General features: G+C 37.5%; 2 protein-coding genes across 2 annotated transcripts; both read left to right on the top strand.

The window, feature by feature from the left end:
• Positions 1 to 11451: 11451 nt before the first annotated feature.
• Positions 11452 to 34271, top strand: trpa1b (transient receptor potential cation channel, subfamily A, member 1b). Its single transcript, XM_028004511.1, has 29 exons — positions 11452 to 11559; positions 13911 to 14038; positions 14310 to 14407; positions 16038 to 16200; positions 16404 to 16579; positions 17523 to 17630; positions 17751 to 17859; positions 18311 to 18456; positions 19105 to 19241; positions 20094 to 20142; positions 21426 to 21525; positions 21623 to 21723; positions 22284 to 22459; positions 23877 to 24041; positions 24199 to 24313; positions 24483 to 24649; positions 24765 to 24855; positions 25032 to 25091; positions 25180 to 25269; positions 25982 to 26052; positions 26173 to 26329; positions 26415 to 26504; positions 26705 to 26874; positions 26964 to 27093; positions 27200 to 27382; positions 32042 to 32110; positions 32502 to 32603; positions 32681 to 32799; positions 33471 to 34271. The coding sequence occupies exons 3-29, from the start codon at positions 14312 to 14314 to the stop codon at positions 33682 to 33684; spliced, it is 3354 nt and encodes a 1117-aa protein (XP_027860312.1). The 5' UTR covers positions 11452 to 11559; positions 13911 to 14038; positions 14310 to 14311; the 3' UTR covers positions 33685 to 34271.
• Positions 34272 to 36664: 2393 nt separating this feature from the next.
• On the top strand, positions 36665 to 37726 carry msc (musculin (activated B-cell factor-1)). Its single transcript, XM_028005856.1, has 2 exons — positions 36665 to 37165; positions 37352 to 37726. Exons 1-2 carry the CDS (start codon positions 36752 to 36754, stop codon positions 37427 to 37429), a joined length of 492 nt encoding a protein of 163 aa, XP_027861657.1. The 5' UTR covers positions 36665 to 36751; the 3' UTR covers positions 37430 to 37726.
• Positions 37727 to 56643: the final 18917 nt, after the last annotated feature.

Raw genomic sequence — 56643 nt, 5'->3', positions numbered from 1 at the left:
AAACTGGCTGGCTCAAACAGAGAATTGTTTCCACCTGCATGTCTCACTCACAGCTGACAGTTGGCAGAGAGAATTATTTACCATAGCAACGGAACTCAGGAGGCTATTGGCTGCTGGTTAGGACTACAAATACGCATCACTGTAGTTCTAACTATAGTGGAAGACCAGGAGGACTGAACTGGCCTTTACAACTACTTGCTGCTATGGGCTGTATTTAACTGATTTAACTCAGTCACCGTTACACATGGGATTAGTTTGGAACATTAAAATGAAGCATACTGAAAATTTCAAAATAAAAGCCTTGAATATTTTTACATCATGTTATTGCTCTTTTTGGCTTTATGTGACTTTTTTATCCAAAGCACTGATACACATGGGATTAGTTTGGCCTTTTGAAATGAAGCATAAAGAAAATTTCAAAATAAAAGCCTTGAATATTTTTACATCAACTACTTGTGTTTTGAGCATTATATAACTGATTTAACCCAATGACTATTACACATGGGATTAGTGTGGACCTTTGAAATTAAGCTTAACAAAAATTTCAAAATAAAAGCCTCAACATGCCCCTGAGGTTAGTGCACCGCCGCAGGCGGTGCAATAATATTATTCTGCATTATCTGTTTCTCTGAGGTTAGGGAACTGCCTTGCGCAGCAAGGCAGTTCATTAGCATTAGCATTTTAGCTTTAATAAGCTATTAGCTATTTATTTTACTTTTTAGCCATGTTTAGTATACTGAATGGAGTAAGTCCATTATAGAAAACATCCTAGTGATGTCCCATATGCTAGTGACAGCAATGATGCTAACATTAGCATTTTTGCTAATTTTAGCTGATACACTTACTTTATCATACTGAACGGTGCAAGTACATGTTAGTCAACATTCTTGTCATTGTCCTCATATGATTGCAGCTTTCTTTAGCATTGATGCTAATTTCTAGCATCATAACGCTGGGTCCAAACCGACGGGCACACTTTGGCAGGCCCCGGTTAAATTTCTTCAGGAATTTTCTAGTTGACTTATGTCATTCACTCCTCGACGACGAGCAAGTAGCAATAGCTTGCGTTGTGTCTAAAGAGGTGCATTGGTGCTGAAATGCAACTAGGGATTTTTTTTTCTGAGATTTGTACAGGTGACATTATAATTGTTATGAAAATTGCTATTGGAGAAGAGCAAATAGTCTTCTCTATGATCTTTATTTCGTGTTAACATTAGTGGAAATAACATGACTGGTAATGTTCACCGACATTTGTTCATGTTATTCTAGCTTCATAATGATGACCCATGATGATCAGAAGGTTATATTCACTTATCATCGGCGAAAATGTCATAGTAATTTGAAGCTTTTAATGATGGCTTTTCATGTCACCTGAAGGACAGATGGTCAAATATTGGAGTATGTATAAATGCTAGCCTGAATGTTTATTTGAGTTGAATATTTTATTATCAGTAAAATGTAAAAGAAAAAAAATATGGTTCAAGTTAGGAGTGTAACAATAAATTGTCTGAGATTTCCTTAATTTGGGATGATAGGTGATCGGCTGATACTTGCGCTTCGATCTTATTCATCAATCTTATCTACCTCAAGAAAGGTCTTAATACCAGCCTCTGTTCCCTTTCGCTTTGTCATGAGAGAGGGCTGACTGACAGAGCCGCTGCTGGTCACATCATGGTTGACAGTAGTCACAACAATGTTGCCAACTTAACGACTTTGTTGCTACATTTAGTCCCTTTCCAGAAGACAAAATCAGCATTTTCAAAATCGGAATCAGCAGGTCAGGATTTCTAAAGATCGGCGATCAGTCAGATAACTGACCAATCAGTGCACTCCTAGTTCAAATGCATAATTGACAACTCCAAACTAATTATGCCATTCTTGCAGACGATAACTGAATGTACTGTACATTTCTGACACTGGGAAGGAAGCGGAAGAAAATTTCACATTCTGTCTCTTAAAGCTTCTCACTATGCTGAAAGCTCAACATTTGCACTTCACACCGATTTGAAGGTGCCATGTTAGCTATATATGAGCCGACATGTACACTATATATGAGCTCATATAAATATCTCCAAAATGAATGTGACGCATGGAAACTAATTAAGTTTTTTTAGGATTATTTATTGTCCGCTGAGCCGACAAGTTGGGAGTAATTTATTTCCTCCCTGTCAAAAACATTTATGAGTCTGTTTCAGCAGTATGCTCTAAACCAGAAATCATAAATCCGCCACTGTATCCTTGTTTCTCTCCTTCTCTCTTCACCTCTTCCTCTTCCCTGCCTTTTTCCCCCCAGTGTAACCCCACATCAGCTGACTAAGTGCCCTGCATGGATTGAAAATTTGCCATCAGATCAGAATTCATCACTTGTGACTGGAGCATGACGGGGCGAGAAAGAGGGAGGTTAATGATGTGTAACTCTTTAAAGAGCGATGCAGAATACATATAAAAAAGCTAATGTCCTTGATTTTGTGTTCTGGGGGAAAACGTGGATTAATGATGTCCCCAAGGTTGGAAGAAAAAATTAAGATTAGTAAGGGTTGCAACAGTTTTCAGGACACTGCGCTCCAAAGGCATATTAGGGCATTTTTCTTATGAACAACTTCCCCTCTAATTAAAAATGCTATCAGCTTGCTGGCTTAAGCCAAACACAGTGTTGGTGAACACAAAAGTCAGCTTTCACAGCTTGCCTCCAAGTCAGAAATCTGTTTTGTCTCCACAAGGTGGTGTCATTTTCATTAGCTGAATGTTGCAGCTCATTTTGACAGCTGATCTGACTGCAGTGACACGCGTTATCTAGTTTTAGGATCTAATTCTACATCAAAAACTGAAAAGCACTTGTCATAGTTTTCTTAAAAGGGCTCCAAGAGCCTGCAAGTACTTTTTAATGTTTAGGATGACCAGTTAAAACTGTCAGGGGACCTTTATAACCCAGCAGGGTGAAACCCCAAGCCTGTCTCATTTCCTTGCAGAGAGCACTTCAGTGAAGAATGACAGCAAAGCCATTATCTCAATTTGAAGAGTAGCTGTCTTGACCCATCCACTGACCTTTAAAGCCACAGTTGCTGTGGTGTAGAGTGAGTTCATTATCCACAATTGCTGTCAGTCCACGAGCTTTAGTATCATCAATCATAAAATAAGAGAGAGTAAATAGAGCGTCCTGGAGTGGTGAGCGGACTCTCATCTCTATCTCCTGGCTGCCTCCGTTTTGTTTTGTTTTTTCTCCCTGCGCTTCAAACTTAATAATCTCTTCCTCTTTGTCTTGTTACTCATTATTCTCAAACATTACCATCAGCTGAACTTGCATGCACAAACTTGCAATGCAATTCAGGCTTGTCTAGTTTGTTAATATTGTTAATCTTCAAAAGTCCTTTGCTGCGTGCAAAGGTCAATGATGAGTGACTTCACATTTCAGTCACCGTTAACCGCTTTCATGTCTGGGGACATGCTGCGGAGATGGTCAGCTCTTCTTGTGACTGAGTGTACAGTACGAGTCAGTCAGAGTTAACAAGCTTTGTCCAGGTCAAACAAGTGGAACTAACCCTGACTCATGATCGGCTTACAAATGCACACCCTGTACTTGAAATGTCCAAGTAAAGTCGGAGAGTTGAACAATTTTCGGCCTGGAGGAGAAGCCATGTAAAGTTTTGGAGAACTTTAAAGGCCAGCAGTTTACAAATGCTAACTTTTACTTGGACTAGTCAACGTTAAGTGTTTGACCTTTTCCTGGCTAAATGCCTCTGTTACATGCAATTAATCCAGAGAAATACTAACCCTCTCAACCATACTTTTTTCATAGGTTTTTATTTGATATACTTAGTAGTGCCAAATTGTGGCCTAGAAAGTCGATTAGATTTACTGGGATGAGCGATTATAGGACGACTTAAATTAAGCTTTTCTTTCCAGAAGAAACTGAATATGCAGTATATCAAAAATAATACAGATTTGGGGTTTTTACTACTAAAGATCAGAAGCTATATAAATGACATGTCAATAACAAAAATTATTGATGCATTTCAGTGTGAAGAATAGCATTTGAGATAAATGTACTTTCTTAATGCCGGTGGTTTTCTGACTTCAAGCCAAAGTTATTTGTTTTGGGTCTCTGATATTGTGTGACTAAACAGAGGATGACCCTTCAGGTCACTCCCTGAAGTGTAAATGCGATGTTAACCATCTGCACAAGGCACAGCGCTGACAGATGGATGAATACTGTTAATGCGGATTATAAACCGACTTGGGAGAAAGTGGTCCTTCAGGTGCATCAAAGGATGTGCTGGAAAAGCAGCTGCAAGGCACATTGTTCTCTTCATCAGTCCTGACCCAGTATTTCTGTAAAGACAGATAAAGCAGCAATACGAATCGAATGAAATGAATGAATTACGAATGAAACCTGCCTCAATAAACCTTCTAGAACTGAATAATTATGAAAAGAAAAAAAACATATAAATTCAATTAGAAAACTTAAGAAAATGTATTCTAAGAATAAATAAAGATATTTGCAAAACTGCAGAGCACAAAGTGCTCCCAAGTGGGTGAGGGCACGGCCTTACAAACTGAACAGATGGCCTAGCTAGGATGGAATAAAAATGATACCGTCTCTGACAAGCAGTACAGTGGTGAGAGTGTGTGTGGTTTATGATTGTTTAATTTTTTTTCTTTTCTTTTTTTTTCAATTTCAGCTGTTCGAATCCACACAGATCATCACAGGGTCCAGAATGAAGGATTTAGGCCCCCTGGGGGTTCCAGCGGTTTTAATGCCCACAATAGTCTCCAGATAATGCAGTTGAGCCGGCCTCAGCTTTACTCAGAGCAGCCCAACAAATAGAAAACAAAGAAAAGGGAAGAAAAAAATGATCAAATAATAATCCCTAACACTTGAAAACTTTGTGTTTGTAGTTTTGATCACTCAAAGATTTTTTTTTTAAAGTTCATGATTTTCGTTATCAATTTTCAATCTTGCAGTAAGTTAGTTATCTGTTTAGTAAAGCTCACCTTATGTTCTTATTTTTTGTTCCATTCCTCGATTTGTTACCTGCTTTGTGCATTTTTTCTTTTCAGAACCTCTGAGGAAATATCCTTGTGTTGGGAATTACATCTGAGAGTCCTTTTCTGCACCTCCAGAAATGGAAATGTTTGCCAAATCTTCTTCACAATGTAAGTCAAGCTAATTCGGATTGGATGTAGAGTATCTGCAATCATACATTTTTTAAATCCTGACTAAGATTCTTTGATGGATTTTGGTCTGAGAAACCATAGCAACAAACAACATACATGCATACATAACAAAAACATCATTTAAAAGCACATTGTACTGAAAACCCTTTAGGCTCTGACTGAGTTTTCAGGATCTTCGTCCTGACGATGAAAAGTGGTGCATAAATTCAGTGTGTTGACATTTTACTTTCTTCTCCATTTATTGCTTTTCTTGCCCAGCCTGTTAGTTTACAAGGATGACCATATGTTGGTAGTTTGGAGTTGCACCATACACTTTCCAGTTTCAGATGATGGAATGAACAGTTTTGTAGGAGATGTTCAAAGCTTGCGGTCTTGCTTATAAACCTAATGTTGATTGAAACTTTTCCACAACTTTATCCTTAATCTGTCTGCACTGTTTCTTGGTCTTTATCTTCTTGGTCTTTCTTGGTATGCTTGGTCTTTATGATGTTGTTTGTTCACAAATGTTCTCTAACAAACTTCTGCAGATCCCACACACACTGGACACAAGCTGTTTAAACTCTTACTTTCAGTTCAGAGGGAATTCTACACAATGAGTACCTACACCCTGAGTAGTCAGCCACTCTGCTGCAAAACAAATTACAGTAAGCATTTTTGGACATCCACAGCCTGCCTTTTTTTCTGTTCTGTTGTTAAAAAAATGGTTGTTCATTTATAAATATGCACTGAGTGCCTGAAACTGAAGTAAAATTTCTTGTTTGTGCTCACAACCTTGGCCAATGAACATAATTCTGAGTGTGTTAGTATTCTACATTTGTTCCCTGTAAATCTATATGAAAATGTCTGCAATGCCATTCATTCAATAACTGAGAAATGCCTGAAAAGCTTGCTTTGAGCTCTTAATTATGTGCTTAGAAGAAACCTAATCCCCAGTATGACTAAAGAGATTCCCTGTGCAAACACATTTATATTCCAATTTGCATCCCCGTTTGAGAACTATTTGCATTGTCTGTCGAGCTCATCGCTGCCAAGCATGAAAATCTCTACAAGACAGAGACAGTAAGTGTTACACAAGGTTCGATTTGAAAGACAATTTTGTGTTTTTATTGGAATTCAGTGATGAATCAAATAAAAATACAACCTGCTGAGAGGCTTTCCAAAAGGGAATAGAGAGTCTGAAAGTGGAATCTGGCAATAGGCCTCCTGCTCTCTCCCCTCTAGAAGAAACTTTTAAAATAAATGATGGAATACCTATGCAGTGGCACACGTTACTGGGACTTCACACCTCCACACACACGCCCGCACACACAACGTATGCATTTAGTCTGCTGTGAACTTCTGACCGGCAGGTCTGAATTAATGCACTCTGAATATTGCTGTTCTCAGCCACTTTTATGTCCCACTTTTTACTTCTTTTTTTTTTTATTAAATAAATGAGTAACAGGGTTTTTTTTCTGCAAGCAAGACACATAATATAACATATTTCTTCTCTAAAATTCATGTACTGAAATCTCACTGCCTAAGAACTGCAGACTTGGACACCAAGCAGTTTGTAAAACGGGGCAAAAGTTTAAAGCTGGAAATGAATGAATGAACAAATAAATAATTGAATGAATGAATAATTTAATAATGCAGTACCTTCTGTCACAAAGCATAAAATATCTTCAGTCACTTTATGTTATTATTGTTAACAGACACAGCTGATGGACAGCTTGTAATAATTTTTGTGGACTGAGAACTCCACTCTGTTTCCTACAAAGAAATCTTCAGAGTTTATTTCCTTTATGTAAAAATAAACAATATGATGCATATTGCTAATTTTGAAACATTCCCCTATTTAACAAGTGGTACATTGATAAATCTACACAGTGTACTAAAATGGATATAAATTATTAATGATTTTTATTCAGTTTTTTGTTGCTGCATAAAAGTAGGTCCTCTGCATAGGGCACTACTGTAGTCCCGTAAGAGCTTTTCTAGTAGTTAAACTGATTTATTACCAAAGAAATTGTTCAGCAGGATCTGGACATCTCATCTGAATAGATAAGTGCACATACCCCCTTTCTGAATGACATGAAATTCAAAATAAATTATCATTAGATAGTCATTAGACAAATGGGCACATTAGTAAAGTCAACCCCTGAATCTAATTAAGTCACAACACTCGTTTTCTCATCACCCGTCTTTCCTCATCTCCCCTTCATCTCCTTTATGCCGTAATTTACCATCCAGTGCAAATTTACAGGACAAACACAATCGTATTGTTCTGGCAAATGTTTGTTTAACAAATGCAACCTGGCACTGGCAGCAATTCATGCGTCCCATGAAGCTTGGCAAAAAAAAATAATACTTAAAATGCTCCGTCATTCTGAATTAACACACGCGGCTGTACCACACATAACACTTGGAGAACTTCTCTGATGCCCTGAAAGAACAATAACTGAGCAAATATTAGCTTTGTGTCATAAATCGCTTGATAGGGCACCATGTCTGAATTATATCTATATATGTTCATTATGTTGGCTTGGTCATTGTTATCTTCCAGTAGAATAAATCTACCTAGATCTCTAATAAAAAAAAATAAAATAAAATAAATACTGTCTTATTTTCATTTCATAATTTGCCTGCTAGAAATCAGACTCCAGTGGGGAGAAGGTTATATTTGTTGCAATTTTATTTGTTGCAAAATAAATATAAAAAGTAGGTTTTTCTTAAGTTTGCAAGGCTTGTATGCCAAGGGTTTTATGGTAATCTTCAGTGTTTTGGGAAACTGATAGTCTTCATGTATCATAGTTCAATTATAGGAGGAGCTTTGTCCTACTGTTGTGGGAGAAATATATTTGTAATATATCAGCAATACTTAACTCTCCATTTGTCCATAGTCACTTTTGTATTCTGCATTTGATGCAACTTGTTTAAGGTTAACTAGAAAGCCAACTATGAATATATTATTGAATTAAATTATGATTTTGTTACCACAATTTCAAACTCAGCTAAACTTCAATAAATTTAGGCCACAGTTCATTTTTATCACAGCCCAGATATGGACCAAATATCTTGTTTACTTTTCAGCCCGCGTTTGAAACAACTGCATTTTGCTCTTCCCCTCTGTTTGGACAAATCTGGGCCAAAGCAAATCCCAACACAGAAAGCAACTGAAACTGTAAAAAGCAGAATCGCCCCAAGTCTTCTGGCTAGAGTAAACCTTATTTGACCGACATGTTGTTGTTTTCCAGTCCAAATACTGAATGAGATGTTTGTGCCAATTAGAGCTTTCTCTTTCCTGCATTAATAATAACAACCTCTCTCAGGATTTGTTTTCATTCATTTTCAGGAGGTGAACAAGATTAAATTAAAGCTTGAAATATGTGTGACAAACAAAATGATTGTTCTATACATATCAAATGAGGAGTATAATAAAAAAGCAAAACATGTTTACATATTTTACACATTTCTAAAGTTGTTTAAAGTACAGAAAATATTAACACTTTCTCTCATTTCTCAGCCAGATTTTTTTTCACATGCTTGTGTCCTATTCATCATTTCTTAAGCACTTTTCTCCTGATTCTTTTGAATCTCTTTAACGATTTAAAAAAGGAACATTTAAATCAATACTACACATCAATAAATAAAAAGAAAATTAGGGTGATCAGCAAACTCAATGATTACCCTAATCATTATTATTAGTATTATTTTATTTTTTTGTGTAATCACAGGAGGCTCAACTTGTGGCTCCATTGGTTTGTGCTGTACCCTGACTGAATGGGATGTATCCAGCAGTCAGTGTATTATTTTCATCTTTTACCAAACAATGAAGAATAAAGGTGAATGTGAAATCTGTCTAGCTTAAGGACGCTCTTGACAACCCAGTTTCCCTGGCCCAGCACTTAGACCGTACCTCCCTAAACCCTACTGCACTATCTCATTGCACATTTCCCTCTATGTATTCTACACTGTCACCTCTGACAGAGTAAAAATACATTGTCTAAATATACCACCATACCTGGGGTATTCTTTCTAAGTAGCTTATTGTAGCTTGAATATTAACTTCATAGGTATATCCTCATTTGGAAGTCGCATTAGATAAAAGAGTGGGCCAAATGCAGAAGTATAAACATTACTTCACACACACACCATCAGTTTATCAGTTTTGAACCAAAATGTTAATGGAAGCTAGAACAAGCAAGCATTGCCATTTTTTTAAATCCTAATTAAGGGATAAGGTTCAGCTTTTTTACTTTGTACAGTGGGTCTCCTACCAGCTACCTTCCTTCGTACTTGATGATTTTTATAAAATCTAGTACTAGCTGCAAGGCAGCTCTTACACACAATTTGTACAGTCTGAGACAGAACTACTATCAGATACTTATTCTCATGGCAGAAATGCTTGTATAATCCTTAGTTAATGATATACCTTATCTGATAATCCTGTCTGATAAAGATTCCCTGAGCAATATTCCCTAATCCTCCACATCAACAAGGAGGACTTAGAGCTTGACTTTATTGTGTCATGTCAGGAGAAAAAAACAGCATCAGAACAGGCCTGAGCACAAACGTCCTGAAGAAAGAAAGAAATGCAAAAGGATATTGTAAGTCAAATAAACCAGCTCACATCCCTATTTAAAATGGTAGTTTTTTCTGGCGTGAAAATATAAAAATTTATTTTTTTTAAAATGTTCCCACATATACAAATGTTGTGAAATGTAATCTGCACAATTTAAGTAAAAAAGCAACAAAATGATGTGGGTAGGTGCTAATATATTAAAGCATTCGCTCTTCTTTAGTTCACAAATGACATCAATAATATTAAATCTGACTTGACTGAAAGTTCAGCTGTTCCTCTTGGATTTTCCTCTACATTTATATCGCTTAGCTAAAGCCATTGTTTACTGAAAGGTTTTATTGGATCACAAAAATTTCACTGTGGGAAATGTATGAAAAATACCATGCAGATATACCATGAGATAAAAACTATGAAAAGCAGTAACACCGCATAAACATGTTCCTCAGAAATGAGTGAAAAGACAAGATACAAACTGATCAGGAAAGCTGACAAGAAGCAGAGAGCAACACTACAGGACCTGGAGAAGTTTCTAACAAGGACTGGTTGCAACAATCTCTCTGTTTTCTCCATATATCAGAATTAAAGGCAATGGAAGCTAGGTAGAAATCTTTTCTTCAAACGAGACATCAAGGTGTGGCTAAATTAACCCAAAACCTTGTAGAAGTGTTGTGGTGTGATGAAACTACACTTAAAATTTGTGGTCACAATTTCCAAATCTTTGGTTGATACAAAAAACGCCATTCCTGAAAGAACATCTTGCTCACAGGGAAATATGGTGGCAACATCATGATCTTGGCATGATCATGATGTGGAACTGAACGTGGATAAATATATTTTAATGCAGCACAATCATTATAATTTCTGTCCATCTTAAACCATGTAATACTGACTCAATGAGAGGAAAATTAAAGTGGGCTGATCAGAGTCCATAACTGAATCTGACAGTATGTCTGCAGTGTCACCTGAAGAGGGCAGCAGACTAGAGACGCCATCTTCTGCAAGGCAAAATAGACATTAAAACGAGACAAGCAGTTACTAATGAAAAACGAATGCTGAACTTAAATCAAATGGTGCTTCAACAAAGTCTGAGTTTAACAGAGGGAACACTTACACTTTCTTCCCTTGCTATAAATCTATTGGTGTCTTAGTTGTTTCTTCTTCTCTCTTTTTTAACCATAAGTGACATATTATTTATAGCAAATCTAATTTATAAGAGCTAAGACGTCTCTCTTGTCTAATCAGATCTCTCTTGTAAATGAGATCTTGGATCTTAATCAGAAAACCTGTGTTAATAAATAAATAAAAAAGAATATGACGTTTGTTTAATTTTCTGGATCACAATAATATGGCGTTTAGGTGTGTGCCACAAATATACAAGAAAAAAAAGAGCTTTCTCTTTAATTTATTAAAAATGTTAATACAGTCGTTGAAATTTGAATCATAGTGAAATTTGTCTTTTACTTAATAGATTCTATCCAGTTTACACGAAACTTCTTGAAGTCATTTAGTTAAATACTGGAAACTCGTGATTAAGCCAGTATCCAGTTTTCAGGAAGCTTCAGTAAAAGAAATGACAAAAACATAAAATGTATCACATTTAGTGTCTTACAGCATTGCTGCCAGTCAACTGCCCTATCAGGTTACCTCTCCACAGATATAAGAACGTCATGTGAGTGATTTGGTCACACGGGGGCAGAATATTGCCTGCATTAGTCGAGACACATGGAAATGGTTTGCTTCCCACAGTATTTAAAGCCTTTTTGTGGTGGTGAAGAGAGCATCCAGATTGACAAGACCAGCAGCAGCATCTCACATGTGCAGTAAGTGCCTCCTGTCTCAATGGATATCTTTCATTTTGTACTGAATGTATTTGATTAGAATGTAGTTCTACTGATATTTAAGATATTTTGCTTTTATTTAGAAAAAAATAGATTATACGGGCGTCATCTATATTTTCTTAGCAATTTGATTAATAATGTGCTATAGTTATAAATTATGTCTAACAAGTGTGGAATCTGAGTACAGAAAAGTTTCTCTCATTTCTTTATTAAGGATTATAATATTTTTTTTATTCCTTTATGGCTGATATTTTTAAATCATTTAGATAATTTGGACTGAGATGATTAGATGTTATGATTGTCTGATAACATATCTATTCTTTTATGCCTTGTAATGTCATTCTACATTTGACACTCTACTATTGGTCAGTTATTAATCTATTTAATACTCCTAGTTGTTGCTTTAGAGTAGCAAATGTATTATTATTTATATTTCATTTGTAATTAATTCTTACATATTTATTAAAATAAAAAAGGTCTAAATAGAAAATGGCAAATGAATATGTAAAGAAAAGAAGGAAGAAAAAAAACTGAAAATAATAATAAATTGTTTAAGGAAATCTTAAAAGTAGTTTTATCCCAATGCATATGGATCAGCAAACTTATCTTTGTAAGTCTATTAGATCCTAATGACATAAAATGAGACTTTACAGGGAAATCTTTGTTTTAGTGAAGCAGCCACATCCCCAATTTGTTTTCTTGTTTTGCTTTAGAAATTGCTGTGGAATAAAATAATTATTCACAGTGTGTTTACTTTGTCAAATAGTTTATTAAACCATTTACAGGATTATTATTACTTATAGGTGTTTGTTTTCTGCTAAGGCTGTCTTCATCACTTGCAGACAGAAACTGCAGCTCTTTACAGGAAACTGTTGAAACAGGAAAAAGGCCAAACCGCAGGCATTATTGCTCATTTTTAAGGTCTTCAAAGATTCTTGCTGCCTGATAACAGACAAGAATAAATAATTATCACACTTTCACAGGAAAACGGCCCCCATCTTTCCTGTACTTGTTGCTAGAACATCATGAGCAGGCAAACAGGAAAGAGGTTGTAGCTGTTCTTAATTATAGATCCACCTTGTGAGCTGTCTGAGTTTATTCCATTATATCTTTGTGTTAATTTGTGTTAGTTACATGTGTTAATTTTGTAAACCTCCTTGGGTATGTGTTAACACCCTCTGATATGTTCCTTTGATTTCTGAGGGGTGTATATGGATCAGGAATCACGATGTCTAGTTCGGAGTTTGTATGACAGTTTAACTGAATGCAATCTCTCCGCCTCAGCTAAGGTGTTTTATGTTTCAATAAAAAACTGTGTTTGTTCTTTCATTTGTATCCTTGTCTCACAGTTTTTCCCACTTATCATTGCTCAACCAGTACCCATTAGTGCACTTCCTGGACGCTTGGCTCCTTCAAGCAAATGTGTGACCGGATCAGTTGCCTGAACCCAATGACACACATTTACCACAGCTGCTGGGAAATGATGGGCATGATCACATTTTCTGGTCTCTTTATCAAATTAACAATATTAGAGAAAATCCCATTGCACAGACGGTTTTGGTGATTATTATAGAGTTGCCTGTGCTGCAGAGGATGTGCTAGAAAACATAGTTTGATCGGAGAATCAGGTAGAGTTGTTGTAATGCTTAAGTACAATGTTAAACCACATATAGTACAATGCTAAAATAGTTCTAAAATCACTGTTTAGGATGTTCTGACAATAAATAAGCAAATAGGTTACATCTACAAGGTGAAAATAACAAAGGAAACCATTTTAATAGACATTATCATTTCTGTTAATGCATAAACAGCACTTTTACTTTGAGTGTTTCTCATCGTTGGACCAGAACAACATTTTATTAGAATGCAGAGACTCCCAAAGAGAAGTGATTAAAACTGATGGCTTTGGTGACCACAGCTCGCTGAGCCTATAGTTAACCATCAAACTTTAATCAAAACTGACTCATTCTGTCAACCTTAATAGAAAAGTCCTTGTTAGAGTCAATGTTCAGGCCCATTGGTCCATGTTAGATTGCCTAAATGTTTGCTGTGAACTGTCACTGACTGTGCAGAAATGTGGTTTTAAATCAGCTGGGCAGCAGAAACAAAACATTTACACAATCTAACTTTTCAGCCAGACGAAGAAGAAACTCTAGCAGCCATGTTATCACATGAAACAGCAGCAGTTTCTGAAAACAAAGCTTCTGCAATATCTTAAGAGGATTCTTGCGAAATTTTACATAGTGAAAAGTAATTTATGATTTGACCTTTGGATGTGACTGATGGACTTTATGAAACACATTATAAGGTTTCTTTCAATCTTGCTCACCCAGGATCACCCTGTAGGCCACCTGGGACGGATCCAAACACACTACAAACAAGCTGTGAAGGACATTGTTGTTTTCTACAACTGAAAGGCTTCAGCCTCCAAAATACTCAGTGGATCTGAATGCCTTTCTAGGTAAAGACAAAGTCATATGCTTTCCCCTTTTGGCAACATAAGTGGTTGGCTAAATACAGGCTCTGAATGCCCCGTCAAAGACAAAATCTTTGTTCGTAGCCATGTTTAGCAAGGTTTTTGCATTTGGTCATAATACTTCACCGAGAGACTATATTGACTTGGTTTTCTGTTTCATGCATTCTCGATGTTTGACTGTTATAAATATGCAAATGTTGTAAGTATAAAGATGTCATTGCTCTCTCCATTGACAATACACGTGTCCTCCACTAAGTGATGAACTTCAGCAGAGATGTGGCACGCCAGACCAGTTGTTATACGTATGTCATAGAGGATGAAGATTCAGCCCTGGCAAGTCTAAATGCAGTTGAGGTGAGGATCGTTTTTTTCGAAAAACTCTAAACTCCTGTATTCTACATTGAAACATGAGTCGCAATAAAGGCATCAGACTTTACTTACATTTTTGCTACACAGACTCAAGACTAGACTCACACTAAAGGTCTAAGACTCTATTCTGATGCTCATAATTACTGACAAAGTAGATGTTTCTCAAACCTACATTGTGATTTACTTGATAAACATAAAAATGATGGTAAACATCTTTATACATAAATCTATCAACAATGTAATGAATGTCAATGCTTGGTTACAAGACTTAAAGAGATATAAAGCCTTCTCTCTTCTCATTCATCACATTTTTTTGTTATTACATGTATCCACAATTGTTACATCTTAGCATATCATTCATCTTCATTTATTAATTCAAAAATATAAGCTAATCATATTTTATGATTTATTTACTACAAAAATAAGTTGTTAAAATAAAGCCTTGTCCTTTTGCTATTCCCTAACACTTATTTCTCTTTATTTTCCCTCAGTGCACAGATTATAAATCTGTCATGTTTTTTTTCCAATTGGCAACAATCTTCTCTAACACAGAGAACTGAGCAAACAAATGGTTTGATGTCTCTGCCGTAAAAAGCCCTAGTTGCGTGCCTCGTCCTGTTGATTCTCGGTTTTTATTTAGATTGCTGTGATTATTAAATGTGGACTTAAATAATTAATTAGTTAGTTAATTATTTTTTTTCAGCTTGGGCAAAAAGTTATTTCTTATTTGTGGTGTTTTTGATGTATTTTGTGAGTGTTTCACTTCTTAAATCCATTAAAGCACAAAATTGTGGGTCTTCATGAAAGCTCTCATTTGTGCAATTAGAACCGACTGAAAATACTGGAAATGAGAACTGCAAACCAGTATTGCCATTTCTTGAAACGCTAATACTTTGGTTGCAGATGATGCCCAATTAATATTTTTTGTCCTTTTAATTATTTATTTGAAGCATTGTTTTGCAAAAGTAGATTCATAGTTTATCAATCGACAACTATGCAGGATTTCTTTCTATTCCATGCAGGGCCACAAATATGCATGCTGGCTCAAGTAAAAGTTGTGCAGACTTTTTTACAGTCATCACCAAGCTTGTGACTAGCTTACTCATTATGCTCATTATGCTTGCCTCATAATGACAACAGAAATATCAAAAGTCCATACACTGTGCAAAACCATGATGAGTTTAAAATACTTCCATCCATAACTATAATACTGGCATAACACACCACAGGTACTTCCATTTTTTTCTGTTTAAATTACAAAGAAACCTTGAGGTTTTTGTTGAAGACACTAGCCATTTTCTCTTGTTGGATCAAGCAATCAATTTCAACTAATTTATTGCTTTGTTTACATTGCAAACCCTAAGGGAGCAAAGCATTGAAGTTGCTAAATTTCCCAAGAAAACAAGCAATGAATGGGAGAGAATGTTTTCAAAGACAAAGCTTCTTTTCTCTATCAATACCTACGTATTTAGCTCAGATTGCACCAAAAAGCCAGCTTTTAGAGATCAAAGCCTATGGCTAATCATGAAAAAAGCACTCGATACACAAACTACGTGCCCCAGTGTGGATCAGTGTCATGATCATGCTATATATTGCAATCAATATTTCTGTGCAGTTGGCAGAGAAGGGGGACCTGACTCTTCTGGAGAACCTGGTGAGGAAGAGCCCAGAGGTCCTCAGTGAGAAAGATGAATGTGGAGCTAGTCCCCTCCATCATGCTGCTGCAGGGGGCCACGTCTCCCTCATTCAATTTATTACCTCTGTCATAGATCCACAAGGTAAGCATGATTCAGTTGTATAGTGCGCTGCTGCCTGCTCAATAGGAATTATCATAATCCTGTCTTTGGGTGCTTTAAGTAAATGGGTTTTTTGGGGGGGGGGTTTCTACTGTTGGTAATATGGGGCATAATAAAGAGATCAGGATTTATAAACATTTGCATGAATGTTTGTGTTTTCACTTGTGTTTGCGTGTCATGCACAGAACTGAACAGCTGTGATGACCAGGGCAATGTCCCTCTGCACTGGGCCGTGGAGAGGAACAAAGCAGAGAGCTGCAGGGCCCTTATGGACCTGGGAGCCAACCCCAACATCCTCAACAATGCTCTCCTGTCCCCCCTGCACCTGGCGGTCAGCCTCGGACACAACAGCCTGCTGGGGGTGAGAAGGCTGAGAGTGCACAGTTAATGTTACCGTTTAATTTTTTGTTGTTTTACATTCTTGACATTTCTTACTTTACAGCTCACACATATTTTATTTTTAGTGATTGTGAAATCAAAACCCCTGTTTTTAACTTTATTTCAATTTTATTTCAATTTATACATCATTATTTTAATTCATATGTCACCCTTCAGCTATTCAACAAGTGTTAGAATCTTTTTTTTTTTTACAACCAAATTGCATACACCATTGCAATGAGGGGTATAGTGGTAGAATAAGGGCTTTAAATTGTAAACAAGTGATCTCACTTACTGATTAGTAGAGCCTAGAAAACTGCTGGTTTTACACTTTAGAATTTTATTTAGGTGCTATTTGAGTAGTAGATGCTCTAAAATAAACGTGAGCCATATTTTTAAGATTTTTATTTCAATTTTTTTTTATTATAAAAAATAAGTTTTGTACTTTCTACTTACTGTCTAATTACGCATAAGTATTTTCTACATATACATTGCTTTGTGTTGGTCTACCACATAATATCGCAGTAAAACTAATCAAGGTCTATGGTTAAAATGTGATGGACTGTGAAGAAATTTAAGAAGTATGAGTACTTGCATGATGCATCATATCACCAAATTGCAATCAACTTTCTTGGGTCCTAAACGTAGCAATGTAACATTTGACTGATTTTAAGTCAAAATAAAAGAGTACATTTATTAACATATATCACATTTTCTCATACATTTTAAAAAGACTAGCTACGTTTTTCTATCTATATATTCCAATAAGAAATATGCAGGTGTTGGTCAATGCAGTCTTTGGCTCTTCTCCATAACCTGACACAGCATAGTGCAGAATGAAGGACGTAGGTATTAGTGGTAGGACACAAAATAATATCAAAGATTGCATGACGCTCTGTTTTTTTTTTAAATCCCTGCTCTTTTAGGTGCTTTTGTCCTACAGTGTGACAGACTGCAACCTACAAGGAGACCTTGATAACACCCCACTAATACTGGCCTGCTCTCTCAACAACTGTGAAGCTTTGAGCATACTGGTATGTTCCGTTTTCCATTAACCACCAGTATAGCATGTCAACAGAACTGTGCCTTACTGGAACACCAGGACAGATTTGTCTCCAACAAAACATGGTCTTTTTTTGTCCTTCTTTATAAAGCTAAAGCACGGGGCCATGCTCTGCACCCAGAACAAGCTAGGCCATTTTGCCATGCATGCTGCTGCCTTCGCGGGAGCAAAGAAAGCCATGGAAGTCATTCTGAAGGCTGGTACGAGAATTAAATAACATATGTCGACAAAATCCAGAAGTGCTGACAGTAATGAATGTTTCTTGCAAGGCCAAATGGCAAATTAGGTTGATAGATAACAAGAGTTCACCTTGCCACAAGAGCCTCCAGAGACATTTTCAGGAAAAATGCTTTGTATATTCAGTCCCTCAGTGACTCAGAGAGATTGTTTACCAAATGTGAGTTTGTTGGAGGAAGCTTACTTCCAGTACAAAATATTTATGAGCTTTCCAATAGTTTTTGTATTACAGTTTTGGATGGTTTGGATTATAACAGACAATTCATTTGGATGAACAAAATTACTCACATAAAAACAAAACATAAAAACAAAACAAAGTCAAAAAACAGACAAGCTGAATGGGAATTGCCAGTATGTTTGCAGTATACCCTCAACACTCAGTACAAAGCAACTCTTGATTTAATTCGTTGACAGGAGAAGAGCATGGCCACAATGCAGTGTCCCACATCAACTACCTAGACAAGTCCAGGAGCAGCCCTCTCCATCTGGCTGTGCGTGGAGGGAATTTCGATGCCATCCGTCTCTGCATTGCCACTGGGGCCAAAATAGACCAGCAACAGGTATGTGACCAACAGATAGTTTTGAAATGTCAAGAATGGTCTGCATAAAGTTAGACTTTCCATAAGTGTGTAAACCATCAATCAAAACACAGATGTTCATTTGCTTGTCACCACAGTTTTTCATATATTCAAGGATGATATTTTCATAAACACATCACAAATGGTCCAATTCGTCTTCCGTCTGTCAATTGCATGCTTTGTTAGATTTGCATTTGTTTTGCTTAGTTTTTTAATCTACAGCCAATTTGCCTACACCTGTACATTATTTTACTGGCAATTATGCTAGGACAAGTCAGTCTCATCCCTCTCATCCGGGAGTGCTTGTTATGTCTAGTTCAGGTTTAGTGCCCAGAGCCATGGCAGGGATAGAGGGTATAGTAATAGCTTCAGTTGGCTAAATTGATACAAATTACCTCCACTTACACTATGGAGCTGAGTTGGGCAATCACCAACCCCTCTTCTGTCAGTCCTCGTTATCTCATGAAAGGCTTGCACTAATGTCAGCCAGTATGTATAGGCCATACATTAGGGAGGTATAAAGTATGTGCAGGAAATGTTTATTTGACTTCTTATTCCTGCAGATACGTGTTACATTAAAGCATTGTTCATTCCTAATTCTGTGTTCAGTAATGCAGTGATATTTTTTAGAATGATCGCTGCACGCCTCTTCATTTGGCCTGCACTCAGGGTGCTATAGAGGTAGTGAAACTGATGCTGTCCACTGTGGACCAAGTGGAAGATGTTATCAACCTGACTGATGGGGCTTGCCAGACCCCTCTGCATAGGTGGGTGTTCTCCTGTCATCCCAGCCAGAATTAATGTCAACAGTTCGCCTTCACTGTGCTCTCTTCAGATGCTTGATCTATTTCACCAGAGTGTTATTTGTTAATTAGACTTGAGGAAAAAGTCAATGACATTGAACACGTGGGCTGCTTACAGTAGTGGAAAATAGATCATAAACCACCTTTAAGTTTGTTATTATTTGTGTTGCAATGTATTCAGTTTTTATTTTTTTTAAATAACATTTGGCTTCATCTCTGTTGAATAAGATCTATTACAACCTGATGAAGACCAGGTCCTTTAGATTTTAAAACTAAGAATGTAATTATATTCAACCATATTATCTATCTATCTATCTATCTATCTATCTATCTATCTATCTATCTATCTATCTATCTATCTATCTATCTATCTATCTATCTATCTATCTATCTATCTATTGTATGTATGTCAAAGGTCTTCATTGTAGGTTTGATGTCTAATCTGCAAACCTACTGCAACAGCTATGTTCCCTGCTGTCCTCAGATTCAGGGTTTATAGAAATGGGGATTAACAAGTATTTTTCCATCAGTCACACAGTTGTTAAAGAAAAATAAAGAATCATCTACTTTAGCCACTGCACATGCAGAATCCAACCAAACTGCAAGGAATTTGTGATTGATGTGCATCAACTGAGAGAACAACTGCAATCCAAGAGATAAAAGGCGAAATGACAAAGGAAAATCTAGTTATGTCACACTCTGACGAAACACAATTAGAGTTAGATCAGTCTTATTCAACACTTGACACCATGACTAAGGTTGCCAGCTCTTGCAGCTGTGTTTGTTGGTTTACAGCAACTGTGTTTGCTTTTCCAGGGCTACAATATTTGACCATGCGGAGCTGGCGGAGCACCTAATTTCTTTGGTAAATAAAGCACTACACAACAGTTATGAACACATTTAGCCTCAGATGAGAAATCATGTGATTAACCTATCTTCTCTTTGCAAGCTGTTGCTGCACTTTGACTTTTAATTTGGTGTCACTGCTCAGAACAGTCCAGCCAAATTACAAATGAATTTTTTAATCAATTTAATCATTTACTTTGTGTGCTTCCCCATGTTTGTTATTGAGCAATTAGGTTCACTCTACAGGGCTGAGTTCAAGGCGCTGCTGAGCAATACTTGTCCACCATCTGTTGCACATATACACTCTTTTATTAGAAGTTAATTGCTAGGAGAGAGGAAACACCTGAGTTTATTAATGTAAGCTCATTTTGTCGTAAAACAAAGGGACAGGATATCAACCTGAGCTCATTTAGGTCTAAAAATATACATTTCTGAGATGTAGCCAATATGAGGCAAGGTCAATCTCTCCTTGGTAGCTCAGATTTTGTACTTTAAGAAGTGCAAAATCATTGGATAAAATTGACACCCATAATAGTGAAGTGATTGTTTACCATATTTTAAAACTAACATCACACTGAATACACCATTTCCCCTATGAAACACAACGGTGGCAGCATCGTCCAAGGTGCACTGCCTCCTAATGTGTGTGTGACTTGAAATACCTTATTCTCTTGCAAATTTTTATGATTTATTGTTATTTGTGCAATATCAGCTTTTCTGTTCTATTTTTTTGAACAATATGTTTAAGGTAGTCTGGAAGCAAGAGTAATCCAGCAGTTTTTGAACTACAACTCCATTTATATCTTTAAGCCAAACCTCTTTTATGTGATCAGCTGACCTCTCCACACTGTGTCTAAATATGCTGTTGATGTCCCTTCACACTACAGCAACGGGAAGGATTCCAGCAAATAAAGCTGCATGTTTTAGGAAAAATGCAAGCCTGCCTCGAGATATAGAGAAAACATTGCACTGTAGGAGTTAATTTGTTTGTAATCTAATCCTTCCCCTTGTGTTACTATGAAGCAAAAGATTTTTGGAAAGAGAGGGCCTGCGAAATGCAACTTTACCCTTGTGCATATGGGGCAGAGTAAACATTTCTAGAACTCATTCAAGTGAGCTCTAGAAATGGATACAGTTACAAATGATTCATCTTTAAAAGGCAGAAGAGTTATAACTATAACGTTGTTTGATTTTATACATACTGTATTCATTCATATCCATGTTTCTTTTGGAAGGTCTTCAAAATTAATTGCAGTGAAAATGAGTTAGAAATGTTAATTCTTTTGTGTTCTCACTTCCTAGGGTTCTGACCTGAACAACACTGACTGTAAAGGAAACACTCCTTTGTTGTTGGCAACCAGCTGTGGAGCATGGAAAACTGTAGCTCTGCTGCTGTCCAAAGGTGAAATAAAATGCTGCTCACATCTACCAGAAGCACTTAAGATTTCCAACAATGTTGACTTGGAATAGGTTTTAAGTTTATGCTCATATCCTTTAAGGGGCCAATGTGAACTTGAAAGACAAACGTGGCTGTAACTTTCTTCACCTGGCCATCCTGCAGCCTAAGGGTCTGAAAAACCTCCCAGAAGAAGTGCTACAGGTATGCAAAAAAAAAAAAATCACAGTGTAGGAAGACATCAACATATTGGAATGTAATTATGGCACTGTCTTTAATCAATTTGTTTTGAGAGCTAAAGAAAAAGAGTATTTCTAATGTAAATTTCATTGAATGAACAATATCTTTACAGATTTCACAATGAACATTTATTACAATATGAAAGTGGAATTGATAATAATGGAAGAGGTTAAATGCATCTGATCTCAAACAAATGTACTCACAAATGATAATATCTCTCAGCCTTCCTTGAAAAGCTTACTCTGAATTTCAAGAAAGGATGGATGGATGTTTACTGTGTTTACCTTTTAGAATTTCAGTAGGTATTGTGGCAAAATTTGTAAAAAAGAAAATGCCCCAAATCATGGAAAAGCTGAAAATTCAAATTCAGTAAATAGTCTGAAATGTTATTTCAGCATTTCAGACTATGCTGAAATAACATTTCAGGGTTGTGGAGAGGTAGTCTCATTACCATTACCAACATACTTTTTGAATAGGACTTGAGTGTTATTAGTCCAACATGTCTATAATGTCTCTCACTTTAGCATAACAGCGTGAAAGCTTTGTTGAACTGCGAAGATAACGAGGGCTGCACGCCACTGCACTATGCCTGCAGACTGGGCATCCATGACTCAGTGAAGAACATGCTGGGCCTCTCAGGGCAAGTTGGCCTTGCATGCAAGTCCAAAGACAAGAAGTCTGCCCTTCACTTTGCTGCACAGTAAGAAAAACACTGACTTAACTGGAGCTTCATTCAAAATTGGTTAGTTTTTTGAAAAAAAAAAAAAAAAAAAACTAACCCACTTTGGTTAGGCAACAGGAAACTCCTGTTCCCTTGAGTTTCTAGAGAAGTCAATAGTGGCTCAGACCTTTACAATTGTGAATCCAATCCATCATATATTATGAGAGTGATTGTGTTATTCCTTTAATTTAGAAAAAACAGGTGTGAAAAGTTATCTGCTATTTGTTCTTTGAATATTGAAGATCCATCTAACTATGACTTTAAGTGATAAATGGTGGAACAAAGAAAACTGTACTTATAGTGATAAAACAGAGATTTTTACTAGGGCTCTACAATTAAACAAAAGGTAGACAGGTAATAAATTAATGTTTCAAGTTTCAACTCAACTAAAAATGTCACCAGATGTTTTAATCCAGTGAGTTGTTTTTTTTTAAATCATAACCTTTTTGTAAAGATTAATTGCAGCAACACACGATGATTCTTCACGAAGCTGAAGGTGCTGTCACAAGAACAGAATTCAATTACCTAGAAATGCGAATAAATGCAATAAATGTTGTGAATGAATGAACATGAGGCATTTATTCGCATTGATTTTTCAATCACTCACACCTACTTAATTAGAACTCAGGCAAAAGAAAACGACGTTATGATGTCATCCTATAAATCTTTGTGAAATCCCATTTTTAAACCCTGCTCAATTTATTGTGCTGATGCAAAGTCCTGCTCACCTTCTTAAAAATTTCAGAAGCAAAGAAGAATATTTATTAACAACACAGTAGCGCAATTTTCAGAGCTTTAAGGATGGTTGGCTCCAACTTTCACTGTAGGATTTTCACTATTGGTTGAAGTCTTGTTTGAAAAATGTCAGGGTGCTTTGGGGGATAATTAAAATCATATCCATATGATCGTGTTAGGTACACCATGTTTAAACTTTTTTTTTACTTGACACCAATGCTACACCAATGGATAGAAATTGGGTGCAGTTTTAGTCAGCTTAAATCATTCAACTTCCTTTTTTTGCATTTTTATTAAGAGTGTGTGGCACTTTGATACCTTCTGTCTAAGATGTAAAACGTATAGATGGGACATTCAGTTAGGGCTATTTTGGTTTTAAAAGGTGTATGTACTCAACTGTGAAGGTAGTTACATAGTGAAGTTTGAAAACAAAAATGCTGATTTTTGGAACACATTCCTTAAGCAAATAATTCTTTGTAAATTTTAATCCAAGCTAAAATATTTTGATGATGTTCCTAAATCAGCATGAGCTTTGTTCAAATCAGATGTTTTACTCTCCATTGTGCTTTACGTCATAATGTCAGACAGTCACTATACATGTTACAGCATATTAGTGTTTCTGCAGCACAATGCCTCTCTTCCTTCTCCTCATTTCTTTAAGATATGGGCGCATCAACACCTGCCACAGGTTGCTGGAGTCCATCACAGACTCTCGTCTGCTAAACGAAGGTGATGAGCGAGGCCTGACTCCGCTCCACTTGGCTTCGAAGGCTGGGCACACCAAGGTGGTTCAGTTGTTGCTGCGCAAAGGAGCTCTCTTTCACAGGTAGACCCAAATGCTGGATCGTGGCATTTACAGACAGCATGCATAGCATTTGCAAAACTAAAAACATGCGATGTTATTGATCTTGATATTTTAAGCCAAGACAATATGTTAGCAAGTAAATTTATGGCACACAAACCTGTGAACATTTGTTTCTCAGTGATTACAAAGGCTGGAGTTGTCTACACCATGCTGCCTCTGAAGGATACACACAAACTATGGATATACTGCTCTCTGCAAATCCCAAGTTATTGGATAAAACTGATGAGGATGGGGTATAAATTATGATTTCTGTGTAGAATGAACTTAAATTTTTACATAAACGAGTGTTTTGTTTTATTTTTAGAAAGAAATCTGCCTTTTCTTTGATAACAATTTTACCAGGCTGTACAGTCAGCTCTGTTATCAAGCATGTAATTGTTTGTTGTCACATTGACATGCCAGAACACTGCACTCCATATCGCTGCGAGATCTGGACATGTGGCTGCAGTCAGAATGATGCTGGTCAGAGGGGCTGAGATTGTTTTGAACAAGAATGACACTTCCTTTCTTCACGAAGCGCTGCAGAACGGGAGAAAAGAAGTGGCCAATGCTGTAATTGACAGTGAAAGGCAAGTTATCAAAAATTTTAAAAAAGGCTTGATCTTAAAGAAATAGGTAGTGTTGTTCAAATTCTTGATCTTATGTTCTAAATATAGAAACTCAACTAAGCTTTTACTCTTGCAGGATTGAGGAGGCTTTGCCACTGTTTGCTCCCGGTTCCACCCAACGATGCCCCATTCTTGACATGATTGAATTTCTGCCAGAGTGCTACAAGGTTTTGAAAAAAAAAAAAAAAAAAAACTTTTATCATGAATCTTTGTACCCATTCATCATACATAATTTCTGATTCATCATACATAATTTCTGTATACCATTTTCTGTTACGTAACTTGTTGTGACTAAGATTGGAGATCAGATTTAAAGTTCTCTCACTGTGACTCATTCCTACAGCATCTGCTTGACCGCTGCATGAGGGAGTCTGATGATGATCACAACAGCCCTGAATACCATGTAATTTATCTGCAACGTGCACTATGAATACATCAGCCAGAACATCATTATTGAAAAAGTTTAAAAAAGTTTTCTGTATGTGGTGTAGATTGAATATGATTTCAGATGGCTGCAGGCTCCCATTTCACAGACGTTGAGTGAGCAGGGCTATGCTCCTAAGCCACTAGCCGCAGTCAATGTAAGTTTCCTCATCTCAAGTCTAACTTTGATGTGGTCAAACGCAGGTGCTTCACATGTTTACCCACTCACTCCTCAAAGCACACCTGATCACGATTTCTGATTCTCTATCTTAGTAGATTTGCTGTGGGCTTTTGAGGCCACTCAAAGATTACAGAAAAAGCTTGGGCATGAATTTTATATTAATTTGGGGGGTCTTAGTGATCTATTTGAAATCATTACTTATGCAGTTAAAATTATGATACAATTTTAAACTCCAAACAGTTTTAAAACCAATAATTGCGTTTGAATGTGTTTTGGATTTAGCAGATAGTCAATACCAAAAAGTTGAGTCTAACCTTTTCATTTTTTTGAGTATTGGTCATTCTGTTGAGTGCTGTCAAATATTTTCTGGCAAACGGAAACTATTTCAATCATGATCACTGAAAAGATGTTATTTAGCTACATTTGTGTCAAGTTGTCCTCAAGAAACATTAGCAACCGTTCATAAGCAATTTGGCTAAATATGTGTGGACTGCTAAATATCTAGACTATTGTAAAACTTCCGGACCTGGTTCTTGGTCTTAAAAATCTTTTATATCGCATGTTATATCATCATTTTGCTGCTGAAGAAGAATGGTTAAATAAATGTAACCTGACCACAGATGTACTTACTGAGAATAGCAATTTACATCTTTTCTATGTTAAAAACCTTTTATTCACAATTTCTGCAGGCAATGGTGCAATATAACCGCATTGAGCTCCTCAACCACCCAGTCTGCAAAAAGTATCTGGGAATGAAATGGTGTGTATCAACAGTTTTACTCCCATAGGAGACTGAACTTTATTTCATTTCTCAAAATGTAAGTAGTGTTTTTGTCATATTTAATTTCAAAATGCTTTTTGTTTATTTTCCTCTCCACAGGGTTGCCTATGGGAGCAAAGCTCATGTGCTCAACATGTTTCTGTACCTGTTAGGGCTACTGCCCTTAACAAACCTAATAGTGACCCTTCGACCCTCTGTAAACACCACCGAGACAGGCGAACTCGACATCATCATGGTTCCCACTTCATTCACAGAGGTGGAATGCAGCATAAGCTAAGATATTCAAATAATAAATGTGTAATGACCTAACTCCACTTGTTTCAATCTTTTTTTTTTCCTAGCAAAGTATGTTCTTGTCATTCTGCATGGTGATGGTCTTGATCGCTAACATCTATTCTATTGGAAAAGAAGTGGTACAAATAACACAGCAGGTTGGAGTTACACTGTTATTCATATATCATTAAACTATTAAAGAAAATTATTCCATACATATATTTCTCTACTAACCCTAGCTAGTTTTGAGAGATGAATGTGAACTAAAATAGCAAAAATATCACCTTTACTGTTTGTTTTGCATGTTTCTAACACAAAAAAACTACTTTATTTGTCATAATCCATTGCTACCCCAAAGCGCTGGAGTTACTTCAAGGACGGTTCGAACCAGATTGACTGGATGTCGGCCATCTGCTCTCTTTTGTTCGTCATTCCCCTCATGGTCAACGCAGAAGGTTCTTGGCACTGGCAAGCAGGCGCAATAGCAGTTTTAAACTCCTGGATTGGGTTTCTCCTTTATCTCCAGAGGCATGTTGACTCCAACTGTTACATTGCATTTATTTTACCATCATGTCTTTCTAGCGTTGTTGAAGTTGTACAATTTTCCCACATTTTAGGTTTGAGGGTGTTGGCATTTATGTTGTGATGTTTGGGGAGATCATGAGGACATTGCTCCGTATTGTGATGCTGTTTGTGTATCTAATGTTGGCGTTCAGTTTGGCGTTCCACGCTCTGATGCTCAACCAGGTAAGTGAGAACACAAACACAAACTTAGCAAGTATATAGTATGTGACATGATTTTTTGGTTTGTTATGATCTACATATACACATTGTCACTTTGCTTTGTCAACAGAAAGAGTTTAACAGTGTGCCACTCTCTGTGATTCAAACCTTTGTGATGATGGTCGGAGAGTTGAACTACCAGAACAACTTCCTGGATGCTTATTTGAACAATGAGCTTCCATTTGGTTTCTTGACATATGCCATTTTCGTAAACTTTGTTCTGCTCATGCCAATCCTCTTGGTGAACCTGATGGTAAGCGTACTAGCATTTTTTATTATTTTTTTTTTATTATTGCAGTTGGGAAATGTTGGTTATTTCATATGCCCAAAATGTGCTTCAAAACATTAGTTATCAAACTGTTAGGATTTAAGATATAAAAATAGTGAATACAATTTGAATACATTCTAGATGATTTGCATTTTATTCTATATTTATTGGGGGGAATTTTATAGGTTTAACAGCTTTGAGACAACTAAATACATTGGTTAAATTGTAAACAGTTTTTAGTATGTGCATACTTAACTAAGCTAACTGGATCCCAACTTGTTATTACTAAATATTTATTTGAAGTAGCATAAAATATTATTGAAGTAATCAATCAATCAATCAATCAAATTTTATTTGTATAGCACATTTCAGCAGCAAGGCATTTCAAAGTGCTTTACATCATTACAAACACAGAATCACAATGCAATATAGAATCAATCATTAAGTCAAGTTACATCAATAAATTTGTAATTGATTACATTTCAAATACAATTCTAAACAAGTGGGTTTTTAGTTGAGATTTAAAAGAAGTCAATGTTTCAGCTGTTTTACAGTTTTCTGGAAGTTTGTTCCAAATTTGTGGTGCATAGATGCTGAAAGCTGCTTCTCCTCATTTGGTTCTGGTTCTGGGGATGCAGAGCAGACCAGAACCGGAAGACCTGAGAGGTCTGGAAGGTTGATACAATAAAAGCAGATCTTTAATGTATTGTGGTGCTAATCCGTTCAGTGATTTATAAACTAACAACAGTATTTTAAAGTCTATTCTTTGAGCTACAGAGAGCCAGTGGAGGGACTTTAAAACTGGTGTTATGTGCTCTATCTTCCTGGTTTTAGTGAGAACGCGAGCAGCAGCATTCTGGATCAGCTGCAGCTGTTTGATTTGTTGGACAGACCTGTGAAGACGCTATTGCAATAATCAATACGACTGAAGATGAATGCATGGATGAGTTTCTCTAGATCTGGCTGGGACATTAGTCCTTTAATCCTGGAAATGTTCTTCAGGTGATAGAAGGCCGACTTTGTAACTGTCTTTATGTGGCTCTGGAGGTTCAGGTCAGAGTCCATCACTACTCCCAGGTTTCGGGCCTGATCGCTGGTTTTCAGTTGTAATAACTGAAGCTGTGCATTGACTCTAGATCGTTCCTCTTTAGGTCCAAAAATAATAACTTCAGTTTTGTTTCTGTTCAGCTGGAGAAGGTTTTGGCACATCCACACATTTATCTGTTCTACGCATCTGTTCAGTGATTGGATGGGTTCTGAGTCACCTGGTGACATCGTAATGTAGAGCTGTGTGTCATCTGCATAGTTATGGTAGCTAATATTATTTCCTGTTATAACCTGAGCTAGTGGGAGCATATAAATATTGAATAAAAGGGGCCCTAGGATTGAACCTTGGGGTACCCCACATGTGACCTTTGACCTCTTTGATGAAAAGTTTTCAATTGAAACAAAGAAATCCCTGTTCTTTATGTAGGATTCAAACCAGTTAAGCACTGGACCGGAGAGTCCGACCCAACTCTCCAGTCGATTCAGTAATATGTCATGGTCAACAGTGTCAAAAGCTGCACTGAGGTCCAACAGAACCAGCACTGTGGTTCTGCCACAGTCCGTATTTATATGGATGTCATTGAACACTTTTACGAGGGCGGTCTCTGTGCTGTGGTGAGCACGAAAACCAGACTGGAAGGAGTCAAAGAGGTTGGTTATAGTTAGGAAGCTAGTTAATTGTTTACACACAGCTTTTTCAATAACTTTGCTGATGAATGGGAGGTTGGAGATCGGCCTGTAATTCTGCATTAGTGATTTGTCCAGATTGTTCTTTTTTATAAGTGGTTTGATTACTGCTGTTTTCAGAGCCTGGGGGAAAACGCCTGACGAGAGCAATGAGTTTACTATTTGGATCAGATCATTAACAATAACAGGCAGGACTTTCTTAAAGAAATGTGTGGGTAAAACATCCAGACAGCAGGAACTGGAGCTTAGTTGACCTGTAGGGTTTTATAATTAAGTAGTTGAAATTGGGTCATTTTTCCTGTATTTGTTTTGTTTGGACACAGCATTGGTACTGACTTTATAGTGGATGTACAGATTAATGCTCTGATTTTTTGAATTTTCTCTGAAAAGAAGCTGGAAAACTGGTTGCAGGCAGCAATACATTGGAATTCAGGCGGTAACGTCAGGAGGGTTTGTGATTCTGTCAACTGTTGCAAATAAAGCTCGAGCATTGTTAATGTTTTTGTTTATGACATCTGCAAAGAAAGCCTCTCTTGCATGTTTTAGCGTTAAATGATAGTTACGTAGTCTTTCTTTATATATGTCACAATGAACGTGGAGTTGAGTGTTACGCCATTTTCGTTCTGCCCTACGGCAGAGTTGTCTTGCAGATCTAACTGTTTGTGTATTTCTCCATGGAGATTTCTTTTTACCAGACACAACTTTCATTTTAATTGAGGCAATGGAATCAATGATATCTGAGACTTTAGACTGAAAATCATTTACCAACTTATCTACATCATTACAGCTTAAGGGTGAGGAAGAAGAGTAGATTTGATTAAAACTTTCTGCTGTGTTTTCTGTGAGAGAACGTTTTGTGATGGTTGCTGTTTGTCCAAGTGGGTTAAAAGATAAAGAACTTTTAAAGATAACAGCGAAGTGATCCGACAGGGTGACATCAGTTACAGAGACATTGGAAATATTCACACCCTTACTGATAACCAGGTCCAGTGTGTGTCCTTTAGTGTGTGTTGCTTGTTTGACATGTTGTGTTAGACCAAAAGTCTCTAAAATATTAGCAAGCTTTTTTGCCCCTCTGTCTTGGGGGTTGTCAACATAAATGTTGAAATCACCAACAATTATTAAACAATCATAATCAATACATATGAGAGATAGAAGTTCATTCAAGTCAGTAAAGAAATTTTCCACAAAAGTTGGAGTTTTGTATAGAGTTACAGTCAAAGTTCGTTTGCGGCCTTTAACCTCAATTCCAAGATACTCAAAAGAGGTGAAGTGACCCAAAGAGATTTTACTACAATTTATGGTATTCTTAAATATTGAAGCCACGCCTCCTCCTTTTTTGTGTTTTCTATTCTCACTGAAGAAATTGTAGTTAGGAGATGCAGATTCAATTAGTACGATCGATTCATTATTATCATTCAACCATGTTTCTGTCAGAAACATAACATCGATATTATGCTCAGTGATGAAATCATTAATTAATAGAGCTTTAGCACAGAGAGATCTTGTATTTAAAAGAGCTAGTTTAAGTGACTTGGAGGCCAAGAAATCTTCAGTCTGAGGTTTCAGAATGTTTTGAGGCTCGGGCTGGTCGCTCTGTCCTTGGGAGCGGGGTCGGTGGAACCGTTTTGGTTGCAGCTGCTTGTTTGTTTTTCTTTGGTGGAGCAGGTGTTGAGGTTGAAGGTGGGTTTCGGCTCAGAGCCGGCCACGCTGATTCGTCAAGGTGAGGGGTTCTCCCTGTCAGTCGCCTCATCGGATCTGCGGTGTGAGACTTTTGCTTCGGCTTGGCACCCAGAGCGTTCCAGGGTGAGCTGCTTGATGCGAGGCGTACAACCTCTCCATTGATTTGAGGAAGAGTTGTCTGATTTCCACAGTTAGCGTTGATTTCAAAGTTCACTTCCAGCTGTTTGATCTTCATTTCTATAGACTGAAGTCGTTGTATAATACTGCTAATGTCCTTGGGGTCGGCTGGAGGCATTTTGTCCTGGTTCAACTTGGAGATGAAGAAAAGTAAGGTAAAAATAAAAGTAAGAAAATCCCCCAGTCCTTAGGTTTGTAGTAATCCAGTTATGATGTTGAAAATGTGAATATTACTATAAAAACTGTCACTTTAAAAGTAGCTCAGGCAAAGTTATCAGTAAAGACGGGAGAGAGCAGGACAAGCTGTTCCTCCTTCAGCTGCCAGCTCTAAAATCTTACTATGTAAGAATAACATGTTTAAATTTAACTAGAATGGATATACATTTTTTTAGAAGTATAGCCTGGTAGCAAGTTTGACTTGTAGTGCTTCAGAAGCTGGTTAAAGCAAGGTAGAAAGCGTGAAAAATAAATTTTAACAAGGAGTATGGTGATTAAAATTTTCCTGATAATCATAGCTGAGGGACTGGTGGTTAAGAAGCTCAGTTTTCCTTCAGTATTTGCACGTACACTTAGACTTTTGTTCCAACACATGGACATTATGAAACACAATTCTTATGAGTTTCTAGCTTTAACTAAGTTGATATATTCATTCATATGGTAACCAATATACAGACATCAGCCATACTGATTTCTGCTACTCTAACAGACTTCTGACTTTAACAATAGTTAATGGTTTTAGAATTTAACCATAGCTGAAAATCTCTTGGGAAGTGAATATAGTTTATTGAAATTGCAATCATTTCATCATCTAACATTTGATGCCTTCCAAAAAAAATAAATAAAAATCTTGGTTTCTTGCATTAAGAGTAACATGAGCAGCTAAAAAGTTATCTGTTCAATATCAGTCTTTAGATTTTCTATTTAAGATGGATGGATGGATGGATGGATATTTTTTTCACACAAATAAGCAACAAAATAATTTGACATTGTTTACAATACATTATACATTTATACACTGTTTGATGATCCATTGATGACTCTGCCTTGCAGATTGGTTTAGCAGTCGGAGACATTGCTGAAGTTCAGAGAAATGCTTCCCTGAAACGAATAGCGATGCAGGTAAGTTTGGAGATGGTCTTCCTGACAATGTTTTATGTGCTGCAGCTTTTCCAACTTACTCTGATTTTGGACTGTCATGACAGTGCATTAAAGCCACCAGAATTGTAAATCAAGTGCACAGTTGATGTAACAACGTATTGTTATTGAGGCCTTTTTTAATAAGTTTGGGATCAAGTCCAAGTAACACTATAAGAAGCGGGAGATGATGAATTGTATGCTATCAATGCAAACTACAAAGTAAACTATTAATATCCTGCTCTAGCATGCCCAAAACAAACTCAGCAATGAGGCAATGCTATAAAACAATCAGTGTGGCAGATGTGTCTCAGAATGATTAACTACGTTTGTTTAGTTTTCTAATGTAGAGTTTATGTTTCCCCTCTGATCTAAGATTGATCTCCACACATCCCTCGAAGACAAGCTCCCTTACTGGTTTATGAAGCGAGTGGACAAACCCTCAGTCACTATCTACCCCAATCGCAAATGCTCCAAGGTATGTAGGCTCCATGCCTACATTTGTAATAAATCATGTAAGTTTCCCCTTTTGTAAATCTTCACTCTTTCTCACAGCACTTCCTAAAACAAATGATTTCTGGTGAGGACGAAAGAAGTGAAGTCTGGACTCGTCTGCAGTCCAAATCACAGAGCTGCACATTTGTAGAGAATGAGCTCAAAAGGCAGAAGACCAGGTAAGACACCTACAAGTAGCTGATCACAAGTAATCAATTTCTTTAATTGCCTAAAAGCTTAAAAGGATTACCTCGACTTGGGGATGTCAAAGAAAGCTTGAAATAATCATCATAAATACAGGACACAGTAATTCATTCCAACATACAGTATAGTACTGAAAGGTGGTAATTCTATGAGGCACAACAAACTTAATTTTTTATGTCTGAGCGTCCCCTAGTGGTGAATAATTGTAGCATTTGTTGTAAAAACGAACTCACAGTGCCTTGTGAAAGTATTCATATCCTTTGAGGTTTTCCACATTTTTCCTAATCTTTATTGTATTTTCATGGGGTTTTTTGTTTTTACAAAATCCCAAAGTAATGCATAGTTTTGGAGTTCAGGGAAAAATATGTCTGTGTTTTATTCTTTTATTCTGAAATGTATTGCATATATGCATGATCATTCTTTATATATCCTCCTTTCGCCACACCTACAAGTCTTTTTAGTTATGTCTACAAATCTTGCACTACTCAATACTGAAATTTTGCGACATTCTTATTCTCAAAATCAATCGATCTCAGTCAGATGGGATGGAGATATACATTTTTAAGCCTTGCCACACAGATCCTCACCCGGACAGTTGTTGCCATTGACAATTCTTTATTTTCATTTGCTTCGTTATTTTTGGCAGGATGAAAGAAATGTCAGGCATGTTGGAGAAGCAGCACTGCCTCCTAAAGCTCATCATCCAGAAGATGGAAATCTCCTCTGAGGCCGAGGAGTCCGATGGCCCTGTGACAGCCAAAGGCAGCATGTGGCCCAGCTTGGCTCATGGCAAAGCAAGAGGCCGCAGCACGTCACGCTGGGTGCCGCTGATTAAGGCCATCGAGGCCAAACACAAATAGGAGAGACCTACACAGCATGAACTTTTCTGATTTGCACAGTGAATTTCCACTAATACATGGGTGTAGTTGACATTTTAACATGTAAAACAATGTGTGTGGCTGTAATTGCTCATATCAAGATCAAATCCTAAATTACAATATTTGCTTTCTGAAAGATGGAAGGAAAGGAGGAAGGAAATATTGGATAAGTCAGGATGGAAATGAATGTAATCTTGTGTTGTTTATTGTTGCTTGTTTTTTTTTTTTTTGCAGTCGCTGTCTATGTAATGCTTTAATGCAGTGGTTCCCAAATCCGGTTCTCAAGCATCCCTGCCCTGCATGTTTAAGATGTTTCTCTGTTCTAGCACACCTGATTCAAATGACTGCATGACCTCTTGGCTGCCACTAATTGTTGCAGAAGTCTGTTAAATCAGCCACTGATTTAAGTCAGGTGTTCGGAAGTACGATTACACTTAAAACATGCAAGGCAGGGGTACTTGAGGAGCAGGTTTGGAAACCATTGCTTTATATGCCTTATCTACTCTCATAAAATATATTTCTTAATGTCTCTCACACTCCCTAATAAAGCATAACATTACCCTGTATAACATGACTGCAAGTTATTCTAAAAGTTTTCATCTAGCACATACGACACTGCATAAACAGTGAGAGGAATGAATAAATCAGACATCTGACTTTTGTTTTTTTGCCTTGAGTTCAGTGCTGCAAACTGCTTTGGTGAAGATCATGGGAATCACAAGACTCAAACAGAGTTCAGGCTCTGACATCATGAGCCCGCACCTGTCCCTCTGCTTCTTGAAGCAGACCTCTGGTGGAGGTCAAGCCCCCGTCAAAGTCTCTGCTGATGGAAAAATACATAGTCCGCCTTTAGATCCACTTTAAAGTGTTATTTATTACCACTGGCCTTGAATTTAATTATCCCCAGAGCAAGTAGAGCAACCATAAAGCCATCAATTACATAAAAGTTTGGGGCAATATTTTTTCTGTTTTACTCTAGGAAGTGTGTGCATAGAATGACCAATGAGCGCAGTGTTTCATCTCCGCCTGTTCTCCTTCCGACAGTGGATGAAGCACCAGGATGAATTATGTCATATGTCATACAGCTGATGCCTTTTTTGTGTCCGTCACAAAGAAAAAAAAAAGAAGATGACAGCTCATCAGATGATCGGTAAATCCGACAGCAGAATCCCTTAGCTTGCACCTTCATAGGTGTCAGTCAGGCCGTCCGCCTGCCTGACGGATGCGGTGACAGAGGATGGGGTTGGCAGACTGCCCGCACCTCTCGCTATGTTTCCGGCATAACTCAATATCTCAACGTCATGACTCACCCAAAAAAGCTGCATGGAAAAGCATCGGTGCAGGAATGAGTCCCTGCTTCAGGGAACATTGTTAGACTTAGAAAAGAAGGAAGACTGAGTCACAAACTCTCAATTATTTTAAAATGACTGACTTGCTTCATAAGACTAAACATTTAAGTTGATGAAAAACTAAGTCCAACTTGAAAACTATCTCCAGTTCTGTCAGGTTAAATGAAGAGTGCCTGCAAATGTCGTTTTTTAAAGTTTTGCCAAAGATTCATTTGACATCAATACACTTTAATCAAATCTGTTCCATTGCAGCTCCATTGTGATCAAAGTCTCAGTGGAATTTTTGTCCTATAGTCTCAAGTTTTTTGGAACCTCTAAAAATTTTCCTTGCTGTCTTTCTCTCTACTTAACTCCATCCATCTTTTCTTCACCTCTGCTCCTTTGTCCTTGCTGAATAAAACATTAATTATCAACACATTTCTGCATCTGTGCCACCAGCAATTTTCACTGTGGGAGGGGGGATGTGTTGAAGATTATTTGGATTTTTAGATTCCTGCCACATATTGGGATTACAGAGCAGCTCTGAAATATCATCCCGTCTAAGGGAGCACCTTCTTTTCTTGTAATCTGTACCAATTGCATCTGGCGTCTCATAGAACTGCCTTTTGACAAGGGATTTCTTCTTGCTACTCTTTAAGTATGATATATATGGAGGTACTGTGACAAATATGAAGGCAAGGTGCCATACCATTCTGCAAAGAACTGGAGTAGAGTACAGTTCAGATCCCAGTGTAGAAGAAAATATCATTATCTCTGTGATGTGTATAAACATTCAGTTTGTCACCTTTTCCTGTTCAGTTCATTGCTTCAGTAGAAAGGTCTCTAACGGTGCCTCTCCGCTTTCCCAACAGGTGTTACTCTTTTCTCTCCACACCAAATCTTTAAGCTGATTGTGACATGAGATCCTTTTGAGGACGCAAAACAAACACATTATCACCGCACGTTAAGCAGTAAAAAAAGAAACGCTGCTACATGTGAAAGAAGATGGGGCCTCTTTGCATCTGCCACACCCTTGTCATGCCAGCACTCCAGATGTCATGGGAACCTCTAACAGCTGGGGCTGGTGCACAAGGGCTGCGTGTGAAAGGCTGCTCCATCTGCAGAAACCCAATCCCTCTGTGAAACCAGCAAAGGATTAGGTGCTTTTGATAAGCTCCCTAAGACATTTCTATTAAAGCACATCTGTAGGAGCAACAAACTGCAAGGACATTTACTATATGTGTGCAGCAGCCACGTTTATAGTGGGAAGGTTGCAACCTCCTGTACAATACACCGGGGATCCTATGTTGCTTTTTTAACATCAATCCCCAGACAGTGACTAAGGATTAGCAAAAAGCAGCCATTAATTCATAGTGCTTAACCGAATTATTCGGCTGGAGATGTGCAAGTCGACTATTTAACAGTTTCCACAAAGAGACAGAGTTGCAATCTCACTGGGGTCATGAACGTTTGGAGAAAAGGGGAGGAGAAATGCAAAGAGGCCAAGTGCACGACACTTAAATTTGAGGGGTCCACATTCAGTTTTTGAAATGTAACTCATTACTTTGTAAGTCCATTGAATGCTGGCCTTCTGGCCCCCCCCCCAGCTACGTCATTAACACATGGATTTTTAAACTTATAAGGATCCAATCAGACTTTTTTTTTTTCATCTTTAAGAAAAAGAAACTCTGCTGCACTTTTAAAGCCAAAACGGAAAAGCCATGTCAACAGGCTCAACTCCAAGTGATCCTGAGGACGACGAGATATTCCACGGAAGTGTCTCTGCAAACATGAGGAACATTACTTACCTCAGTACCAGGCGGTATTTGGACAAAGATCTGGAAGATGAGGGTGTGGAGAGGAGGATCCAGCAGGACCACAGCAGGCTCTCCAAGGCACACCAGAAGGAGTCGAGGCAGTCTCAGAGGAATGCTGCCAACGCTAGGGAGAGGGCGAGGATGAGAGTGCTGAGCAAAGCTTTCTCCAGACTGAAAACAAGCCTACCCTGGGTTCCCGCAGACACCAAATTGTCAAAACTGGACACTCTGCGTCTCGCATCCAGCTACATCTGTCACCTCAGACAGATCCTGCAGGAGGACCGGCTGGAGGACAGCTTTGCACATCCAGTCAGTCTGGTACGAAACTTCTCCAACAGCCATTATTGGTAAAAAAAAAAAATACTTTAATGGGAAATAAAGTTCCATTTACTAAATAAACATGACCACATCTGTCTCATGTTAAAGCTTTCTTGATAATTTTAACACTTTGAGAGTAAGATTTGATCTAATTTCTTCTGTTATTGTTATGTATGAATTTTTCAGACATGGCCCTTTATGTCGACAGGAAGATCAGAGGAGGACATCTCATCTGCTGTAAGACTTTGTGGCGCTACGGCTTAGTCCGTCTCTTTTCAGTAAGCAGCTCACCTAAAAAGCACCTCCAGAACTGACTTTGAGATTTGCTTTCATGTTCAACTGTCTGCATATTATGGTTTTGTAGTTAAACAACTCTTGACTAGGAACTGCAATGTTTTATTGTGTACATGTGTTGTGTTTCGTTTATTAGCCTTTAGGTGTTTTTGAATTATATTTGAATTGGAGTTTTTTTGCAATGATATTGATCTGTTTGCTGAATCAGATTATCATTAAATAGCATGGGTTTGATTTAACATCAGTAACCAAACTGGTTTATGGCAAATACACGAAGCTTGCATAGTGCTATTCAAATCATATTGACAACATTTTAGCAATAACCTATGGTACACAATTTTTCCTATTTTCACAAATATATTAAAATTTAAGCCTATTTTGCTACTTTGGATTTACATTGGTATAATAATAAATACAGCAAAAAAACAACAAAAAAACAAGGGATTTCATTATTTCTTTGTTTGCTTCATAAAAGACAGATTTTGTATTTTATGTGCTAAAGCATTTTTATTTCAGTAATTCATTATGAGCTGATTGTGCAAATTGATAAAGCTCTTAGCCTCAGCTAACATAATTTTGCACAATAAGTAACGTAACAGCAGCCTGTTGTGAAAGTGTAGATGTTTGGTTTGAATCATTTTCTTTATTATTACGTGTTTCTACTTCACATCATAAGTCACTGAAAATGCCTTCTTTGAATTGCATTTCACAAAAACTTGGAGCTATCCCTTTAAGACAATAAAACATTATTGTGCATTTGGGCTTCACAATAGATTTTTATGGTTTTAAAAACAATCTGAAAACAAAAAAAGGCCTCTATTAGTCTTTGCATAATGAGTTGTATTTATAGTGACCTGCAATATTTACAGTCACCCCAGCTTAACTTTCTCAAATGCAAGGGAAGTGCAGCCTTCTTTCAGCCAGCTCATCTGCAGTGCAAAGCAACTTTTGAGGACGGCTCAGAGCTCCACTGCCCAATGCTTCAAACAGCTGGGAAAAAAAACTCTTTCTCTGGGAGTCACCTGATTGGTGACTGTGTTCAAAGTTGTCCCCTGTGGGACTTTGTGTTGGTGCTCTGATGGACTGATGATTTGTCCATCAGAGTTTACAGCCATTGCCTGTAAACTGTGTGGTTACAAACTGATGGATTGATATCATACACTGATCTTCTGCTGTTATTGTTTTGGTCCTGTTTTTCACTGTTTTATTTTTTCTGTCTGTTTTAGCCTTTTTAGAGCTGAAAAGATGTCTGCACCTGTCCCAAGGCCCTTAAAGACTTAGAAACAATTCTGATCCCCATGCTCAGCAATGACTTTGTTGGGATTGTTTTTGGAAGAAGGTCCGTCTGTGTGTAGAAATACTTTCAGCTGTTTTTGTTAACGTGTTTTCTTTGGCATATTTCTGTACTTCTTCTTTTTTTTTGCAGATATGGTTCATTCATGGATATTATAACCATTTTTAAAAATCTGTTGAAGCTTATGAATTAATCTTTAACTCATAGATTTCTGCGGTAAATGACAATAAACACAGACAAAGCTTACAATAAAATGAGAAGGACAAATGTGTCTGCCACTGCTGATGTTCTTTATATTCTGTAATATGTCAAATCAGGTGCAAACGTTCTTTTATTTCTTAGATAACTTCTAGAAAATGTTTAAAATAGTGACTGCTCATTAAGTATCAGGAAATACATCTTTAGCTATCTTGAGGAGCACATGCAGTATTTTCTCATTTGTTCGTTTTCAAAATCTGTCTGGAACTCACATCTGCCCGCAGGGGTCTTGAGAACTTGGACCACGTCTGTAAGATTGTAGGCTTTCAAATTTCAGTCAAAATAAAGCTAAAGGAGAAAAGCATCCTGTAGGTTTGATTTGGAAGTTCAGGAAGAAGGTGAAGGTCAATAGCAGAGCATCCAGTTCAGTCAGCCAAACTTGCAATTCCCAAATGTGCAAGCTTGCACTCAACAGCCTCCACTCTTAGTAGACAGAATGGATAATAGGGATCTCTTGATGCTGCAGCTCTTTCATCCAGTTAAACCCCACAATGATGGGAGCACAGATGGATTGAGATCTTTTCTGAGGCGGTCTACTGGGATGCCTGGACAAAACTGTTTAAACACAGAAAGAAACAGGGAGAAGAGAGGATGAGTTTTCATCAGGTTACTGCAGAGCTGCAGCTGTTGCCATCTTGGTGAGTTTCCCAGATCCTTAAACCGTTCTCCTGGGACATACCGGTCACTGCTGGACCTAAGCAGCTAATGAGCTGCCTTCTCACAGTCGGCCTTCCTCTGTTCTTGGACCGTTCCCTGCAGTTGGGGCTGAAAAAGTAAAAGTGACTTCTAAATGCCCGATGTGCAACTTGACTGCACTGAAAATGGGCTCCCATTAATCAAATCTGGCAAGACGTCAACAGAACTTGGAGTATAGCAGAGTTAGCATTTCTGTCACATGATCTGCATTTTCAAAGGATAAAGTATTTGTTTTTACAAATGATTTTCTAAAAATAATTTTTCATGACAAGGAAGATGCATGGTGAAGGACACTAAAACAAAGCTGCATTCTATGTACATTATATTGAAAGGGGCATTGAGGTTCATGTCTTTGACGCTACAAGTCTGCCACCTAGTGGTGACAAACAATGTCAAAATACATAATATGGTAATTTGGAAAGCTTTTAAGATGTAAATGTAATTTGCAAACATTAATTTGATGATTTGATGTAATATCTCCTCCTCATGTTGTCTTTGGGTTTATGCAACACTGATGGTCTCTTGCACCCAACAACGATTCCTCCACACACCAGAAAAAACAAATATTTACATTTATGCAGGTAGATCATAGTCAGATTGTTCAAAATGCACAAAGAAGAAACAGGAGCAAAGGACAGAAATCAAAATTAGCAAATTATTGCTCAAAAGAATAGTTTGTCAGGTAATAAATATATATATATTCAACAAACTTGAAGACACGTACAGTTTTCAAACAGAAATTAAGGTCTTTAATAATGCTGGCTATAGTCTAATAACCATAAGATGACATCAGCTAGAAAAGTACTTTAAGAATAAAAATGCCTCCTTGAAAATATTCATTTTGTCCATCTGGACTTTGCAAGAGAACAGCAGACATCTAGCACTGAAAGGTGGGAGAAGCTTTAATTGTGTAGCCACAGTAGCTATAAATTCACCAGGATGGATTCCCATCAAGCATGCCATCTCTTTCAAAATATTATTTTTCAGAAAAGTTTGGTCTACTCACAAAAGAGAATCCTTTTCAAAAGCATTTTTCTTATTTTGGGGTCATGGCTGGAGTTTGGTTATAAACGTCTTCTGGACTTATGCACAGCCTGTTCAAATTAAAATGTCCTCTAAGTTCATAACCTTCTATAATTTTTGGTCTCACACAACCTCATTGTGATACAACACAGTGAAATGTAGATACTTGTCATTTTATGCCAATTTTACCATTTTATTAGGGGAGGATGATCAGAAAAATGGGAACCAGTGTGACTATTATGAAACATGTGGGAGAAAGAGTATTCCACTGAAAAAAGTGCAGATTGTGTTCGATGAAACTGAGTTCTTCTGTTGCGTTTCAGTTTTCAAGAAGATTAATATCCTAAAGCAAGAAAGGCTGCAATGCATTTTTGGCAAAGTGTCAATTCTGATCCCTAACATTTGAGCAAAAGACACATCGACAATTAATCAAAACTGTTCAAACATTAAAACACATTTTTAGTGGAAAAATAATTGAACAGGAAGCTTTTCTCTTACTTATTGGTACTCTTAAGATCCAATTGCATGAAGACCGCATGTGACAGAATTAAATAACTATAACTTCATTATTACCTTAAAAAAAACTATAAACACTTGCAGTAACATAAACCGCTGAGAACACAAAGGAACAAAATCAGGAGAGAAGTGATGAGCAACAACTAGAGGACAAAGTAACAATAAAGAAGAAATGCATAAACTAAACAGGACAATTTGTCTAAACTAGGAGGCATTTATACTAGAGGAGGTTATTACATGATGGGGAAAAAAGGTGATTGATTACTGATGAGTAGCAGTCATGATGGAGGAGCAGGCTGGAGGCATCTGAGGACAACTAATGAAAGAAAACGACTAAATACAGGGACAGTTACAGAATACAGCAAGAAGACACAGGGGACACTCAGAAACTGATGAAACAGAGTACAACCAACACAAGACGGACTCAAAATGTAAACACTTGGATACAACAATAATTGATAGAAACGAACAAAAACAACCCCACTCCCTTCTACTCCCCCCTTCCAAAGACTTTGATATCACAAAGACAGACAGAACAGTTAATAAAATGTTTTAATTCATTTTCTTTCTTTTTTAGGTTTAGGTTTATTTTACTGCAGTGTCATTCAGATAGTTGAACACTGCAGCTGCCATATTTATTGGAACACCTGGTATAAATGTGTGTCATCTTGTCTTTGTAATTTTTAGAAGTAATTAATAGACATGGGCATCTGTACGTCATATGAATATTGTATTTCTTGCAAACATTCATGCATCCTAAATCTATACCTGCTACCGACTTTTTTCATATTGGTTCTAGGAAAACATTCAGTACCTTTATCACAGACAGCTACAAATTTCAAATGATATTGAGGAGAAATGGAGAAACACAAATGATCTCCTAATTTAGTTGCATTGTATTTATCAACATTTAAGAAAAACACCTATAAACAAATATTTCACAATGATGGTTCATGCAGTATTTTTTTTTTTTTTACCAAAGAACATTGAGTTATGTTATTGATACAATATCAGACTTCAGAGAACTGTAATTTTCTTGTCCAGCAGAGGTCAGTCTTTATTCACGTTTATCAACGTGATAGCGGCGTGCTATTTGCTCGGAATTAGGAAGCATCATACGAAGTTACGCTTTCCACAAAATTTTCAGAGCCAATCCAAAACATTTATATATTTTTTAACAACAAAGTAATTCCGAGCAAATGCATTTCTAAGTAATCGGTTTGAAAGATTTGGCACAGCTCCACTGTTTTCATACATCAAAAACATTTTTCATTTGGAAGATAATTTCCATGAACAGGAAGGTACTTTGTGTCCAAAGTCAACACGAGAAGTTCAGCGAGGCTACCTTTGTAGCTACACCCAAAAAAAACCCACTGAGTTTGCTCCCTAAAACTTGCAGGAATCAACCCCAAGTGCTCTGACTTGTCCTAGTCCGCTTTGTTACTTCATATCAACTCTAACTTGAACAGAATGATTTCAATTTCATACGTTTCAGTCATATTTGTTTGACGGACACATTGCTTTTTTGGAATATATATTACTTTTTCAGATAGTAACATTTTAACCTCTAATCTCTCATCTCACAAAACTTATATTAAAAAAGTTCTTTTTTTCATGCAACGTTTTTTTTTTGGATTTATTTGTAAAGTTTGCAAGCACTAAAGTTTAACAGTAATGTCCTATGAAATCAGGATCCAGAGCAACAAAGAAAGTTGCAGTCGAACCTGATACAAAAAAAAAAAAAGAACTTTTGTAATAATTTTGGAGCATTATGCATAGACCTAAGAATGACATATTTGTAATCACTGGGCCTTTGCCAATGCAACACAAGGTTTTACTGTTTGGATTTGTTCGGTCAGATATTGTCCACTGTATTTGCAGATTGACAAAAATGTAAACAACGCTCCAAGATAATTCATCTCAATGGAATAAGTGGAACAGTTGCTATGAGACATTGGTTGTAATCCTTTTAAATTATTATTGTATATCTTACGTTTTCTTTTTAGCTGAAGACAAAATGATCTCCAACATTTCCTTTCCAAGATGTTCTTTGCTGAAGTGTAAACACAATAAACTGTTGAGAATTAAACTGAATATCTGTGTACAATATTTGTGTAAAAAGGGAAGGTATTGTGGACCATGTCATCTGTTATTCATGGAGAAGACACTCTCCTTTATTCCACAGATGATTTGGTTGCAGCGAGTGACTGACGATCTTGCTCTCAGGGGAGGACTGGCACTCTTTGTGTCGTGATGAGCTGAGTTTTATGAAAAGAAAGTATAAAAAAGAGACCAGGTAAAGACTGGAAGGGAGATGTGAAAAGATGGAGGGATAAAAAGGTAGGAAAGCTTGACAAAACAGCATCCGCATCAGCCTTACGGGCATTCCTCCGTCTTATCTACCATTGTCTGAGTTTAACTTAGCGGGAGGACAGAGAACAGAAAATCAGTCCTGAGCTGCTTGGGTGGAGTCCTGATTTGTGCTTTGCTGCCAATAAGAGCCAAGAGGAAATAGATATTTGTGTTTGCTCTCAGGGTGTCATCCAGACAGCCCAGGCCTTGTTTACAAGAACTGGGCGGTGGCTGCAGGTCATTATCGCCTCCTAACCTTTCTGTGTCTCTAACGATGAAATTTACACCACAAGATTGTTTCTCTGGACTTGTTTTGGATGCTCACTTACTTTCACTTCAGAGGGCTTGATCAGAATTGAACATTGTAGACGGTTAAAATCTTACTTGCAGTAAATAATCTTACTTGCTTGGTTGCTTCATTAAGTAGAAATCAGGATTATTAGCAGGCATAGGCTGACTTGGACTCTTATCATCATAAACCGAGTTCAAACTCAAAGATATAATATTTTATGCAAAAACAATTTCATGAGCCTTTAAGCTGTTGTCTTGTTTGTACTGGGTGGAAAGCTACACAAAAGCTGATCAACATAACAGGAATGTTACATGTAAAGTATTTCTGTTCATAATAATTGTATGACAGAAAAATAAAATAAAATTTTAAAATAACATTTTTCTATGCTATACAGAGCCCCTGAGCTCCAAAATACTTTCATTTTTACTACATTAATGCTTTATAAGACATAAACTTTTGTTAGGTCAGTAATCCTAGAACTATTGAAACACTGGAGAGCGAAACTTACATCAGATCAGTGAAAATGCTCCCACTCCCCAGTATGTGCTTCACCCAGGAAGATCATTGCTGGCACATCATCTCCTGCCAACATTTGTCATCTAAATTGTCATTGGCTTTATTGTAAATAGCCATCAAATCCAAACAAGACAAACTTTTTAAAGATTCACAAATCAGCGTCCACATGATAGTAGAAGTCAACTTTGTTCTTGGCTCCTCTTGGAAACAGCCACTAGCTTTACTTACATTACACTGGATTAATATAAAATTAAGATGTCAAGAGAGACATGTGTTTCAAGTGAGATGCTCCTCGTAACATAAAAAAAATAAAATAAAATCCTGAAAAGATCCTGAACTATCCCTTTATGGTGTTATCTATGCATACATTTGTTAAGAAAAGACAAAAAATGAGAGAAAATGTTTGTATCTTGAATAGAAATGGATTTGGTCAAGGCTGATGTGTAATCTTAATGAAGTCAGGAGAATCTGTTTTGAGACAAGGATTTTGAGCAAAACCCTTTTAACCTGTCTGAATAGTTTCACACAGATGGACTTGGTTCCATCCCTGTGCTCTCCCCCTCTGGTGCCGTACTCTCCCCAAGTTCATCTTCTGATATTACAAAGACGACCACATCTTAACAATGGAGATGATATTTTCCTCCACAATGGCTCCCAGTATCCGCTCAGGGCGAAGCTCAGTAAGCAGCGCGGGTTTTCCCATCCCCGTCAGACGGCAGCCCAGCCCAATGGAGAAATGAGTCCCCTGGTTGCTCTAAGGCCCGACCTGTCAGCAGTCCAGAGGGATTAACCATTCACAGCCAACGTATTGTTCTCTGGGCCACAATAGGTTACGTGGGGCCCAATCCTTTGTCATCAAGTCTGTTGTGAACTTTTGCTGGGGCAACAACAGTGTAACACACCTGCAAAGTACGGATTAGACCTTTTTCCACATTCTTCTACCTGTTCTCTTGAGTCGTCTTCTTTTACTACCAGTGAGGAAGTTCCCTGTGGTGATGATGTCCATATTAAAAAGGAAACTTGGTTTGCTCAAGTGGTTCCTATTCGTTGTCACATTATTTGTTTTTATTTTCATCCATGTATCTCACTGAATCTTTGACTTTATTGAAACCATGTACGTGTTTTGAATGTTTGCACAAGTCCAAATTAATGTCAGGAAGGATATCTTTTCACATCATCTGTCTTATTTTGACATCCCAGGGTCACCTTTAACCTCAAAGAGAAAATATTCAGTCAAGGCTCTTTGGCTGCCACGACGAAGCAACTAAATCCCAAATCCAACCTTTTCCTCTAAGAGGCCTGAACTTTACGTGACCACAACCTGAAATCAAAGGGATTTCACGCTTATCACGCAGAACGTGACAACTTAAATGAAAAGTTTTAGAGGAAGGAAAAAATTTATTGAGATCCTTACTTGTTTATTGCAACTGAAGTCACCTTTATTTGCACAGGTGCAATGGAAAAATGCCTTTTTCCATTAGTTTGGTTTTGTAGAGTATAATTTTTCCATATTTTTTTTCCGATCTCATACATTTAAAATTTTAATGTAAATATTAGGAGTGTGTCAACTGTTTTTTGTGGAAGTAGTGAACCTGCTTTTTGGATAATTTAGATTTTTTTATTTTTCAAAAGAATAAAAAAATATAAATTCACATTTGAGATAGCAAGATATCATAGCTGGAGGGCATGTATGGACACAATTATGCAAAACCTATAAGAAGCAGTTCAAAAAAACCTCTTAAACAATTTGAGTATCAAAATACCTTAACTCGCAATCATTCACATAAAATTTGTAATTATTAGTCAGAGGTTTTCAGTCAGGCATGATATTTCAGGATTAGTTTTATGACGCATCCACAGTCAGCTTGGCGAGGAGGGGATTACCATTACAGCTCATGATGGTCTCTTTGGGCGAACCTTCGGGTCACTATCATACATAACACACGTCTGACAGCAACACTTGGCCAGTTAACGCTATGTGATGGATTACCTGTGCGTGTAAGCCTGGGAGAGTGTCTGCACAGACTTGCATGCGTATGTGTGTGTGTGTGTGTTCATGAGATAAACGTGTCTCAAAGCAAATGTGGGTGTGCACGTATGTGTGCCACCACCACCACCACCACCACCACCACCCCAGAGAGAGCCTCCATGGCTGGATGGTGTATCAGATGGCACGTTAATTACTCAGCCTTCAAAAGGGGGCTGTCCTGTGGCAGGAGTGAGTGGAGGACTGATGGCTGTGTGGTGGTCGGAGAGGTTGCCCATGGGGAAAAGACAGGGAGATGAAGGGCACATGTGGACGTCTAAATGCTTGTCACGCAGACATGCAAGCATGGAGTGTGCAGGTGTACAGCGTGGCTATCTCACTGAAAATGAAAACAAGCAGACGGACGCAAGCTCTACTTTAATTTTATTTAGAAAGTTTTGTCTCTTCTAATTTTACGGTGTAATTTATGTAAAGTCCAAAGAAAGCATGTCTTAAATAAGCATAAGTAGTCAATAAAAGTTTGCATGCACTACATATATGTAGATTTCAATATCTTCACTACTCTGTTTTTATGTGGAAGTCATGAGTGAAACAGCAAAAGACAACTACATGAATGAAATTCCCCCAAAATGTTGGAATTTATGTTTTTTACTAAACAAAATTAAAAAAACGTTTAAGGGACTTTCATTAAATTGATTGATTTCTAAATTCAGTTTCTACTCTGGTTTATATTGACTCAAACACTCAGGTACAATGAGAAATGTTTGCTATTTGACATATACTTAAAATACATGCTATTCATCAAATGGAAGTACAAAATAGAATAGTCTGTAGTTCACAAAGAGCGTAGTTGCATCAATCCGGAGTCATACCTAAACATACAATTTAGTAATTAAGTCCAATATTGTCCATACTTACAGCAGATTTAGGTTTTGAGGTATATTCTTTCATTTCAACAGCATACTTCTTCTGACTTAATGTAATATTATCATTTTGGACTAGTCCAGCAAGGGTCCCTATCTCACTTTAAATCAGACCACAAACGTATTGGTTAAAATATTTTAAAAATTCTAAATCTGCCATCGGTATGAATATTTGAAGCATAACAAAATATGCTGAACAACAATTTGCTGGATTGGAAATTTGACTTTACATTTGCTCCATGGCTAAACTAGCTAAACAAACTAACACAAACTTAAAATTTTGCTTCTACTTAAAAGCTGTCTCAACCACAAGGGATATTACTGTTCTAAACATTTGGTCAGTTTACTTATAATATAACATATAATAAATGTTTATTATCGTTACCATTATCTGCTGAACAACACACACAAAGCATAAGAGCATAGATAATAATTACCAGAACCAAGATTTTAGTAAAATTGTATTTCATATGTTTGCATCTGTATTGAACAAGCTTTACAAACTAAAATGTCTGATTAAAATGATAGTTATTTTCATGGCTAATATATGATAATCTACAAAAATGTGTGTCGGAATCTTTGTTCAATTTCAAGTAATTGAAAGTCAACCAGTCAACCCCCTTTTCATAATTTGACAACCATAATTCTTCTGTTCTTGTGCATAGATCAGGACAGCAATCATTTCATACATTTGTTAGAGGTTTTCTGAAATACTCCATAACCATGAACACTTAAATATTTTGTCAAGCATTTATGCAAAAGGGTTTTTTTTGGTTTTTTTATGAGTTGAAACAATCAGGTTACAAAGATCTTTACTTTTTGGTTCTTGCATTGGAGTCAAAACGAGTGAAACATAAAGAATTTGATATCAAACTGAGAATTTCTACAGTTTTGAATGTGTCCAAATGTGATTTTGTATCATTTTTCCCCCCAAGCTTTGGAGGGCAGTGAAGATGGACAATGGCCTTTGACCTCACCTGAATCCAACCATCCCCTCTGGCTTTCAGCCTGCCAACCCATCACACGCATACACAAAGCGTCGAGTTCCCAAAGGCCTCTCAGACCCCCTTCTTCTGTGTGTCAGATCAAAGCTCACTGGGGGTTGAGAGGGACCTGACCCGTGGGAGAGGTGGAGGATCCTGCTGTTTGGCTAGTCAGCGGTGTGGAAAGAGACAAACAGGCAGCTTCAAGGACAGCCAAAGAGCCCCATCACCCCACCCACCCAGGATCCCCAAACCCACAGAGGGTTCTCAAGGCCATGCATGGCAGAGAAGTCTTTTTGTTCTGCCGAGGTGTGTAGACACAAACGCATATGCAAGATACGCAGTGTGAGTTATACTGTTTTTCTGCGTTGCTTGAGAAGAGAGGCACTCTCTATCTCCCTCCTTCACTACATCACAGATGCTTTAACACACCCTGGGTCCTGCCCTTCACATCACTTTGATGACACAGTGACATTTTTCTTCATATTACTCCTACTTCTTACTCCACTCATTATTTTGTGCTCACAGAAATTGCCATCCAGTTGCTTGGACATCCTGATGTAGAGGAACTTTGAAGTATGTATTTGGTCATGTTGAGGTTACATTATTAAAATTATTTGGTCGGCCAAAAATAATCATATCCTTTGGATTGCGACATGTCACAACCAAGTACTTAACTTGGATATTAGGGGACAGACCAAGTAGAGGAACTGCATAATTATTAGGTCCAAGGAAAATGATAAGTTGTTCTCAACAAATAGAAATCTGAGAAGTGTGACAGTCAACCTGAAAATCTAGTTTGACCAAAGTCCTTTAGAAACCGCCTTATTAATATATGAAGCTTAACCTGAACTAAATATAAATGCAGCTGTTCTGTAAAGGCATCAAAGGTTTATTAGAGAACATTAGGTAATGGGAGAACATCACAAAAACGAAGAGACACATTAAGTGAAACATACATTGTGATTTATATAGTGGGATTAGGTTATAAACTGGATAGAGTATGTAACAACTACAAAGATAAAGACATTGCCATCTACATAAACTGACTGGGGCATGGTAATTCTGGAGGCGAGGCATATCAGGAGGGAAAATCTTCTGCCGTTCATGTAAGAAGAAAGTAAGCCATACCAAGTCCCATTCCCAGTTTCAAATGTGGAGAAAGGTACTCTGGTAATATAAGACCAAAACTACATGCAAGATGATCGCTGTTCCAGAGAAGGAATGTGGCATATCACCCAGAATACAACATCCTATCAGGATGCTGAGACATTCATCAGAGTTGAAGGAAAAATAGATAAAGCTAAGAATAGGTTGCTCCTAGATGAACATTTGGAAAGAACTTAAAACCTTCTAGAAGAACAATGATTCAAAACACATAACTAGAGCTACAACAGTACACTTTAGATTAAAGCATATTCCTGTGTTAGAATGCTCCCCATTCAGTCTGACTGAAATGTGAACATTTTCCAGAAAAGAGTGTGAGCAATCTTCCATCTCAGGAAGTGGAAATCTAGTGAAGACATACCTCACAACAAGGTAGTTACAGAAAGTTCTCATTCTGGGAGTCTTGACCTTGTTTGTGTTTGTTAGTAACATAAAATGACACATTGTGGACATAACTGAAGGTGCATGAATACTATTTCGAGGTGCTTTATGAAACCCAAATTTACCCCTGCAGGTACAACATGTGTATGTTTTTGACCTCATTGTGTATCTTTTCTTAAGCAGCCAGCTCCATTCGCTGGTGGAGTTGATTGAACTGTATGATAATGAAGACAGGCCTCAAATTCATGTGGGTGTGTAATTACTCTAATCATCTAATAATTATGTTGTATTCATAAGGACCGGATGCTTAATGATCCATTTACTCACTTTATCTGCACTTGATTAAATCTAATCACACTTCAGTAACGCAGGGTTGTTTTTATAACAATTACTTCACCCGCTAAATCTTCTGCACTGAAATATAAAGACTCTGTAGGCTTGTTTGCCTCCATATTACGAAAGAAGAAAACTAAATAATATCTAAAGTCAACAATCATGGGCTTGAATTTCACAGTCTCTCTTAGCCAAGGATCATAAATTATAGATTTCCACCATGAAATTTTCTTTGAAATCCCAGAGACACCTGATGCTTGTTTGAGCTACTTCATGCGTCGCACACCGTCCTCCTCCGCGTTTTTATTAAGCCCCCTGCAACACCAGACCCCACGTTCCCCTCTCCCCTCTGTGCGCCTCTGGTATCCAACAAAAAAGACCCATTCGTGGACTTTCTATTACATCCCAGTCCCTCCTTGTTGGTTTACAAGGTGACAAAGCTCGCCGCAGTGTCTCTGTGCAGCTGGCATCACCAGTAAACGAGGGGCTCCCATGTGGACTATCTGCATGGCGCTCATGTTATCTCCAGCGAGGGCATTTAAAGCTCTATGTCTTTTCCACATGTCCCAGACTAGTTTAATTACCCCGGCTTTGTCTCAGCTGGAACCGTTGAACGCCCACCCGCTCGTCTGACTGTGTGGGAACCAGGACGGAGGAGGACAGGGTCTAGGAAAGCTGCTTAATGCTAATTTGTTGGAATTAGTGTATGTCATATGTGAATATTGGGAGAGTTACAAGATCAAAAGCAATAAAACACCCTGCTTTCATCCTATAAATATTTAAAGACAATCTATAATGTGTGTGACACTTTCCTTACACTTGATCCAATTTTCAACAACACACAAGGTCAAATAACTATTTTTTCTTTAAGTTCTATTTAATCGTAAGATGTAAGTTCAGTCTCAAGTTTTGAAAGAGTTTTGAATGAGTGATTAGTTAGGTTCTTATTCCCTAAACTGAAAAACCCTGGCAGGGGCATCTCATCACACTCTGGAGTCCAGCAACCTAAGAAAGGATCTTTTAACGGTGTAAAATAAAAAAATAAAAAAATCAACATTCAAAATAATTGAGCAACATGCTTAGGCGATGTGGAAATGACAATATTTTTCAGTAAAAGTTGAGTTGGTTTCACAGTCTGCACTTTTGTTGCTAAGGTATTGTTGTAACACCGAGATACAAATCCCAGATGCAGAACAGTGAAAAAGTATTTGACGGCTGATTTCAGCGATAACACATTTATATGAGTACTTGAGTAAATACAAAGTCAGTGGTGAAAATTTATTTTATTTGTCAAGAGGAAAAATCTGTGCACCAAGCCTGTGTGGAAATAACAACTCCCATTGTTAAGCCATTAATTAACCAGATTTGTTGACAGGCTGGGTGTAGTTCCTTGAGCCACACCTGGGTCGCATAATGCCAGACTTAGAATCAAAAAATATTTTAAAAGAACTTATCTGACAACATGAAGTAGACTAAAGCATCTCAAATGGCAACATAGCCTTGGTCGAAAGAAATTCAAGAACAGATGAGAAACAAGGTCATTGACATGTTTCAGTCTGGAAAGGGTGTCCAGCCACTTTTAAGGGCTTGAGATTCCCGGGAAGACATTATCCAAAAATTAAGAAAACATGGGAACATGGTGAACCAAGAGTGCACTGATCAATTGTCAAGTAGGTCACAGGATTTAAGAACAACATGGAGTGAACTTCAGGCCTCATTTGCCTCAGTCAAGTTTCAACTGTCCTGCATTTACCTCCATCCACCCTACTTTCAGCTCAGACCAGCTTCCATGTCACTACAGGATGTGGCAATTGTTGTGACCATGGTTTCCTCAGGGTCATGTGCAATATTTGTTTTCCATCAAATAACATTTTGTATATAGAAAAAAAAGTCAGCCTTGGACTTAAATGACCACAGCATGTTATTCCAAATGCTTTCTGTGTTCTCTATAGGGTTTTGAGGCACACTGCAAATAGGAGGAGTCTTTCTGGCTTTCTTTCTGGATTTTTAAACAATGAGTAAAGAGGGTTGAGTACAAATACATGTTGTAACTGTACAAATGTTTTAAATATATCTGCTATTATACTTTCAATTCACATTTATATCCTATGTTGTCACATGAAATCCCAATAAATGACAATAAATTTTCAATTCATATTGTGACAAAAAGGTGAAAAAAACTCAAGGGGTGTAAAAACTTTTGCAAAACACTGTACTTTAGGAAGCAGGACAGCACAAAAATATCCATCTATCTATACATGTGTCAATCCGTACATACCTTAACTTTGCATACTACCAGAGCCAGGAGGAATGGTTCACTAATGTCAATCATCCTTGTATACATGCTGCTCAATGTGCTGATGGTGGAGAAACAACTTACAGTTACAGGAAAATTGTCTATGTGCCATCATTGGTAGCCATGCTAACTAGCCTGAGCATTCGTGGCAGGATCAGCTGTGGTGAACCAGCTGTAGTGTAGCAGAGAGAAATGGGGGAGGGTGTGAGCAGTGAAACACAAGCATGATTGACAGTGCTAAGACCCTCCTCCTGGCTCTGACTGATTGTTTCTGACCGAGCTGTGCGTTTCTGCAGATGACTGTAGGACCATAGGGGTAAGGAAGAGGAGGTCGATTTTTCACCTTGTTACAACGTAGTGACAGTTTCAACAAATTTATATAAAATAAAACTTTTATTTTTTTTGTAAAAGTTATATACTGCAGCTCTAATCTTTTAAGGACTGCTGGAGGACATGGTGCCAATCTTTGGTAGCCAATAAGCAATACTCAGTGCAAACTATGAACAGGTGAGTAGTGCATTGCGGAGACACATCACCATGCACACAAAGACTCACACTTAGATTTTTCAGTAGACCTACTATGAAATATTTTGGGCTGTGCACGAGAAACGAGATCAAGCAAAGACCAGTTGAGATTCAAACCCAGGGCCTTCCATAAAATAAATAACTACTGCTGAGTTGAAAATACTCTGCTCCATCCCTGTGCTCATTTAACATCACACTTGTGAGTTTATCATGGGCAAAGTCAAACAAATACTACTTTGTGCCACTTTTTTAATACACATAATCTCAATTCTGTATAACTTTGAAATTATAAATAAAAAAGGTTATAATTTAACAAATAAAATGTGATTTACCCTAACAAGAACTACTCACTTTTGTGTCTGTAAAATCTTTTCTGGCCTTGAGCCATGTAAAAAAAAAAAGAGAGCCACTGATAGGATCAGCTGACCTTTTCACTCCTGTCTTTCCTCACCCCAGCCATTCCCCCCACTCTTCCCCCATTTCCTCCTGGCACCATCGGCACAGGGTGGCACCCAAGAGCTGCCTGGGCCAGTGCACAGAGGGGGTTAGGGTTACAGCGACCAGAGGCGGCCGCTCACATGTTTTAACAATTTCCTACGTCCTCTGTGAAATTATGCAAATATTTTAGTCCAGTTTCCTTGAGTCTGGAACGCCAATTAGGAGTGTCTGTTTGGTTTTCAGGACAGCTGCTGCAGAGACTTGGAGACAGGCAGGTCTTGCCTTGTGCTGGAGGTGAAGGGCTCCCACCAAGCAGGCCTGGACCCAGATGTATGACACGCAGATACAGAGGCTGCGCACAAGGAGGCTCTGCTCCTTTTGTAGGGGGAGGTTAAAATGAGCCAAGCACTAGGATTAAGAGGTTAAAAATAAGTCCATGAGTTGGAAAAGAGATGGTGGCAAGGAGGAATATTAGAAAAGCAGATTGGTGACAAAATGAAAGTAGGAAAAGGAATATAGGAGTTTGAAAAAGAACAACTGGAAGAATTTGGCACAGAAAAAGAGGAATAAATGCAGCTACGTGCAAAAGCAATCATGCCTCTTGAACTTTAAGTCAGACAATCAAACTACTATGAACAGGAATATATACCATGCTTGTGAAGTCAAAGGATGCATAGCTTTCTTTTTATTCATAAATAACAAATATAGTAAAGTGTGTTGTGTATTTAGTCACTCTGAGTCAAACATGATGTGGGGTTGTTTTTCTTTTGCAGGAACTAGGAAACTCTTTCTGAAAAAGTTGGTTTACAGAAAGAAAACTTGTTATAGCCTGTGAAAGATGTGATACTTACTCTCCAGCAGTTGATGAACTGTAAATATACAGAAAGATATAAATACAATAATTTACATTCATGTGTTGGACTAGTTCAGCATCCACACCTGAATGCAAATGAGAATCTGTTGGAAGACTTGAAAATTAATGCTTGTAAATACTTTCTATCCAACTAAACTCAGCTTGAGCTATTTTGCAAACTATAATGTACAAAAACCGCAGTTGTTAGATTTACAAAGCTAGTGGAGACAACCCCTGAAAGATTTGCAGCTTTAATTTCAGCAAATGGTAGTTGATTCTATTCTTCCTCTACTTTACAATTATGCATTACTTGGTGTTGGTCTACCACATAAAATTCATATAAAATCTAACAAAATTGTAGAAGCTTAAATGTGACAAAATGTGGAAACATTAATTCAGACTCATCAGTCCACACTGGTAATTTTGCAGCTGATTTTGCAACAGTTAGAGTTATATACAACCATTATGTTGTTTTTGAATCAGAACCATTGCAGTAACAATGAAGATTATCAATCAAGCACCAATAAAATCAAATGTAAGGCTTAAGGAGTTTATGATGTCCAGATTCCTAGCATCTCTTGACATGTCAGGTTGGAGTCACAGAGTCCTGACTGTGCTGAAGAATTTGATCCAAGGGATTGCACTGTCTCGGTAAAAAGTACAGCACACATGAAGGGGGGAATGGATCTGAGGTCATGGCACTAAAAACTTGGCCCTTAGTTCAAAGGTGTGGAGGAACGTGAGTTCTGAGTCTCTACATCTTTGTTAGGAGAAAACCTCTTGAAAGCAAGGCATGTAATTGCACTATTGGGCGTGACAGACCATACCATTATTAAATGGTATTACTGAAGGAAATAGGAGAAAGGGGTCAAATTTGATGATGTGAACCTGCACCGATGCTGGTGATAGACATGAGGCTTGTTTTGATGAACTTATCCATCATTATAAATAATAGCCTGTAGGCAGGTGTCATTTTGAGAAATGATCCTAAGTGTTTGTTGAAAATTCTTAAAGTAGATCTGAAAAGACTCTTTCACTCCAACTTTCTCCAACTAATTCTCAGAATTTAAGGATTCAGGTCATTTCTTTGGGCTGATTGTAACACACAAAGGACAGAACGTGAGTCAGATGAACAGATATTATTTGTCTTTGAGCAATGAAGACGGTAGGATTTGTTGTCTGTGACTGTTTTTACATGAATACCTTTGTTGGGTAGCCCGCCTTCTCTGCCCATGCATATGACCAAAACTGAAGTTATTTAATTCTCAATTTTTAAAGAACTCTCTCTATTTTTCACAAATACACATTTCACAAATCCAAACTGCGTTTGAACCAGTGTAGCATATGTAAGTTCAATTTGACCTATTGACTGCATTCACTGTGCTTTTAAGACTTCTGTCAAATTAAGGTTCAGCTGAATCGCACTATTGGGTGTGACAGACCATACCATTATTAAGCGGTATTACTAAGGGAAATAGGAGAAATGGGTCAGATTTGATGATGTGAACCTGCACCGATCCTTTTATGTATTTCATGCCAAGATCCATAAAAAGATATTGTTTCAGTGGTTTTCACAATAAAAGGTTTTGTAACTCTTAAACTGTGCTATAAAAACTTTCTTTTCAGTGTTTCAAGTTTGATCAGTTTTGGCATGTTAGATGTTGAACTATGTGATAGAAAACTTAAATGCAGAGTCTTAGACATGATGAGTGTGGGTACAATGGTTGTCACAATACTAAAATTTCCAAGTCGATATAGATACTAAGAAAAGATCTCAAAATCCGACACCATTTTCTGTCCCATAAAACAACTGAGCTCAAAGATAGTGACATTACTTTCATACTCTGAGTACTTCCATACTCTGACTTAAATGGTAAAGTAATCAGTACAGACCTTGTTACAGTACATTTTAGCCTTGTTTAATCTGACTATGGTAACTCTCAAACAAAATGAGACATAAACATGAACCAACATAAGTTCATAAAGAAATATCCAGCTCTCCTTACGTGAGCAGTTATTAATTTTTAAGAAGTGTGTTTTGATTTTGTTGTTTTCAGAGACACTCGATGCTGGGCTGTAGTTGCCACTAAATACATCTTGTGTTTTTTAGTACAGTGTACTTTTCCATGGCATTCTACTTGTTAGTGTAACATAATGCATGTTTGTGTTGCCATGGTTTCTTTGGTTTTTTATTTTTTATTTTTCTGCAGGTGTGCAGAAAAAGAAGATTTCTAGGTTTTTCTTGTGTTCTCTTTAATTTTCTTTCTCTTTAAGCCTATTCCCCACATTTCTCCTTTTCTTTTTTCCCCATTTTCTTTTCCTAAATAAACCCAAAGCAATGTAATAATAAT

Source organism: Xiphophorus couchianus, chromosome 21 (assembly GCF_001444195.1).
Source record: "Xiphophorus couchianus chromosome 21, X_couchianus-1.0, whole genome shotgun sequence".
NCBI classification, from domain to species: Eukaryota; Metazoa; Chordata; class Actinopteri; order Cyprinodontiformes; family Poeciliidae; genus Xiphophorus; species Xiphophorus couchianus.
Note: the sequence above shows the minus strand (reverse complement) of the source record. Positions and strands in the feature narration are given on the sequence as shown.

What these genes read in the sequence shown, in the direction of transcription:
- trpa1b (XM_028004511.1), top strand. Translation starts at nt 14,312, where the DNA reads ATGAACTTCAGCAGAGATGTGGCACGCCAGACCAGTTGTTATACGTAT. An exon ending in GACACAACAGCCTGCTGGGG is followed by an intron (nt 16,580 to 17,522) that starts GTGAGAAGGCTG and finishes CTGCTCTTTTAG; the next exon opens with GTGCTTTTGTCCTACAGTGT. An exon ending in TTCCCACTTCATTCACAGAG is followed by an intron (nt 26,330 to 26,414) that starts GTGGAATGCAGC and finishes TTTTTTTCCTAG; the next exon opens with CAAAGTATGTTCTTGTCATT.
- msc (XM_028005856.1), top strand. Translation starts at nt 36,752, where the DNA reads ATGTCAACAGGCTCAACTCCAAGTGATCCTGAGGACGACGAGATATTC. An exon ending in TTGCACATCCAGTCAGTCTG is followed by an intron (nt 37,166 to 37,351) that starts GTACGAAACTTC and finishes TGAATTTTTCAG; the next exon opens with ACATGGCCCTTTATGTCGAC.